Source organism: Pyxicephalus adspersus, chromosome 1 (genome assembly GCF_032062135.1).
Source record: "Pyxicephalus adspersus chromosome 1, UCB_Pads_2.0, whole genome shotgun sequence".
Classification (NCBI taxonomy): domain Eukaryota; kingdom Metazoa; phylum Chordata; class Amphibia; order Anura; family Pyxicephalidae; genus Pyxicephalus; species Pyxicephalus adspersus.
Window position 1 is genome coordinate 2,036,204 of NC_092858.1, and position 60,883 is coordinate 2,097,086.

The following is a 60,883-nucleotide window of genomic DNA, read 5'->3' on the forward strand; positions in this document are numbered from 1 at the left end:
ATTAGATTGTGAGCTCCTTTGAGGGACAGTTAGTGACACGACTATGGACTATGTACAGCGCTGCATAATATGATGGCGCTATATAAATACTGTATAATAATGATAATAATAATAAATTCATCGCCTTTCAATCAGCAAATTCCAGGGCTGTCCCCTGCAGTGCCACTTCTCTGCCACTAAGTGATCCAGGCAGAATGATGCCCAATGTCAGGGAATCTATAGCTAGGGGCCTAATGTGACTTCAGGGGGTCCGGGATTCGGCCCCTCACATTTATTAGAGCTCAGCTTGTCATTATGGTGCACTTACCTGCAGTAAGTGATGCACACAGGACCGCCATCTATTTCTTGCACAAATCTCCCGCAGGTGCACTGGGGTGCTCGTCATAGCTTCCAGTGGTGCAGCTCTGCCCGCCAGTCACAGCAGGGTCACACGTTGGTCAAGGGGGTTTGGCCCCCAGTGCCGCCTTGCTCTGGTCCTGCTGTGCCAGTCGCTGCTTGTCAATCAAACCCCGGATAGCTTTGTGATAGGGTTAAGCTGAGCAGATGCTGCAGCTGCAGTTTTGTTTGTGTTGCCGATCTTGTCTGTACCCCTACCTGACCCCCAAATGTGAACCCTTTTATTCTGCCCTGCTGACTTCCTCCCCTGTATGACCCCGGTCATTGCTACCATTTTACCCTCTGCATCATCTGCCCAGCGTAATGACCCCATGCTCTGTTCCTTCTTGGATCCAGTCCTTGTGGCCTTACATACATCCATTGAGCACACAAATCCCTGGGGGCAACTTAGTGCTGGGACCCATCTAGGACCCCGAGTGGGGGCACAACTATAGATTGGGGGAATGTCGCTTGAATGAGCACCTGGTCAGGACTCCCCAATGCCAGAGAAGATCCAGCAGGTTAGGAAGCTTTAAAGCAGGGGTGTCAAACTCAAATACACAGGGGGCCAAAATTAAAAACTTAGACAAAGTTGCGGGCCAACCTTAAAACTGAAATAGCACCACTACTACAATTCCCTGCGTCAAGAAAACAGTGCGGGGCCACGCATAGGCAGAGAGCCCGCTGGTCTATAGACGCAAGAGATGTTGGGAATTGTAGTAGCGGGCCAGCTGCAATTCATATTTGGAAAAAGAAGAACGTCATGGGCCAGATTTGGCCCGCGGGCCAGAGTTTGACACATATGCTTTAAAACATCTGACAATAATGTGACGCCGCCAGGAGATGAAGACGCCGGGGATGGGATTTGGACTTTTCATGGTTTCCTAAAATGAAATGAACCCAGATGGGGAAAGGAATGCAACGGGACATTTATCTATAGGAAAGATTTGTTTGGGAGTGGAAGCAGCATAATGGAAGAGTTCAGGAGCGATTTCCTTATGATATATCATGCTGATATCCTGGAGGGAAGTGAATTGATCGGACGCCCCTTTGTGAGGATTGGAGTCCAGTATTGGGAAGGTTTATACCCTCCCCCAACCTTCTCCTCCTGTACAGGGAGATAATATAAAGACAGATTCAGGTATTTATATATATATATATAGGAGACCTGGGATTGTCAGCTCTGCTGCCCACACTGCTGATCTGTGCAGCAATAAAGGGAAACTGAGCCGGATGAATGTTCTACACAATCCAGCATTGAGTGTTGGTTCCCTGGTCTGCAGATGAGCGGCACCTCTGCGGTGGGATTTCCATGCAGGCGCCTTTTATTTCCACCATGTTGGATTTTTCTATCATTTCCTATTGGGTTGCTGCATTGATCCCCATTGATCTGCATAAGCCCCCCAACATCCTTTTTGAAAGTAGGAAGAAGAGCCTTCATCCCTCAACACTGGGACCCCTAATATGGGGAAGGCATGAAGCCTGATATACTACAGTGAGTGTTGTGGGGGGGGGCTGATGGCACCAAGGTGCACGGGGGGCAGAACCCCGGTGCTACTAAAAGTCTTGGTGACAAATTCACCTTAAATACCATAACACAGAGTGCACCCTGGAGTGCAGCATTCACCGTGTGTGTGATTTTCATCTCCCATCACTGGGTGTCCCTCCATTCACAGATATACAGAGGGGGCCCCAAGGGACCATTCACATCTCTGCATGCATTGTGCTGCACATTTCTACAAGGAGCCCCGGGCCCCGCAATGTTTGGTGGTTCCATAGATTTTCTGTGACCCCCCAACTCGGGTTAGATTTTTATTCTGAAATAAACATGGCGCCTGGTAATAGAGAAGGAAATCCGTAGCAGCTCTTTTCCAGACAAAGCAGAGGATGAGGTTGCAGGATTTGTGAAGAGGAATGTCAGGTATGAGCGCACTCTGCTAATTAATCCGTATGGCTGCAGGTAGGTGACCCCCCCCCGGTCACATTACAGTGACACATAAATGACTACTAATCCTATTATCCTGATCCTCACTCAGCCAGCCAAGTTCAGGGACGCTTCCTGAGCCAAAAACTGGCACCAATCACCTGGCACGTGGGAACAATCGGGGAACTACAAGTCCCAGCATGGCCCAGAGCACATCCAGGTGAACCATGCATGGCATACATGGGACTAAGGGATCAGAAATGGCTGTGTAAGGTGACACTGATCACCTTCGCCCCACCAAGGACAGTGATGACAGGTACCCTTGATCACCCCTCCCCCAAATAGGGGTTCCAGAGAAGCAGCACTAAATAATAAATATACCAAATCCTCAGTTATGTGCATTGGGGGGGATCCTGAGATCCCTGTTAGTAGATAATAAAGCTCCGGTAGCCCTGTACATACCTGAGGACAGGTAGGTGGCTATTTGATTAGCAAACCTCCGACAACCAATCAGATTCTCCTTTTATTTTATGGGAAAGTTGTAATGAACTGAACCCAAACCTGCACGATCTCCGAGTCCCTCCAATCACATCCACACAAAGCTTCTATTCATTAAAAAAAGTTAATTATTCTTCTAGAATCATTATCAGGTCAGATTCACCACAAGGAGGTCACACATTCACCAATTAAATCCCTCAGGGGGAGTAAACTTTAAGTAAACTTTTAAACTAGGTGAAGACATTTCAGGTGAAGCCGGGGAGGTGAGCAAAGACTTACAATGGATTTGTTGAAAAAGCTGAAAATAAAGGGGAAAAGCCTGTGACCAGCCATTGGAGGATCCTTTTTCTCTGTACAGAAGCAGTGGTTTCTCTGCATAGGTCAGACACGCCCCTCTGATATGTCAGCTTGAGTTATCCAATCGGCAGGAGGCATGAGCTTTACTGATTGGACAGTTATATTTCTGACTCAGCAGGGGGTAAGTCTGACCTGTGCACAGAGACCACTGCTTCCACACAGGCAGCAATCCTTCATTTCCGCAGCATGCTGGCCTTGGACAGGCTTTTTACTCTGTGGCTGCTTTATTAAGAAACCCAACTCTACGTCTTTCCATACTTTGAAGTTATGATTAAACGGAAAGTTTTAATTGCAGCTTTAAAGTTTTCAGGTGACACCTCCGCCTTTTCCGAAGAAGTGCTAATCCTGCGGATCCACCTGCCAGGCAGGACAGGGATGTCCACGTCAATGCGTGTGTGGCGTTACCTGTCTGCGCCTCGTCATCCAGGCTTATCAGCGGAATGCTGAGCTGCGGTGATTACCTGTTAACCCCCCACCTGCCTCATCCTCATTATAACTGATCAGTAAAAAGATATCAAAGGGTTAATCCAGGTATAAATGAACCAATCAGCATTGGCTAAACTATGTCACCTGATGTGCCCATTATGAGGAGTTATTATTCTCCCAGGTGACACACAGAGGGCTTTATTCCACCTTTACCTGAATATCACCCAGGCTGGACCCTGCAATACAAATAATGCCGAATATTCTGAGCAGGGAGGACGCTGTGTACACAATGAGCTGCTTTCCACATCGCAGGTTTGTTTGCCAAAGGAGGGAATTTCTACTAAGCAGCTGCTGCATCCGGCTCTACACCCCACCTGACATTCCTAAACCGCACAGACCACCTGGACACAGGCCCCGCCCCTCTCATGGCAACGTTCTCTGTACAGCACTGCGGTATATGTCAGAGCTATATAAATGTATATTAATAGTGTGTGACTGTGGGGGGACATTAGAGTGTCAGCTCCTCTGTACAGATGACCATGCTGTATATTTTCCACACCTGGAGGAGGACAATGATCTGGGAACATATAAAAGGGGAGCCAGACTCTTGCTAGGAAGGATCCTAATTTCTGGGCCATGTGCTGTTGATAAGTAATGACAAAAGCATTCTTGTGTTTTGGTTTAGCTGCCAATATTCCACATATATAATTAAATACCAAACATACCAATAAGAAAAAACAAAATAACACAAATAAAAAAATGAAAGGCCAGTGTTTGTTCTTGTTTCTTCTTATTGGCTTATTTGTATGATCACATGACTTTATTTATAAACAAAGCCAGGTTCCGCAGGGGCGGGGAAATATTTTACTATCTCATCACATGGTGAGAAGCTGACATGCTCACTTTTTACTATTTTATGACTGTTTTATAATAAATCTGCACACAACCTGCCTGCAGAGCGCCTTTAACCCTATTCCCTGGTTCTAGCTTCGGCCCCCATGACTCTAAATAGGAGCTTGTGACAACAACATGGACCGTAGGAACTGTGAAAAGCCTGCTGAATCTGCTGGTAATGGCGGATAGAGGAAACTTCCTATGCATTTAAAAAAAATGTTTTATTGTTATAGTACTCATATATAAAAGTAAGACTGCACATTTCTGAGCTGACAATCATTTACTAGTCAGTGGTAGCTCATGTCTCCTGAACATTCAGGTATTCTTTATATGACAGGTTCTCTTTAAAGTAACTACAATCAATCTCTTATCTATCTATGTATTTATCTTACAGATTTCTATCATCCTTTATCACCTATTCAAAAAATATTTATGTTACATTGATATAAGAAAGCAGGAAAATAAATCCCCAATTAGTGACCCTCCAATTCTCAGTTCTTTTCACCATTTTTGTGGCTCAGGTGTGTGAAATAGGAGCAATCCTAGAGCGCCCTCTGGTGGTGATAAGAGATATCTTATTTCTGCTATGAGGTTCTCTAGGCCATACTTTAGAACATGGGGGGGGGGGTGATAACTTTTAGGTTTTAAGGGAACCCCTTCTCTAATTATTATCCACAGCTCACAGTACGTTAGTGAGGTGTTCAGTGGGAAGAATGTCACCCTTACAGATAGCCAAAAACATCATTGGTGTCACCTTTACTGACCTGAGAGGTGTAAACTACTCATTGATAAGGGAACCGCCAGCAGTCCTTGCATTAAAGCTGCTCCTTCAGCAATGGGGAGGGGTGGGCACCTAGGCGTGCTGCTCCTTCAGCCTTGATCACCTAGTCTGACTTTCTTTTGTAGGTTCATGCCCACTCCTTACTGGATCAGGCACGGCCTGAGGGGACAAGTGGTACCTCTGTACCCAACCCAATCTAAAGAGCTTCACTTTTGCAATTCTGAAACATTTGGGAGGGGGGTCCAGGAAGATAATCTAGTGTGGGGCCAGGAATTTCTGATTTTGGCCCTGGGGTCCAGTGATCACTGGATCATCAGACTTTTCAGAGATATTTTCATTGCTGAATCTGCATTACGGTACTACTTTCAATGGTGACTTTCCTATTACAATTTAACCTGCAGGAATAATGCATTCTGCTGCTCTGGTTACTGTTTCTGATAGGTTGACAATTATACAGAGACATTGCAGATATTTTTTCTGTAACAATAATATATTATTTATAACATACTAATAAAACATTAATTATGATAATGATAATAATAATAATATATTATAGAGAAACATGTGTGTGTAATCATGTGCAGTTCCCCTTTCAGAACTACATTTCCCATCATGCATTAGTGGCCTCCACGCACACGCTGCTGGTTGTCCAGTCGAACGACCTAACTTACGTAGTGACGTCAAACGTAGCGGCGTGAGAGTCACTGGCGGCGGCCATCTTGGTGTTTCACGCTTTGACAGCCTGTTTTTATTTTGCTGGTTCCTCTCATGTGGAGCTCCCGAGTGTCCGGGCTTGGTATATCCCGGCTCCTCGCCCCCCACCAGGGCTTAGCACCCAGGGTCGGTAGAGCGGGGGCTCCGGGGTGCCGGATAGCGGCTACAAACCATGGAGTGCTGGGGTTTCAGACAGACAGCAGGGGGCGCGCTGGGTTTATCGGTCTGTCAGATCTTTACAGAAGACTGCAGTTCCAGCAGACGGACACCAGAGGGCGCGCTGGTCTTTGTAATACGTCGACGTGCAGCATAACGAGCAGGGTGCACTTGCATAATTCTGACAGTAGATGGCGCGCTGGTTCTACCAGTTTGACGTATGCGTGCCTAGAGGACCAACTGCTGCTCCTCAAATACACCAATGGGGGGCGCCAGAGAGGCAATGGACAGAATAACGTGAACCCCAACTCAAAACCTTCACTTCCCTTGTTTATAGCTGCAAGCTTGTTTGCTTATTGCTACAGCAAGGGAAATCCACATAAGGGTAATGCTATAAAAGGTTTATCTTATTCTCTGATTAAATGATTTCTACTAAAGTGGGGCATGTTATAATAATAATATTTTAGACTCAGGATGTTGTATGTAATATACATTGAAGCATCCGTGGTGTGTTATTGTCCTCCTCTCTCCTGTTGTCTGTGTGTGTAACGGAGATCTCTGTCCCCAGGTGAGCAGCTGCTGGAGGCGGCACGGACCGGCAACTTCCAGGATGTGGACAGGTGAGTGGTGATCCTACCCTCTTCCCTCCGGCCTCGCCCCCTCCAAACCACTACAAGGAAACAACATGAACTCTCCGGTACTTCCTGGTATGGGGGGTCATGTGACTCTTCTCATGTCACAGCTCTGGGTGCCTAGTCATGAGGGGGTGGGGAGGAGCTTTATGACATCACCGACCTAAAGCTAACTAATGGGGGGGCAGCGGATGGTGGTTGTGTGGAGTTAAAAACTTTTTTTGTTCTTGATAAGTAGGCCAATGCGTTTCAGGGGTTCAGTGACCCCCCTTTTATCAGGGCTCCTCTTCTGCAATCCAAGTGGCCTTGTACCACCCCCTGACCCTTCTGAACCCCTGAATGCGTGGGGATTTTATTCACACTTCCTGTTTGCACGTCTAGCGTTTGTTAGCCAATCCAGAGCTGCTTCGACCTTTACCCCCAGAAGTGATTGGTGAGCGGCCCATCCAACATAAATGACCTGGATGTCATTAGTCAATATTGCCAGCAGGGGGCGGGTGCAGCTCAGGTAAATTTATGGCAATAGTCCCTTGTACAGGGGGCAGCCAGTCTCTGGAACTGTAGGTACCGCCATTGTTTTTGGGTTGGTATGTCATGAAGAGAAGACAACTTATCTCTGTGTGTATTTTCTAACCCGATGATTCACATTTCAGGTTACTGCAGGAAAAGGTGGACCCCAACATTCGGCACAAGCTGGGGTGGACCCCCCTCATGGTGGCAGCGATGGCGAGAAATCACAGGTACGCAAACTTTGGATGCTTTTAGTTGGTGCCAACTTCTGTCAGCCTATGCAGCTCCTCTGTACAGAGACTGATGGGACTGGCTCAGTGTTCTCTGTACAGCACTGCGGTATATGTCGGAGCTATATAAATGTATAATAATAGTGTGTGACTGTGGGGGGACATTGGAGTGTCAGTTCCTCTGTACAGAGACTGATGGGACTGGCTCAGTGTTCTTTGTACAGCACTGTGGTATATGTCAGAGCTATACAAATGTATAATAATAGTGTGTGACTGTGGGGAGAGATTAACAAAACGTAACAATAGGAAAAAAACACAAATAAAAAAATTAGAGGCCAGTGTTTGTTCTTTTTTTCTTCCTATTGCCTAATTTGTATGATCACATGACTTTATTTAAAAACAAAGCCATGTTCCGCAGGGGCGGGGAAATATTTTACTATCTCATCACATGGTGAGAAGCTGACATGCTCACTTCTTACTATTTATGACTGTTTTATAATCTGCACACAACCTGCCTGCAGAGCGCCTTTAACCCTATTCCCTGGTTCTAGCTCCGGCCCCCATGACTCTAAATAGAAGCTTGTGACAACAACATGGACCGTAGGAACTGTGAAAAGCCTGCTAAATCTGCTGGTAATGGCAGATAGAGGAAACTTCCTATGCAATAAAAAATGTAATGCCATAGTATATATAAAAGTAAGACTGCACATTTCTGAGCTGACAATCATTTACTAGTCAGTGGTAGCTCATGTCTCCTGAACATTCAGGTATTCTTTAGATGACAGGTTCTCTTTAAAGTAACTACAATCAATCTATCATCTATTTATGTATTTATCTTACAGATTTCTATCATTCTTTATCACTTATTCAAAAAATATTTATGTTATATTGATATATGAAAGCAGGAAAATAAATCCCCAATTAGTGACCCTCCAATTCTCAGTTTTCACCATTTTTGTGGCTCAGGTGTGTGAAATAGGAGCAATCCTAGAGCGCCCTCTGGTGGTGATGAGAGATATCTTATTTCTGCTATGAGGTTTAGGTCATACTTTAGAACATGGGGGGGGGGAAATAACTTTTAGGTTTTAAGGGAACCCCTTCTATAATTATATCCACAGCTCCCAGTATATTAGTGAGGTGATCAGTGGGAAGAATTCCCCTTACATTGCTGGCCAGTGGGATGAATGTCACCCTTACAGATAGCAGAAAACATCATTGGTTTCACTTATACTGACCTGAGAGGTGCAAACTACTCATTTATAAAGGAACCGCCAGCAGTCCTTGCATTAAAGCTGCTCCTTCAGCACTGGGGAGGGGTGGGCACCTAGGTGTGCTGCTCCATCAGCTCTGATCACCTAGTCTGACTTTCTTTTGTAGGTTTATGCCCACTCCTTACTGGATCAGGCACGGCCTGAAGTGGTACCTCTTTACCCAACCCAATCTAAAAAGGTTCACTTTTGCAATTCTGAAACATTTAGACATAGGGGAGGGGGGTCCAGGAAGATAATCCAGTGTGGGGCCAGGAATTTCTGATTTTGGCCCTGGGGTCCAGTGATCACTGGATCATCAGACTTTTCAGAGATATGTTCATTGCTGAATCTGCATTACTACTTTCAATGGTGACTTACCGGTTACAATGTAACCTGCAGGAATAATGCATTCTGCTGCTCTGGTTACTGTTTCTGATAGGTTGACATTTATACAGAAACATTGCACATATAATTTGTCTGTAACAGTAATATAATATTTATACCATAATAAAACATTATTTATGATAATAATAATAATAATAATAATATATTATAGTGAAGCATATTGTGTGTAATCATTTGCAATTCCCCTTTCAGAACTACATTTCCCATCATGCATTAGTGGCATCTACGCACACGCTGCTGGTTGTCCAGTCGAACGATCTAAATATACGTAGTGACGTCAAACGTAGCGGCGTGAGAGTCACTGGCGGCGGCCATCTTGGTGTTTCACGCTTTGACAGCCTGTTTTTATTTTGCTGGTTCCTCTCATGTGGGGCTCCCGAGTGTCCGGGCTCGGTATATCCCGGCTCCTCGCCCCCCACCAGGGCTTAGCACCCAGGGTCGGTAGAGCGGGGGCTCCGGGGTGGCGGATAGCAGCTACAAGCCATGGAGTGCTGGGGTTTCAGACAGACAGCAGGGGGCGCGCTGGGTTTATCGATCTGTCAGATCTTTACTCAGGCGGCAGACTGCGGTTTCAGCGGACGGACACCAGAGGGCGCGCTGGTCTTTGTAATACGTCGACGTGCAGCATAACGAGCAGGGTGCACTTGCATAATTCTGACAGTAGATGGCGCGCTGGTTCTACCAGTTTGACGTATGCGTGCCTAGAGGACCAACTGCTGCTCCTCAAATACACCAATGGGGGGCGCCAGAGAGGCTATGGACAGAATAACGTGAACCCCAACTCAAAACCTTCACTTCCCCTGTTTATAGCTGCCAGCTTGTTTGCTTATTGCTACAGCAAGGGAAATCCACATAAGGGTAATGCTATAAAAGGTTTATCTTATTCTCTGATTAAATGATTTCTACTAAAGTGGGGCATGTTATAATAATAATATTTTAGACTCAGGATGTTGTATGTAATATACATTGAAGCATCCGTGGTGTGTTATTGTCCTCCTCTCTCCTGTTGTCTGTGTGTGTAACGGAGATCTCTGTCCCCAGGTGAGCAGCTGCTGGAGGCGGCACGGACCGGCAACTTCCAGGATGTGGACAGGTGAGTGGTGATCCTACCCTCTTCCCTCCGGCCTCGCCCCCTCCAAACCACTACAAGGAAACAACATGAACTCTCCGGTACTTCCTGGTATGGGGGGTCATGTGACTCTTCTCATGTCACAGCTCTGGGTGCCTATAGGCCTAGTCATGAGGGGGTGGGGAGGAGCTTTATGACATCACCGACCTAAAGCTAACTAATGGGGGGGCAGCGGATGGTGGTTGTGTGGAGTTAAAAACTTTTTCTGTTCTTGATAAGTAGGCCAATGCCTTTCAGGGGTTCAGTGACCCCCCTTTTATCAGGGCTCCTCTTCTGCAATCCAAGTGGCCTTGTACCACCCCCTGACCCTTCTGAACCCCTGAATGCGTGGGGATTTTATTCACACTTCCTGTTTGCACGTCTAGCGTTTGTTAGCCAATCCAGAGCTGCTTCGACCTTTACCCCCAGAAGTGATTGGTGAGCGGCCCATCCAACATAAATGACCTGGATGTCATTAGTCAATATTGCCAGCAGGGGGCGGGTGCAGCTCAGGTAAATTTATGGCAATAGTCCCTTGTACAGGGGGCAGCCAGTCTCTGGAACTGTAGGTACCGCCATTGTTTTTGGGTTGGTATGTCATGAAGAGAAGACAACTTATCTCTGTGTGTATTTTCTAACCCGATGATTCACATTTCAGGTTACTGCAGGAAAAGGTGGACCCCAACATTCGGCACAAGCTGGGGTGGACCCCCCTCATGGTGGCAGCGATGGCGAGAAATCACAGGTACGCAAACTTTGGATGCTTTTAGTTGGTGCCAACTTCTGTCAGCCTATGCGGCCCGAAGTGCTGCCCTTCAGTTGAGGGTGGAGCTTAGAAAACAGCCTCTCATTGGTCGGGAAGCTTTCTGATTGGCGGCCCCTCTTAGCTCATTGCTGGGGAAATCTTTGAAATTAAAATCCTCTAGAAAAGTCCATAGGGATGGCAGACTAACCAATCAGGAGATGATTTCTCCTTATGTGAAAATACCCCAAAACCCGAGAAACAAACCAAGGGCTGCACCTCTGTTAAGCTGAGGGTGCTGGCTGCAGATTTAGGTTCCTGGACCCTTTTTCACATTTTTACCTTCTCCCTTCCACATGTGGTGGGCTGAGGGTCCTGTTGGCCCTATATTCAGTCCGATGGGAGGAGGTATCACTTGGTTCAACTGGACTTCCAATGGCAATCCTTGGCGCTTGTCCTCTTAGTCCTCTTAGCTCTGTTATATGTAGATGTCACCTACACCAGAATTCGGTGACACTCCCCATCCCCCCCCCCCCCCCCCCCCCCGGCCCATATTTCATATCTTACATGGCCCCGGCCCTGGGCTCTCCACCAACGGAGCCCAGTCTTTATGCAGGTGACCCTTAAAGAGAACCTGTTGCCTGTTCATAGCCAGCACATCCATTGAATGTGGGTGTGGGGGAGCATGTGACCTCCTCCCATGATGCACTGCTTTCTTCTAGCGGCCAGTTACCAGAATGAACAGCACCAAGAAGGCACCTCGCCCATCCTGTGTAAGCTGCACCAGACTCAGTACAACCCCAGGAAAGCCCAAGGAAGGCAATAAGTGGGCTGGAGGTGTCCTTTAAAGAGACTTACTTACTGTGCCTGCAACAGGTGGGAGCAGAACTAGGTATGGGGTTAAACACATATTATATAGCACCAACATATTACGCAGCACTGTACAATGTCTACAGTCATGCCACTAGCTATCCCTTAAAGGAGCTCACAATCTTTTTACCCTAACTGCATGGGGGAAGCCAATTGACCTAACTGCATGTTTTTGGGAGGAAACTGGAGTACCCGGAGGAAACCCACACAAACATTGGGAGAACCGGCAAACTCCCTGCGGACAGAGCCCAGGCCGAGATTCCAGCCTGGGACCCAGCGCTGCAAAGGTCAGAGTGATGATCACTAAAGGAGCCCCTCTATATCTTTGTCTGGATGGGGCCTGTTCATTTAAAGATCCAGGAACCTTTTTGTTTGGTACTGTAAGTTAATATTAATATTATACAGTATTTATATAGCACCATCATATTACGCAGCTTTGTACAAAGTCGATAGTCGTGCCACTAACTGTCCCTCAAAGGAGCTCACAATCTAATGTCCCACCAAGTTTTGCTGGGATTTATAATGTTGAGATAAAACAATACTTGAGGGGGTTCCCCTTTATAAAGATTTGAAATCCGTTGTTGTTCCCAGGGTGATCAGTCGTCCCTTCTGTCAAATCTAACAAGACCTCCGCCTCCCCTGGAAATGTTTGCCGTCCCCCCTGGCCGATCTCAATCCGTCTCACTGAAAGAAATCCAATTTCTGGTCAAAGCACCGGTGACTTTTGATGTTTTCGCAAGTTCATAAGTGACAAAAAGGAGGCAAATGACTTGGGACAACACAGGATTAGGTCCCAGCTGGACAATAGGTGGATATCCGCTCTTCGGGGGCCCAGAGCTCCCCCCCCATGTGGCGAGTTCGTGTGTGGCGCGAGGGGTTTGACAAGATGCTTCCGTGACAAAATCAATGCCCCTTCAAGGTCGTCCCTTTAAGAGGCTTTCTGCTGTTTGTTTAACTTTCATGTTCCAGCAGCCGCCCTCATATTGCGTCCAGCGGCTGAGAGGGGAGGACAATGGCTGCCCAATGGACTGTGAAGGTTGTTGACTTTGGCCAGTGCTCGGCCGAGCGGGACCAAGGAGAAAAGACAGCGGGGAGGAGGTCGGCGACACACAAGTGTCACCCCGACCAGGACGAGTCAATACTTCCCGTGTCATAGGAGCACCAAGGTGTGAAGATTGTGCCTGAGGAAATATAATGTTCTATAGAAATCCTGTTACTTCCTGCGCAGATTATTAAAGGCAATTATCAACCACAGCCTGTAGCACGGGTCACATGACCAGCCCGCACTTTTACCTGGAGCTGTCACCAGCAAGGTTGGGTCACGTGACCAGACAGCTCATTTGCCTGGGGCTGAGACACCTTAGCCCAGGTAATGAAGAGTTAAGGGAAGGTGAGCATTGCCTGAGGCCGGTGGTCACCACATACTGGGAGAATCGCTGCTGAGTGACCCCAGCTGCTGGCAAGGTGTTGGTGTTATCGACTGACCTTTGTGTCCAGAGGATCAATACCGTCCACCTACCTCTCATTCATTGCAAGATGGCAGCTCTGCCCTCTGCTCCAATCACAATCCAGGGTCCAGCTTTAAAAGTCAACCTCAGACTTGTGTGGTCACCGGAACAGGATGAGTGAAAGAGAGACAGCAGTGAAAGATTTAAACATCGATTCTGAGCGCTGTCTGTGTCCCCATTAAATAACAATCGCCTGGCCTTGTGTTCTGCTCATTCAGAAGCTGGGAGACAGCTTGTGTGATCCGGCAGTGAAAAAAAATCATTTTAAAGCTAAAATCGGTGCTGGAAATTTTAGTATTTCGCTCCATAGGCACCAAATGCATTTTCAAACCCAGATATTACCTTGTATAAGTAGTAGTGGTATCAGGGTGCTAAAATGTGGGAGGGGCCCAGCAAACTCCACCCACTACAGGCTGTCTGTAAAGAATTAGAGGAGGGGCGGAGACAAGACCAGACACTCCACACAAGGAGAGAGCAGCAGAGACCGGTCTGTACTACAGGAAGCTGTCACCCCAGATCACTGAAATGGGGGGAGGGCTGTAATGAAGGGGAGGCCGGAGGGCAGAATTAATGCAGGGAAGGCCAAAGGGCAGGTTTAATACTTCGTACATTATCTTGTTGTAAACGTTTTTGTGGCTCATTGGTCTTTGTTGTCCCCGCAGCATTGTCAGGTCCTTGCTACAAGCCGGTGCGGATCCGAACCTGGGAGATGAGTTTGCCAGTGTGTATGAGACAGCCAAGGAGAAGAATATGCACTCGCTGGAAGGTACGGGGGGTATTAATAATTCATATCTACATATCTAACCCAGTGGGGTCAGGCCAGCAGAGCCGCGACCACAGCGCTGACCTTCAAATTTTGGTCTCTGGGTCTGTGCCTTGGCGCCACCTAGCAGATGATATTTCTGTGTCTCTTCTCTTGGGGATTTGATTGGTAAAACCTTTGAATCCCTCCTGTGCCCATTATAAGGGGCTCTCACAAACCCTGATCTGAGTACCTGGGTCCAGTATACCCACTGTGCCCATTATAGGGAGTGCCTCCCTTCCTGATCTAAATACCCGGGTCAGTACAGCACTGTGCCCATTATAGGGAGTGCCACCATCTCTGATCTGAGTACCTGGGTCCAGTATACCCACTGTGCCCATTATAGGGAGTGCCTCCATCCCTGATTTGAGTACCCGGGTCAGTACAGCACTGTGCACATTATAGGGAGTGCCACCATCCCTGATCTAAATACCCCGGTCTGTACACCCACTGTGCCCATTATAGGAAGCGCCACCATTTCTGATCTGAATATCTGGGTCACTACAGCACTGTGCCTATGATAGAGAGTGCCACCATCCCTGATCTAAATACCCGGGTCTGTACACCCACTGTGCCCATGATAGGGAGTGCCACCATCCCTGATCTGAGTACCCGGGTCAGTACACCCACTGTGCCCATTATAGGGAGTGCCACCATACCTGACCTGGGTACCCGGGTCAGTACAGCATTGGGCACATTATAGGGAGTGCCACCATCTTTTTGGTGAATTTCTAAAAAGACCGATGCTGAGCTGTGCGGTCAGGTGATGTCATAGGTAAGGTAGCCCCGCCTACCTGCAGTAAGTCACACCTGTGTGGGAGTGGCTTGGATGGCGGATTATTGCTCCCTACAGGAAGTGAGCGGGGGTCATTTTATATAGTAAATGTCACCTCTGCCTGTCCTTTGTGCCCCCCATATCGCCGCTGACCCCACATATTTTACAACCCTGCTCGGTGAAGCGGATGCACGCAGCAGCCGTACAATTTTCCATCTCCCTGTCAGGAACGTTTTGGCTCTTTGTAAATATTGTGACAAAGAAACACAAAGCGGTTATTATTATGGAAATGTGCGTCTGCCTTCCCGACTGTTTATTTCGACGTGGAATAATTTCATGGTTGTCGTGGGAAGAGCGTCAAGTCTTTATCGCTGCCAGGCCATCTTATTTTTCAGCAGCCACGTCTGAAGCTTAATGAGCGCTCCGCTTGCCTGATGCAGGACAATACCGACGCCGGCACATGCATCACATAATCTGGGCTGTGCAGTGCCGGCCTTGCGGGTTAGAGACATGGAATGATAAAAGGTGAACATGAGGCCACAGGTCGGCACTGGCAAAGCTTACAAGGATATTCCTGTGTGCTGCTTAGCATTAAAGAGCACCTGTCATTAGACAGGCTCTGATTATAGTCTATAGGTTGGTATGTGGTAGGTTCAGCCTTGCTGCAGTCTACATTGATTTTTGTATAGGGATGTCCACTCTTCTCCCCAGGCCTTTTTAGCTGGGTGCACCACCCAGAACTTTTCAGTAACCACCTGCCTTTTTTTGGGTGGGTACTAAAAAGTTGGGTCACAATACCTCTGCCACCACCCACCTACAGCTTTTTCCCACCCAGCTTAAAAACATTTCTGGGGAGAATACAGGTAGGAGGTCTCTCCAAGTCCGCGGTTCTCCGGAATGGGGGAGTGGTAACTGTACCACAACCCCATGGCCACAGACATGTGAATTTATTTTTTTCATCCATAGATGAGATCAGAAGAGCTGATTATCATCCCTGCTCAAGGACTGCTGGGACAAATTAGTCAGCACTGCAGAGAGAGGTTTTTCGTAACTCCTAGGTTAGGGTTTATGATGCTCCAGGTTGGTGGGGCTGCCCATTGGATTAAATAACCAATGGGGATACCCCCCTAACCCAATGATTTAAAAAATCCTCCCTAATCCCCCCTGAACTGAGGTCACATGATGCAGAGATTTTGTTCTTATGCACTGCAGAATAGAAGGGTCACATCCCCGGCTGATAACATGAGTTCCCCCCATTGGTGTTATTCACATGGGGCCCTGAAGACTCCAGAGCATGCTACAAAGTTACAATGCTGCAATCTAAACACTGCTGGAGAAGTGACTGAGGAAATGCTTCTGCTGTCCGCAGCAGACTGATGACATCATCTCAGCCTAAGTCACTGAATGGAGAGGAAGAATGATAACCGGTGAAGGTTTTCTAATACTGTTGTGTATTGTGCCGCATCAGCAGACTTAGAGGGGAATGGCATTTTACAGCAATCAACGTTTGTAAACCCGGCAGCATCTATTTTGCAGGCTGGACCTCTGATCGTCAGCTCTTGGGCCCGGCCGTTGTTATTGTTGTCTGAGAAGCAGAGCAGCCTCCCTCCCCGCACACACACACATATTTCTATTTCATAAAAGCATCCAAACAGCGGCATCAGGAAAAATATATTACAGACATTTGCGGGGCCGGCAGCGAGCTGAAATTTTCCAGGCGTTCTGGTGATGGATGGGAGGAGAGGCTCCCCCTGACGCTTTATCGAGTTTACCATCATAATGTCCCGCGCCGGTATTTCTTACAGATGATGACTGAGCTGTCAGGGAGGAGGGGGGGGGAACAGACACCCAATAATAATATGACTTTAATCTTTTTACCTCCCTCCTGCCTAGTATCTCAGATTCATCTTCCCTGACACACAGCACTCATCCCCATTCTTCTATTAACCCTTTACAGAATATCACCGCTGCCGCGTCTGACGTATGGAAGATCTCTGAATGAGACCTATATACCAATACAACGATCAATATTTATGTGTACACTGATCTATTTACCAATAATTGATCAATATATATGTGTACACCGAACTATATACAGATACATTGATCAATATATATGTGTACGCTGATCTATATACCGATACATTGATCAATATATATGTGTACGCCGATCTATATACCGATACATTGATCAATATATATGTGTACACTGATCTATATACCAATACAATGATCAATATATGATCAATATATATGTGTACGCCGATCTATATACCGATACATTGATCAATATATATGTGTACACTGATCTATATACCAATACAATGATCAATATATATGTGTACGCCGATCTATATACCGATACATTGATCAATATATATGTGTACACTGATCTATATACCAATACAATGATTAATATATATGTGTACGCCGATCTATAAAACGATATATTGATCAATACTTATGTGTACACCGATCTATATACCAATACATTAATCAATATATATGTGTACACTGATTTATAAACCGATACATTGATCAATACTTATGTGTACACAGATCTATATACAGATACATCTATCAATATATTTGTGTACACAGATCTATATATTGTATATCCTGATTACTTACCATATATGCAAATTACAAAATGATCTACACAGAGCAGGATATGTTCATCTTCTACAATGGCTGTTTTTAATATATCACCCACAACACATCTATACACTGATCTCTGAACAATATATGAATATACTGATCTCTGAACGATATATGAATACACTGATCTCTGAACAATATATGAATACACTGATCACTGAACAATATATGAAATACTGATCACTGAACGATATAGGAATACACTGATCTCTGAACAATATATGAATATACTGATCACTGAACAATATATGAATACACTGATCACTGAACAATATATGAAATACTGATCACTGAACAATATATGAATACACTGATCACTGAACAATATATGAAATACTGATCACTGAACAATATATGAAATACTGATCACTGAACGATATAGGAATACACTGATCACTGAACATCGTCGTTCATTTCCATCAATAAAAATTCTCTGCACTGTACGAGTCACATATGAATGATGTCTGGATTCTGTGAATTGGCTAAATATTTGTTACTTCTCCTTGCTCCAATTACACGTGACTGTCAGAGCTGCACTTCAGTGAGCAATCACTACTATTCCTTGGTTTTTGGGGGTAAAATCCCCCTGAGAGTAGCACAGAGTGACTTTGCTTTATTGTGAATGCGGTGAGCTGCGCTGGGATTGAAGCAAAGTTGTACAAGTCACATTGCAATTCATTCATCCCCTGCAGCTGTCAGGCCAGCCACACATAGGAGCCACACTTTGTATACCTGAACTAAATGCTAGCAAAGTATTCTTGTTATTCCAGTCTAATAAAGTGGAAACATTTGAACTTTTTACTACTTTATCTTTGTGGGTATTTTAAAGAGAACCTGTCTGAAGCTCTACAAGTTTTCATGAATGCTTTTTTGGCATTTCCCAATATACAGAAAAGTTCCACCATCACTAAACTCCAGTCAGTGACAGCACCCATGCCAAGATAATCAGTCTGCTGCAGGCAGGTGAAAGCATTTTCTAAGTCTCTCAGTGATCAGACTGCTCTGGTACTCTTTTGGGTTTGATAACTGTGAGCATTTTGATTGGCCAGGCCAGAATGATAACTCCTGCACATGTACAGCTCGTTGTACATTATTATTAATAAACAGTAATTAAATAGCACCAACATGTTACACAGCGCTGTACATTAAATAGGGGTTGCAAATAACAGACAGATACAGTGACACAGGAGGAGGAGAGGACCCTGCCCCGAAGAGCTTACAATCTACATTATATAAAGATTGCATACAGACAGTCAGTAGTATGTGGAGAAGAGACCTCATCTGTCCTGCAATAACAAGCTTGTTTATAATTAGATCCCTTTTAATATAAAATCTGCTATTAGGTCTGCTTATGTTTTCAGTATGGTGGCAGCAATGCATACACATGTGCAGTCTCTATTTCCGGGCCGCTGGCCCCGGCAGGTGTACGTATGGCTGTGCACAATGGATATCAATGTTCCACACATTAGCGCTGGTTACCATTGATCCGATCCTGCGGTGTCTGCTGCCCGATGGCTTACTCTGCTTCCTGTGGCTGAATTCAGCTGTTAATGGAAATTATCTGCCCGCAGAAGCATGTAAAAAGCTGCAATGATCGTGCAGACCCAAGCATAGGGGTGGTGGGACCCCCCCATAATGGGTACAGTAGGTGTGGAGACCCTCTGAATGGGCACAGTAGGTGTGCAGACCCAGGCATAGGGATGGTGGGACCCCCTTATAATGGGCACATTAGGTGTGGAGACCCAGGCAATAGGGATGGTGTAAACCCCTTAGAATAGGCACAGTAGGGGTGCAGACCCAGGCATAGGGATGGTGGGAACCCCTCATAATGGGCACAGACCTGGGAACTCAGAGATTAAGGAAAATGTCACAATATTTCATTCTCCAGCATACACTGGAGTATCAGTTTAGATGGAATGGCCCTTTAATTCTCTGCATACATTGGCTTTGCCCTCACCAGTCTTTTCTTTGCTTCTTTCACTTGAGTTCCACTTTACCCCAATGCACGGATCCCTGGCAGCAGAGGGGGTGGGGTGGCTATGATGGGGCAGATCAGTAACACTGATTGTTAATGGCACCGCCAAACAAATCACTTCCAGATAAATAATATAAAATCTGTCAATATTCCCATTTATCCTCCCGAAGTCCGGTGGCCTCTCATTCTTCATATCCTGGGGGTTTATTAACATGTCACCATGCTGTGTACACGATGTGTATTCTGTGATCATGGAGGGTGACACCGAGGTTAAGAGGCAACAATTCTGCTCTTCTCTGGTGTCAGCGAGCGTTTGACCTCCCGGGGTGACGGAGCAAAGAGCAATCAGCCCCCAGGCAGAGATATAATGGATTCTTCCAGTGCTAATCACCGGATAATCTGTGCGATACCAGACCCAGTCATCCTGTTATTATTCATTTATATATCTCTGACATATACCGCAGTGCTGTACAGAGATCACTGAGCCAGTCCCATCAGTCTCTGTACAGAGGAGCTGACACTCTAATGTCCCCCCACCGGGGGGAATGTTTTTGATTCAGCAAGTAAAACAAATAATTATTCCAAGTCTTGTTATAGAAATCAGCCACAGTCTGAGTAGAAAAGTCTGTCTCTGCCAGCATGATACTTGTTCTCTGTGTGAAAGCAGCGGTCCCTCTGCAGAGGTCTGACACTCTCATAGGGGGATTTTGATGTTTGCAGATTGTAAAGCTTTGAATCAAAATCAGCAGGTAGCATGCAACCCATAAGATCCTCTTCAGATCTTCTCCTGGCTGTCGGTGGTCTTCAGTAATGGAGGGAGTGAAGCTGATGTAAGGAAGCCAGCGTCATTCTCTGCATCAATACACTGTGATTGCAGGGCCCCCTCATTGGACCGGTTCATCAAGCTGATCACAGTACCTCCTAGGTGCCATTCAGCCCGGAAGACTGAGGACATCATGTGGTAGAAAGGATTATTGCAGAGGACAGAGTCGGAAAGGAGGTGAGTATTGCAGCTGCTGCACTGTTGCGTTCAGTAATTCCTCTCATAGTGTAATGATTGCACAGCTGAGTGCAGCCTTCACCTTGTATAGGAGCTCCGTGTGTAGAGCTATCACAATTTGTTCTGGTAATCCAATAACACCTTTTCTGTCCTACAGTGACAACGCTCATTCGGAAAGAGCAGATTTGTCACCCCAGGACTTCAAAACACCACCCCTCTTCTCTTATAGTGGAGATAGGAGTTCTGATGTGTGAGTTTGTCAGCCTCCTTGTGGTTGCAATAAAGTTTATTGAAAAGGTGTTTAAATACAATGATACAATGTAACAATTGAATCTTCAGGTTCACATATGTGAATGTAAATACAGCTCATGGAGCACACCAGTGCATGAAGTACGATTGTGTGAATCATTGCAGCATTTGGGGTCATTATTAAAGTTTGCTGAATTTCTTTTGTTTTCTTTTATTTTGCACCCGTTCTGTGGAAGGGTGACAACGCTGCCCCTGTAGATTCATAATGTAGGGTGAGCGTTGTCACTGCAGCACAGGAAATGTGTACAAACACGGCTCCTGACATCTGCCACGTATGAAATGTTTGTTTTGGGTTCTTCATTGGGTGAGAGCAGAAGGTGAGGTGCAGCACGGCTGAGCGCCCCGTCCATTGTTCTGCTTCCTCCCCACCTGTCCTCCTCTATCTGCCCCCCCAGGCACTTCCATCTCACCCCGGGCTGCCTAGGCTCAGACCCGGTGATTTAAAGACCATGGCAGCCAGAAATCTGCCCAAAATATCAAAAAGAGATCCGGTATTTTTTATCCTTCTGGAACAAGGTGACAACACCGTCGATCCTGCATGGAAATCACTCATGCGTTGTCACCATACCACAGCAGGGGCATCATTAGAGGATCTCATTGTTAATATGTCAGGGGCGCTCCCGGCATCCCAGGGGTTAAATGCTGGCAGTATAGAGTCACATGACCGAAGCTCTGTAACAACTTTATTGCTTTAATCACTGCGCCTCACAATTTACAGCTCCCTCTGACCGATCAATAGAACCTTCATAACCGCCCAACCCCGTTCATTCACCCAGTGATGGGAACGTGGCCCCCATTGTCTCCTCTCCTGGTGAATGACCTTTTATAAACCTCTTTCTATGACATAGTAAGGACATTGTTATATTTGGGTTCCTAATATTGCAGATTAGCGGTCCTCAGACGCGGCGGCTGCTTGTGTTTCCCTTTCACTTTTTTCATTTTGATCCTGTTTGTAAAAGTTTTAGGTGACAACGTTTGCTCTCTGTACTGTGGTGTTGTCACCCTAGGACAGGAAGTGTTTTAGGATTAAAGAAAACCTCCCCCCATCTTCATTACACTTGGGGGCGTTGCCTTGTAGTTCACCGGACTACAGAGCTCAGACTCTGCACACTGTGCTATATGCTGCATTCACCAGACTGCTGAGCTATATGTTACATTCACCAGACTGCTGAGCTGTGTATGCTGTGCTGTACGTGTATGAGTATTATGAATAAAATGTTATATAGTCTGGTGAATGTAATGTATAACACAGTGTACGGAGCTCAGCAGTCTGGTGAATGTAACGGATAGCACAGTGTATGAGTAATGTGGGGCTGTCACCGCCATAAACTGTTTTCAATAGGCCAGACAGAAACATATTTCCCCAATGAGTGACCTCCCCGCAGCTGCACCACTCGCCCACATTTATCAAATATTATAAGGCGGGGGGGGCCACAGCCCGGGGTGCGGACCAGGTGCCCCCTCCCCCCCTCGCACCGTGGGTGGTGACAAATTGCCCGGTCTATTAAGGGGTCTTAAGGTTGTAGCCCCTTCGGCAGGGGGACAAAAGACAATCTGATCTTTTCAGTGTCACCGCTGCCATCAAAGGGGGCTTTTGTGTCTGTGGCCGGGTCATTGGGGGGGGGGGTCAGGGGGGTTCAGTGATTTGTGACAAACCGACTGATCCGTCCCCACACATTACAACCGGATCGGAGGAATTCCCCAGTTCTGTTTCTGCTCACATTAAAGATCCGTATCGCATTCAATGCACGTTAAGCATTATTGTGGTTTGATTTGAAAGTTTCTCAATCCAACGATTTCATTGGCTGTGACATCCAATCCCCCCCCACCACCACCGTTATCAGTACAAGGATTGGTAGTTGCCCCCATTGGGGGGATTTCTATTGGTTCCTATATGCTGTCAATCCAAATGATAGAATCTGTGACCAATCGCTGCTTTTATATATAAATGTTTTCAGGTTGTTGTCGATTAATGTTATTAAAATTAAAAGAGGATTTATATAGCGCCAACATATTACATAGCCCTGTACATTAAATAGGGAAGGAGAGGACCCTGACCCATAGAGCTTACAATCCAAGGTGGAGGAAGTATCACACAATAGGAGGGAAGATAATTTGATATGAGATTGTACAATCCGTTTGTATTGTGTATGGCTGGGTTGGATGATTCTGTGTGTGGTGCAGTTTATCATCATACTGGAAAATCTCACCGTATCCGATTCGCCTTTTGCCCCCCCCCCCCAGCAATAATAATATTGCTGCCCCTTCTTTATTGCCCCCCGATTGTGTCCGGCCCCCTAGCACCAAAGTCCCCCCTCCCCCCCACCGGTGCTGACACCTCTTTATTGATGTGATTGCTCTTCTCGGACTCGGGGAATCGATCAGCCCTCAGCAGTCGGCTTCTATCAATTATTGCTGCAATTAGTCACCTCGGCGCCGCCATTAACAGGGGGATTAAGCTAATATTGGAGCTGGCCCATCGATCGATCCTCCGCCCGGCTAGGACAGGACAGATAACGGGGCCCCTAGGCTGTCATCAGGCCGGGGAGAAGTTAACACGAGTGCGGCCCCTGATAAACGATGCGTCTTGTCAGCCGGTCCCGGGGAGGCGATCAATGGCGTTATTTCCTGTCCACTTTATGTGCCACACACGGCGGCTCCTTAACCCTCGGTGTGCCGGATCGGCTCTGACACCCCGGCCGTGTTATTCCAGAGCCCCCAATGGGGAGATTTTTCATCACTTCCTGTTTCTGTGACACCCAGTGGGAAAATGTAGTCATCAGAATGTAGGGGACAATAATTGTAATTGGTTTTGTACGATGATTCTCCAGATCTCCCCCATCCAGGTGCCGACCCGTTACAGGTGAACGATATGGGCCACAAACCTGAGGATTACGCCCGAGAGGGAGAGCTGAAGAAGATGCTGAAGGAATGGAAGACCAAGGTGAGCAGCGTTCAGCTGGGAGGAAATTGTAGGGGGGTGGCAGCCCCGGTATTGTCACCCTACCCAAAAACACCCGGGTGGTTACTGTAATGTTCCAGGCGGTGCACCCAGCTAAAAGGAATTTGCAGAATCATGTGACAGGAGGCTGCAGTCCTCTCCAGGAACACATTAAAAAGCCTGCTGATGCCTAATGTTAAATTGGCTACATTGTAACAGTAGTTGGAACACATTATGGGGGGGGGCATGGTTATTTTTTGTGTATTTTTCGTTTCTGTGCCCGTCTTTGCCCCCCAATGTCTCTCTGTACCCCCTCCCCCCGCTTTATAAATAACAACACTGCCAATCAGTGGCAGACAACCTGTTTGTGGCAGGCGCCCGGCACTCGCCGTATTTCTCTGTGCACAGGAGATGAATCTGCTTATAAGATTACGGCGGGCGGTGACGGCCGGGTGATGAACATCCAGCTGGGGGGGACAGGACGCTGGCAGCCGGCAATTCTGCATCGGCTCTCTTCTGGGACTCCCCGGCAATTTATGGCTCATTTTAATCACAGACGAGAATGAATAGACGGAAGTATTTAAAGCAGAGGCGGCTCATACATTTCACCGACACGCCGAGCTGACACGCTCAAACATTTACATTTGTTGTGTCTCCTCCGTGTGTACTGCCCGTGACCCAACAGCGGATCCTGAGAGTGCGGGCCGGGGAAACAATCATCTGGTTCTCATTCTGGGTGGGGGGGACCTACTTTCCGGGACGTCATGGTGGCCCAATGCTGGGTGCTGTTCTCTAGGGGATGGCGCTGTGCTTGTGAATCGCATGAGTGCTCTAATACCCTAAATTTCCCAATACCTCCCATTGTTGCCCTTTTCCCATTACTGACCATCCGATGCCTAGGACTGCGATGTGTCTGAGTGAAGGCGGCCATCTTGGTAGAAGCAGGGCTTTGATTCTCATGTCAGAGCTTCTCCACCAGTGATTGGTGATCTGATGGCTGGTGGGTAATGATAGGGGAGGAGGGGGCTCAGATCACAGAGCAGATGAAGCAGGAAGATTCTTACACTGTAAGACCCCAGGTATTGGCATTACTACACCGAATGAAGTTTACAATGGTGTGTCTCCTTTACTGCGAGAGGAAGGCTTAAGTTGGGCTGACTCTGTATTGGGAGGCCGCGGGGTATCACACAATCTCTGTGTCATGAGAAAATGTTCTTACAATAAACACAATTCCCGATGCACGGTAACACACTGCACTCAGCAATCACTCATCTTCCCATCGCCTGACATCTCATATGAAGCCGCCAGGTCCCAGCAGAGGACCCTCATTGTATGTGTGTGTATAGCTCACCCCCCCAGTACTGCAACATTATAATAATTTATCTTATAATCTCCTGTGACGCTGCTTCCATCACCTCCTTTACAATCCATACAGTGTATCCTCTCCATGGCTGTCACCGAAAGCAACCTTGTACCACATTCAGCACTTTAATTCTGCATTAATGCCTATAGAAATGCATTCAATGGTGTCCTTTACTCAATGATCAATCAATATAGAGGGAAATATGTAACGAGGAGTCTCAGCTTCTCCTCCAGACACAAGCCAGAGCTGGGAACCCTGGCTGGCAATTATATATATAGTAATGTGTGAATATGTAAATGAGCTGCTCAGTGCAAGACCACACCATATTATAGTACTATCAATATATTGGGCCATTGTACCCCCCCCCCTCCACCGGGGATGAGTCCTTGACACCCTAGAACCACCAAGAGCCCTCTGTATTATTTCTGGAAAAGGGCAGGTGCAGAATTGTAGAGTAGGGCAGCACAGCCCCATATTCATAACTTCTACATTAGCCATTTTCTGCCAGGGTTCCTTTTGAGGTTGTAGAGGTTTCTTAAAATTTACCTGCTCCCTGCCCCCCCGCCCCAATCCCCTCTATTTCTGTGACCTGTCCCCCTTCCATCTCCTGTATCTCTGCCACCTGTCTTCTTTCCCTCTCCTGTGTCTCTGCGGCCAGTCCCCGTTTCCTGTCCTCTGTCCCTGTGGCCTGTCCCCCTTACTTCTCCTGTCTCTCTGCGGCCTGTCCCCCTTCCAGCCCATGTGTCTCTGCGGCCTGTCCCCCTTGTATCCCCTGTATCTCTGTGGCCGGTCCCCCTTCCATCTCATGCATCTCTGTGGCCGGTCCCCCTTCCATCTCCTGCATCTCTGCGACCTGTTCCCCTTCCATCTCTTGTGTCTCTGCATATCTCTTCCATCTCTTGTGTCTCTGCGGCCTGTCCCCCTTCCATCTCCTGTCTCTCTGCGGCCTGTCACCCTTCCATCTCCTGTGTCTCTGCGGCCTATATCTCTCCCATCCCTTGTGTCTCTGTGGCCTGTCCCCCTTCCATCTCATGTGTCTCTGCGGCCTGTCCCCCTTCTATCTCCTGTGTCTCTGTGGCCTGTCCCCCTTCTATCTCCTGTATCTCTGCAGCCTGTCCCCCTTCCATCTCATGTGTCTCTGAGGCCTGTCCCCCTTCCATCTCCTGTGTCTCTGCGGCCTGTCCCCCTTCCATCTCCTGTGTCTCTGCGGCCTGTCCCCCTTCCATCTCCTGTATCTCTGCAGCCTGTCCCCCTTCCATCTCCTGTCACCATCCCCAACTCTTTCCATCTACTACAGTCTCCTCCCATGTATAAGCCCTGTAGACACTCCCACTGTAAGCCTTATTTCAGCTCTCATTGTGCAGCTCAGATGTTTGGTTGTTATAATCACTAAATAATAAAATATTAAGTTTGGGGTACGACATAGACCTTGGTCTGACCATGTGTCCTCTTCATTTAGTTTCAGGTGGAGCAGAAGAGGAGGGACCTGGAAGAACGGAGGCGATTCCCCCTGGAGCAGCGCCTGAAGGAGCATATTGTGGGTCAGGAGGGCGCCATCGCCACTGTGGCTGCAGGTAACACCACCACACCTTTTTTGGGCATTTCTTAAAGAGGCGCTCCGCTAAGCTCTCCCATAAACTACAGTTTGACATTCCATTGGTTGCAGTCCAATTCAATCAATTCTTAATTTGTTACAAGGAACCATCGAACCTTCGCCACACAGAGCAAGGCTCACTTTAATGACCAGGTCCCCCTCTGCATATAGAGCCTTTCCCTTTGCCCTCCCACCAGATTCCCCGTACTTCGGGTATGGTGGGTCATGTGAATCTTTTCCACTTTTGACGTGCGGCAGCGTTTGCGTTACGCCTGTGCTTGATCAGGATTGTGCGAATTACAAGAACCAGAGAAGTTCCTCACATATATACAGCGGTACCATATTGCAATCCGAGCAGCACGCGCTGGTCTGCAGGCATTGAGGCAAAGCTAATACAGCTGGGAGCTTTATAGAGCCCTCGTAAAATTCTCCAGATCCCCCCGGTGGCCAATTCCACGGACTTGTCGTGCTCCCCCTCCCCATTTCTAAATATAGGGCATTTCCTCATCCAGCGCGGTTCAGGCTCTCCGGGGCGCCATATTGTGGCTTCATGATTGCTCACCGAGGTGCCATGAAGGTGTCTGAATCTATAGCAGCCGCTGTGACACTACGTGGTGTCTGTAATGTGGGTACATCGGGGTGCGGAGGAGGCCGGTCACAGCAATGGTCCATGTGCAGGACCCACACACGGGACTGAGCAGTGTCCTGGGTGCAGCAAAATAACAATAATAAAGATTTAGGGGAATGGGACGGCTTCTCTGATTAATGTGCACAGTTATCCCAAGTACTCTGCATAACCACTGACTTCCTGTCCTGCAAAGAAACACACAGACCAGGGACAGACATTCTGCATTATGTAGAAGGGGGCCATCCTATATTATTAAGGAGTCAGTGATGTGACTTCAGTCAGTGAAATGACACTTCCTGAGGGCTATAAGAAGTTCTGTATCTTTCTGACCATAGGGCAATGCACAGCAACAAATCCCTTTCTCTCCATGCATATTGTCTCTGTGAGCCGCCATGGGTTATAGGCCCATGAATGGCCAGAGATCATGTGACATTATGACATCTTTCTCATCTGGCTTTATCTGTGAATTCTGATTTTCACTTAATTTTCTGATTTGGCTTTCTTTCCTGTCTTTGCTACCTGAAACCTTTCTTTTACCTGTGTTTCTTCTTCTCCTTACCGTATCTCTGCTTCCTGCCCCCCTTCCTTCACCTGTGTCTCTGCTTCCTGCCCCCTCCTTCCTTCTCCTGTGTTTCTACTTCTTGCCATTTTATCCATCTCCTGTGTCTCTGGGGCCTATCCCCCTCCCGTCTCCTGTTTCTCTGCAGCCTGTCCCCCTCCCGTCTCCCGTGTCTCTGCGGCCTGTCCCCCACCCGTCTCCCGTGTCTCTGCGGCCTGTCCCTGTCTCTGCCGCCTGTCCCCCTCCCGTCTCCCGTGTCTCTGCGGCCTGTCCCCCTTTACGTCTCCCGTGTCTCTGTGGCGTGTCCCCCTTTACGTCTCCCCTGTCTCTGCAGCCTGTCCCCCTCCCGTCTCCCGTGTCTCTGCGGCCTGTCCCCCTCCCGTCTCCCGTGTCTCTGCGGTCTGTCCCCCTTCAATGAATAGGAATGGAGAAGAAATCTTTTGCTTTTAGTAATTTTGCTTTGCAGAGATCTCATGTCACTTCCTGTTGTATTTTCAGGTTAGGAAGTGAATAGATCATTTTTTCTAAATAGACAAAGAGGGTAAAAAACAACAGAATAGCTTCCATTGAGCTCCATTCATTTACCTATGCAGAGCTGCAGGCAGGAGGAAGCATTTCTCCCCCCTCAGTGATCAGACTGCAGCATTGTGGTGGCCAGAACTGCACATAATTGTGTCCTCATTGGAGTAGATGGTGACCCTTGATGATACCATACCAAAGCTGGTGCTGTTATCTCGGTGAGAGGAGATATGTACCTGTAGGGGTCACACTGACATATTACTGAGCATTCTGCACACATTATATAGCGCATCCCCATATTACTGTAGGCCCTATCTTGGTGCTGTCTCCTGGATTTCCTATCTCGGATGTAGCGAGCGATCTATTAGTGCTCCCCCATCATGGGGGGTGGGGTATTACACTCAGCACTGATGTATAGCACCGAGTCCATTCATTGTATCTCCAGCTCGGCTCCCCAGCCGGTTCTGGGTTGTGCCTGCAGGCAGTGCTGGGTAATTGGTGTGGCGTGATGAATGTTGTGTGTCTGTGTGTGACACGGGGTGGTGTCTCTGTACATTAGATCTGTTCTCTTTATGGGCCCCCTGATTGAATTATGGGAAACGTGCCTGAGATCGCCCTCTCCCCGGCAGCCGCGGGATATCGCCGTCCACGGCCGTTGTGCTGCGCTCTCAGCTAAGTGGAAGGGACAGAATTTCATTTAGAGATCTGAAAGCTGATGGCACTGCAGCTGTTTGTGCATGGTGGGGGGGGGTTAACCCCTCGTTCTGTGCTGCCTTTTGATTGGCCAGAAATCTTGCCCATAAATAGCGGACGAGTCGGCATATATTTTCTGTTATTTTCGGGTATAGATAAGGAGGGAAGGGGAGGCAAAGAGGAGCTTGGGGCAAAAATTGAGAAACAGAATTGTTTTGTTGTACAAAAAAAGTCTTCGGATCCTCGTGGGCAGTGTCACACCGAGTCTCCGCCTATCTCAGGTCAGAGTCTGGGATTGCCATAAGTTTGGCTCCTCCCAGTGATGGGTTTGCATTTCGGCATCTCTGGCATTACATGATTGCGATTGGCCAATATCCTTCTATAGCAGATATCAGCAGACCAATATGTTCAGGTTTTGTGTACAACACTGGCGGGAGCCCGGGGCAGGATTTTCTCCAGGAAAAGAAATGGCAGCCATTCTGTTACTCTTCATTCGTCTCAATCAAGATTTCTAATTGATAAGCCACATGATCTCTGAGGGTTTCCCCAAACTTATTGGCATTGCAGATGCTGGCAGTGATATCTCTGGCTTCCTGTGTGTGAGGGAGGAGCCTGAGGGGGCGTGGCTGGGAACCTCTCCTGCATCACAAGCCCGTGTTCCCAGAATACTGAAAGAAGGGAGTGGGGTGCAGACACCAAATTATTGGATGGAGCGACACTTCTCTGGGTGATAGATAGAAACCTGGACAAAGCTGTGAAAAAGTCACTCAGTGAATGAGGCCTCATTACAGGCAGATGAGTGAATGTCCAAGGAAAAGGCTGTGGAGATTCACACGGTGGGGGGGGAGGTTTAGAATTTGGTGTCAGTGTTCCATTACCGGTCCCATGTTATGTACATACAGATCACATGAGCAGATGGGAGACCCCCTGACACCTAGCACAGACTCCTGGGTATCCCTGTGCTGCCATAACACTGATGGTCACATGACCTTCAGGGGTCCAAATGTCAATTACAGCCGGAGCGCCAGGAAAGTTCTTACTTTTTTCTCTAAAGTATAAAAACAAGTGAAAGAATTCATTCAGGATACCGAAATCTGCCCTCCAGTCTCCCCTTAATGAAATCTACCCTCTCAGCCTGCCCTCCAATAAATCTGCTTTCCAGCCTCCCTTCCTTTAAATCTGCCCTCCCCTCCATAAAATCTGCCCTCCAGCCTCCCCTCTGTTAAATTTGCCGTCCAGCCTCCTTTCCATAAAATCTTCCCTCCAGCTCCCCTTTCATTAAATTTGCCCTCCAGCCTCCCATCTTAGAAATCTGCCCCCTGTCCTTCCCTTCAGTCTTGCACCGTTGCACCACCTTCTCTCCTGGACTGAAACTTTTTCCTCTGATTTCACTGCACACTGTGAGCTTCTCACAATGTGCATTAGAAGCTGCAGCAAATCAGAGAAAGCTCCACCTCATTTCCTGACTGGGGGATGTCCAATATCATCTAGCTTCTCCCACTCCAGCCTAACTGCTCCTGCCCCCGCCGCTTTCATTTATTGGATTAGAGCAGAGGTAGGCAAACTCCGACCTTTAGACCGGATACGGCCTAGCTAGTATTTCAGTCCAGCCTAACGCCCCTCTAGTTATTTATTGTTGGATCCGGCCTAATTGAATTGTTGCGTTATTGCGAGTTCCCGCGATATCACCGAGTTCCCGCACAGTTACCCCAATTACTTTGCCTAAAGTGCAGAAGCAACGCGCAGCTACCAGTCACCCCGAACGTCGTGTCTTCAACCCCCAATGGAATGACGAATTGTTCTTCATCCAACGCAGCAACAAAGCCGTGTTTAGTGTGCAACGACACCAACAGCACTATCAGGCGGGCAAATCTCAAGGGGCATTTCCATGCCAAGCATGCGCACACATACAGAGACCACACCGCGGATGAGCAGAAGACTGAGGCTGCTCGCTTGCAGTCACGGTTGGACCTTTCCTTGGACATCTTGTTTCTTCTGGCCTAGTGCGCCTTCCTCACCTCCTGAAATGGCCTAGTAGTCCAAAAAGTTTGCCGATCCCTGGATTAGAGGATGTCCGGCATCTTTTGGCCCCTCCCTCCACAGCCTGACTTCTGGCCCCGCCCCTTTCACTCATTCGATTTGGTGCCTGTGAGGGTCATTGGGGTTTTCGGGAAGATTCTGTGTATGCTGTGTTGTAGTCAGATCACCCCACAACCCCCCTACAGGTACCGATCACCGTTATGTTGGTGCTCCACAGACAACGCCTCTAGAATGATGGCACCATCTTTGCTCAGGCATCATTCAGCTCAATGAGTCATGTAAATCCCGGGCCCTGTGCAGTTCTTTCTCTCTGGGATTTGCTGCAAGGTTACAATGTGCAGTCTGATCACTGGGGGTGGAGGGGACTGAGGAAATGCTTCTCCTGCCTGCAGCAGACTGATGACATCATCAGTGATTGGAGCTAACGAACGGCTTTATAAAATATTTTTTGATGCCAGGTCCTGTTGGGAGTGTTTCCATGCAAAGCAGTAAACATGTTGACCGGTCCTCTTCATTGTATAGCCAATCATATCTCACAATGCACATTCCCCCTCCATAAGGTGGCCGCGCCCGATGGCTCTCCGCACCTCGCACTGACTGCAGCTTTATCGATTTGTGTAAAACAATCCGCAGAATTTATCCGTTCAATATAGCGCTGAAGGGCCGCCATACAAATGTAAGAAATAAAGGCGGCTGGGGGGGGCTTGTTCATTGCTGATACAGAACAAGCAATCCAAGGCATTGATTACCCCGGGGTCACCCACAAAACACCCCACACACCCTCCATATCCTAAAGGGGACCTCTGCTGGAGCAACAGAGCCTTGCAAAATGCTGGTGACTTGTTATGCAGGTCTGCTGACTTTGCTGGCTGCATGCTTGTTGTGTGTCAGTGTGTACCAGGCAGGAAGAGCTGAATCCTGTGGGAGGAGAATTGTTTTACATGAAGGTGACCACGCATTTCCAGTTCTGCAGAATCTGTGCACCTGCTGTGTCACCTGCCCTGAGCCCACTCCTCTGCCACCTATTGGCCTAGACACGCTCACTGAAAGCCTGATTTCAGCTGGTGTGGGGCTACTCCAAGTGGAGGGAGGGGTTTGTATTCTCAATGAACAGATTCACACTCTTTTCTCTTTCTGCTGTCATGAAAAGTGAAAATGATGGCGGAACCAACGTGTAAGCGTTGTCACCATAACAGGAACTGAGTAGAATTCCTCCAGTGGGGACACCAGTGATAGAGACCACTGCACCCTCCTCCTGCTGCAAAGTATAATCAGGTCCTCTTCCATGATAGACTGTGCTGTGTGGCTGAGCTGAACTAATCTCAGCACTGCATGGACAGAAAGATGCTGATGATGATCCTGACATTCTGATTGGTTGAATGGGGCTGGTTTTTCAGTAAAGTCTCTGACATTTTGGTCACTGAGAGTCATTAACAACCCCCAATATCAGTAAATTCTGATATTCCATGATGGGCAAAAATTGTAACCAATAAAGAGCCGTGGAGATGCCAGCCAGTCATTGGGTGAATCACCAGGGGCCCCACTGCCATTTCCTGGTGATCTATTTAGATTACAATGACAGGTTCTCTTTGTTACCCCTTTATACATTGTTATCATTAGATTAATTGTTATTTGTCACCTGTTTGTGGGGCTTATACCCCCTCACCTGCACCTCCCCACCCTCTGCTCTCATGTCCCCCACCAATCACAGGACAGATTACCAGGGGGCCCGCTGCCATTCCATTCCAGTGACAGGTTCACTTTAATACCTAATACATTGTTGTCTTTTCCTCTCTATATAAAGTTGTCCCCTGTGTGTGTGGGTTATCCCCCTTTACCTGCACCCCCCTCCCCCTACTCTCCATTCTCAACCAATCACAGGACATTACCAGGGGCCCCACTTCCATTCCTGGTCCCCCAATGACCCCCTGGTCCCCCAAGGTCCACTTTATTACCCCTTTATACATTGTTACCTTTTCTCTCTCTATATAAATCTGTCCCTGCCCATAACCACCCACCCTCCATTCCTATTCCTCCCCACCAATCACAGGACAAAACACCAGGAGCCCTGCTACCGTTCCTTCTCTCCCAATGACAGGTCCTCTTTAATACCCCTTTATACATTGTTATCATTAGATACATTGATATTTATTTCCTCTATTTGTCACTCCGTTCTCACGCTCTCCCACCCATCCCGGGATTAAAAAGTTAACACAACTCCATACCCCCCCACCCCACCCGTTGGTTTATTTTTGGTTGCGGGTACCTTGCGCGGCCGGCATTCGCCCTTCAGATCTCCCTGAGACAAGGAAAGGGCGCTCCTAACAAGACAATGGCAGGCTGACCCCTCCACTCACCCCTGTCCCCTCTCCACACCCTCCACCCCGCACACCCGTCTCCCCAGCAACCCTGAGTGCACATCCAGGAACACTTGATCCTGCGCAGCCCTCCATATCCATACTAACCTGATTATGGGCGCGCAGGGCACTGGCAGCTAATGGAATTAGGCCCTGTAATGGTCCTGTGGAGTTGGAGTGAGCGCAGAGCAGCGAAGCCTCGTGTATACTTAGTGATAATTAGAGCGGCTTCTGTGGCATTGATTTATAAGGATTTCTCTCTCCTTTCTTCTCCTCCATATGCCGCCCATTTCCAGCCATACGCCGCAAGGAAAACGGCTGGTACGATGAGGAGCACCCCCTGGTCTTCCTGTTCCTGGGATCTTCAGGAATCGGTAAACACTTTTTACTCCACAAATGATTTTTTGTTACAGTAAAAGTGAATAAAAAACATTTTTGTATCCAGGCAGGAAATCTGCTGGTTAGTGGACCTGTCAGTAGTTACAATACAATAAAGTCACAATGGAGAAAGTATCCACCAATCAGAGACTTCCCAGGGCTGTGATGTCATCCAGAAAGGATAAAACTGCAACATTGTAACGATTTTTTAAATCAGCCAACAGCTGCACAGACACCAAGATTTAAATCAGAGTTTTGCTGCCTTTTTAACCCTTCTCATGCCCCCCCTCTCCGATCACAGGACAAATTACCAGGGGCCCCACTGCCATTCCTGGTCTTACAGTGACAGGTTCTCTTTATACCCATTTATACATTGATATCTCTTCTTCTCCCTATATAAATCTGTCACCTGTCTGTGGGGGTTATTCCCCTTCACCTGCAAGGTCCTTAAAATAACTTTCAGGTCTCCAGAGAACGGCTTCTATAATTTTCATATCCACACACAGTATATTAGTGTGTTGGTCAGTGGGAAGAATGTCACCCCTACAGATAGCCATTGGTGTCACTTAGGAGGCACAAACTACCCCAGCAACGTCTGCCGGAACCCTGGTTGGTAAACTCTGATTTAAATGATTCTCTCACCATTGGAGTCACAGTTCAGGAACTAAATGGTGACTGTAGATGATACCCGAACAATGATGGTACTGTTAGCCTGGGGAATAAAGTCAGGGGAGTCATGTGACCTCCCTGAGGGGATAATGAAGGTGTTACACCGACACATGTAAAATATATAGTGACATGACAGGTCCACTTTAAAGTCAAGCTGAGATAATATGGAGGCTCTGTGAATTCAGCATAAGTAGATGCATGCAGTGCCAGACATAGCCAACACAAGGCCCCCCCCGATCGGTGATACAGGGTTGTTGGGGGAGACCCCTAATGGCTGAGGAGGGTCCCGGGCCCTTGTGCAGTGTCACACTTTGTACCTCCCCCTGTCAGCCCCTAGGAGCTTTGTGCCCACCCAGCCCTTCCTTTTCCTATGCTATTGGCTAGGTATTTTAAACACACCCATTGCGCCTACAGAGGCAGTGGCGGTGTGTATTTGTAATTGACACAGTATGTACAGATCTTTGATGGTGAGCATGCCTCATAATGAGAGGAGCCGGGGTACAGACCCAGGAAATGTGTACAGGGAGCATGTGGACCTCTTATAATGGGCACAGCAGAGGCACAGACCTGGAAACTCAGTGCAGGGAGGGTGAGAGCTCCTCATATTGGGCACAGCAGGGGTACAAACCCAGGATCTCAGTGCAGGGATGGCCAGAACCCCTTATATTGGGCACAGCTGGTAAAGAGACCCAGGAACTCAATAGCAGAGCCTCCATTATTGAAAAGATTGTCAGACAATTTCATGTGCACCATACACTGCTATATCCGACCATCTCTTATCCCAGATTTCTGATGTTTGTATATTTGATTCTCTTTCCCATCAGGTAAAACTGAACTGGCCAAGCAGACGGCTCGCTACCTGCACAAGGATGTCAAGAAGGTGAACTCCCCTCACTGGCCACCATTCTCTAAGCTCTCGCTCTCATTATTTATGATATTCGCACACCTTACCACAACACGTCTGTATTGTGGGGGATTGCTTAATTGCATGTCATTCAAGCAGGTTGTTTAGGTAGAGCACAGATACTGTCTAGCTGTTGATATCAAATCAGATTTTAATGGCTGATTTTTCTATCGTGGAGACAAAGAACGATTGTTATAATACACGCTTCTGCATTTTATCTTAGTGACTGATATCTGTGATTGGTTATGTGTGGCCCATGTAACATCTTTGTCCCCCCTAACAGGGATTCATCCGGCTGGATATGTCTGAGTTCCAGGAGAAGCACGAGGTACGCACAATAGATGGGGGTGTAGTCATTTTCAGCAGATTCGGGAAATCCTGATACCCCACTCCAGGCTCTGGGTTGGGGGGACAGTCATATTTGATGAGTAGAGACCCACAGTGAGAACACCCAAAAAAGTGTCCCTAAATCGTAACTCTGGGCTGTTTGTTTTAAGGGTTCCCTATCTGAGCTGCAAAACTCACCTCCTGTCTGGTTTTGTTCTCCTCAGCAAGTCTTTTTCGCCACTAGAGGTCTTCAGTTTTCAATTTGAAATGAGTCCGGGCTTTATACAAGGACATCCTATGAATGAAGGGCGTCATGGAAGACCCGCCCCTGAGGGTGCATTTACCCATCCACCAGGGAAAAAAACAGAGGCCGACTTGGACCATTAGGCTTCAGCTTTAATTAAAATGGAGATTTACACAGCCGCTCTGTATATGCAGCTCCAAAAGAGAACCTGTCACCTTTGGACCTTAATGAGGCCCTGGGAGGATTTACTTCAGAATTCCTCTGTTACAGCTACAGGCAGATATGAAGGATGTGAATGAGTGCAGCTCTATATATAATATATATAAATATAAGATTCTCAAAGCAAGCTGTGAATCTGATGTGGTAACAGCAGAGCTCAGATTTAAGAGTAGGAGAAGCAGCATAAGGAGCCAATCAGGGGTGCTGCAGTGCAAGAAGAATTCCTTTAGGAAGAGAGATGACAGAGAATCTCCCATAACCCCTATGGCCCAGGTGTGGGTGATGTTTTCTGTACCCACAGTACAGCATGCAGTGCCAGTCTTATATAAAAGAACTGACGTGTGCCAATGGTATTGCAGGTGGCCAAGTTCATTGGTTCCCCTCCCGGGTACGTTGGACATGAAGAAGGAGGTCAGCTGACCAAGAAGCTGAAGGAATGCCCCAACGCAGTGGTCCTGTTTGATGAGGTGGATAAGGCGCACCCTGATGTGCTCACCATAATGCTGCAACTCTTCGATGAGGTACGCCGGCCGCTTTCCAGTTCCCAGCAGGGCTAAATCTGCACGGCATCCATTCGTATGTTCTATATATGACCCCTCCAGCACCGGCCTGTCCATGGGGGTGTGGGTAAGCCACTGGCCAGTAAAAGCCAATTGAGGTCAGTTACTGGTCTTCGGGGGCTCATTGGGGTGACTGTAGTACTCACAGAACAATACAAACAACCAGTCAGAGGCTCCGATCTATCCTGTGGTTCACCCCATACAATCAGAAGGCAGAATATCCTGCACATGCGCGCTCCGTGTTTTCCAACTGATTGATTAGCGATCAGTCGGATTGGTGCGGTGCAGAATAGGTGGGAGGTGAGGCTGTATTATGGTCTCATTTCTAAACATGGCTGCAATTAGTAGAAGAGTAAACGCCTTTCCTAGGCATTGTCCACATTCTGAAAACATGAAAAATAATTCACACCAATTGTGTGTCAATGAGAGGTAAGGGTAGGGTAAAATGGGGGGGGTGAGAGCCATTAAAGGGGTGATTAGGACAGTAGGAGGAGGAAATAGGATTAAGGGGAAAGGTAAGGGTATGATTTAGGGAAGTGAGAAGAGAAAGGCAAAATTAAGGTTGAAGTTAAAGCTAAGGGAAGTGAGGGTAAGGACAGGATTTAGAAGAGAGGTATGGGTAGGGTTTAAAGAAGATGAGGGTAAGGTCAGGATTAAGGGGGGCAGGTAAGGTGAGACATATAAATGAAAGGCAGGATTAAGGTGGAAAGTAAGGCTAAGTTTGAGGTGAAGTGAGGGTAAGGGCATGATTTAGAACAGATGAGGGTATGGGCGGGGTTAAGGGGGTTAATAAGAGAGAGGGCAGGATTAGGGTAGAAGGTAAGGACCTAATCAGAGGACTGGTTACTATGCCAGTATACAAGGCAGAGGGTAAGGGCAAGGTAAAGTGGAGGTGACGGAGGATGGGATCCATAAAGGATGAAGAGTGGGGGCTGAGGATCAGAGTGGGGTAAAGGGGTAGGGGTAAGTGAGAGAGTGGGTTTGAGGAAGGGAGGATAATGGGTGATAAAGGGAAGAGTAAGGGCAAGATAAACAGAAGAGACCCCAGAAAAGAACAAAGAATTAGGAGGAGATGATGATAAAGCATGTGAGGGGGCTAAGATTTGTGTGAGTGATAGGTAAGGGCAGGACAGAGGGCAGAAGGTCCGGTAGGGAAAGGTAATGATGACAGTGGAGAATGCCCCTCCCCCACTGTCATCTCGGCCTGCACCATATGAGTTTTTCTGTACGTCTCCTCCGAGGACGCTCCCCAACCATAAAGCGCTATTTCCCTCTCCCCGTCCTCGGGATTATTATAGTAATCCTCTGTGCATAGATCATCGCTACAGAAGCCAAATGTGAAATCAATTCCTGGCGCACCGCTCGGCAGGCTAATAAACGCCGTGTTAATCTTCAACGCCCGGGAAAGATTTCATCTGTCAGTGTGAGAGTGGCCGGGGAGCAGCAAAGTCGCCGTTATTATTTCCTGGTAGTGGGTGTATGCGGCGCCCAAGAGGTGAGGATGAGCCGGTCATGGCGTGAGAGCGGTAAATTGGTGTAAATCGTTCTATTACTATGTATACAAACCTAAGAACAAAACCTCCTTTTATGTTCTGTGTATGAGGGGAGGGGAAGGTGTTTGTAGCCCAAATCAGGAGACCAGTCTAGGGTGACAATGCTGCTCCTCTATAGTACAATACAAGGGTTGTCACCCTAGGCCAGGAAGTGTTTCTGTGTCCAGAGTTCTGCTTTTTAGGTGAACCACCCTCCTAGTTGATCCACGTTTCTCCTCTCCCAGGGCCGGCTGACAGATGGGAAAGGAAAGACCATTGAATGCAAAGACGCCATCTTCATCATGACCTGCAACGCTGGCAGCGATGAAATTGCCCAGCATGCTTTGCAGCTCAGGCAGGAAGCTCAGGAAATGAACAGACACCGGCTGGCAGAGAACCTGGGTGAGTTCGGGGTCACCTGTAGATAAACCAGGTTGATATGTTGAGTGTGTTGCCTGATGTGCGGGTCCTTTCCAGAGGTCTCCTAGGAGCTCTAGTAGTGATATTTGGGCAGCAGGGTGGCTTAGTGGTTAGCACTCTGGCCTTTGCAGCACTGGGTCCCAGGTTGGAATCTCAGCAAGGAATCTATCTGCATGGAGTTTCCAGGTTCTCCCTGTGTTTGTGTGGGTTTTCTCCGGGTACTCTGGTTTCCTCCCACATTCCAAAAACAAGCAGTTATGTTATTTGGTTCCCCCCATACATTGACCCTAGCCTGTATTATTGACATAAAGGCAAAGGCCAGAGTGCTAACCACTGAGCCACTGTGCTGCCACCCTACTGCAATAAAAAAAAACTTACCTGCCTGATCACAATCTTCTGATGAATGCACAGCTCAGGCTACAATCTCGGTATGCCAAGGTACCAGAAATTATTGGGTGACATCATTCTGTCCCAGCCAATCAAAATGCCTTAAGATCCAACACCTGCAGCATTTCAAACAACACGCGGCTATGGGGCTCTGGTATATTAACAGCCGTTGTGTTGGATGCCATTCTGTACAATTTACAGCATTATATGTAGTATAAAAGTATAAAAACATATCCATGTACATTGTGTAACTGACCTGGAACAAGCCTGCAGGAAATGAGGTCACACAGCAGACAATGATGCAATGTCTGTTATTTTATATTACAAGCTTGGACTTCACCTCAATGCACTCCCCACCCCCCCCAGCATACCCCTGAATTTTCCCATTATATTTTGCCCCACCTATAGCAGGGGTTTCCAACTGCAGCCCTGAAGATCTGGGACCAGCACCCATTTTTAGGATTTTACTAGCAGACAATACATAAGGTGTAAGACCGCTCAGTCCTATGGTCTATGCCCTGCAGACTATGGGGGAATATTATTTATTCGCTGACATTTTTATCTTCTCATTATTTGCAGATGACATTCAGATCAAAGAGAAAATCACCATCTCCAAGCAGTTCAAAGAGAATGTTATCCGGCCCATCCTGAAGGTTGGTCTCCCTTCACCTAAATGTTAACCCCCATCCCCAGCTTCTGTGAATCAGCAGCTACAGGCCATAGAGAACGGTTAGAAAGGATTCACCATTCCTGGTGAAATTGAAAAAAAGATAATCATGGGAAGTTGTCACTTTGCATTCCCACCGCATAACAATGTGAAGGTTTAAAGGGATTTTATGACTTTCTCTTTTTATTTATTTGTATAATTTATTTAAATACTTTGTTACATTGGATTAATAAATGGGGGTACATTCTAACAAGGGGTCCTGTCTGGTAATAGGGTGGGGAAAGGACAAGACCTTCAAGTGTTATTTATCAGCGGCAGAGGAAAATCCAGTCTTCTGCCCTCCCAGGCAGGCAGGGCTGTGTAACTCTCATCTAGAAGTAGGTATTGTAATATGCAGTAATTCATATTTGCAGAAAACTATCACATTTTCTGTTTTTGATCCTAAATTTTCTACATTTGTGGAAGGACAAAATGTAGATTTAGGAGCTGTTTGTGCCAGTGAAACCTGCAGGAGTTTACCAGGGTTATTGGCTGCACATTGCAATGGTTGGTTGTTCCCCTCCCAGGACCAGCGCCTTTCTACCGTTATACTCCTCATGTGGTGGGATTGGATGCTGCCCAAGGCGGCCACTGCTTATAACCAAAATCTGATTTCCCCGAGCGGTGGATGTCTAAGGAATTAATTCTGGGTTAATGTTGGAGAGTCTAATGCACAGGGCACCAAATGAATGAGCATTTCATAGACAGCAAATTGATTCAGAGGTTTCAGTTACATGCGGGTATATCGTGATGCCAAGACTGCATGGCACAACTGTGACTATTAACCCGTTCTGGATGGATGCTTTGCCACTGCTCTGACGGAGGACACAAGACTATATCAGAACTGGGCGTGTGAAAGAATAAAAAATAAACCTATCTAATGGCTCATTGGGATAAACTGCTGTGTACAGCACTGCGGTATATGTCAGAGCTATATAAATATTTAATAATAATAGTGTGACTGTGGGGGTACATTAGAGTGTCAGCTACTCAGCCCAGAGGTTGATGGGACTGGCATACTGTCTCTGTACAGCACTGTGGCATATGCTAGAGCTATATGAATGTATAATAAAGGTGTGTGACTGTGGGGAGGACATTAGAGTGTCAGCTCCTCTGTACAGAGACTGATAGGACTGGCTCAGTGATCTCTGTACAGCACTATGGTATATGTCACAGCTATATAAATGTATAATAATAGTGTGTGACTGTGGGGGGATATTGGAGTGTCAGCTCCTCTGTACAGAGACTGATAGGACTGGCTCAGTGTTCTCTGTACAGCACTCTGATATGGTTGTCTCAGTGTTCTCTGTACAGCACGTTGGCTATGTTGGTGGTATATAAATCAGACAGTGGTTTATTGAATTGGATTTATTTCCCTGTGACTGATCAGAGTCTCCCGTCCTCCCGTGTCATGCTCAGTGATTGGATAGTAGCAGACGATTCCTTTGCGGTGATGTGACAATATCCAGAGCCGCTCAGCCTGCAGTCAGTTAATTCAGTTTTCTTGCATCTGTTGCTGATGTCATGGCCCCGGGGGACAGAAATCCTGGACGGGCGCAGCCTGTTCCTGATGGAATTACCGCATCTCCATGAGGCCGGGAACTGTCCAACAACAATCACATATTGCCGACGCTGCTCAGGTAGCTTTCAGCCAGCCATGTCCAAAATAATATAAAGAAGAAAAGAGTTATATATGGGAGTGCAGTGACGGGTGACATGCAAACCTTTTATCCATAGCACGGTGATCAGGACAGGTGATGACTATGTGAAAGGTGATTGGGTTTAACCCAAATAGGTTTCTATAATATTAATTTGTGCTGACTTAGAGATTTACATGAGAGGTTTGATGAAGTATCAACATTTGGGCAACTGCAAGTCCAATTTTTAGGGATCCTAGATTGTAAGCTCCATGGGTCAGGGTCCTCCCCTCCTCCTGTGTTACTGTCTGTATCTGTATCTGTGTGTCATTTGAAACCCCTATTTAATGTACAGCGCTTCATAATATGTTGGCACTATATAAATCCGGTTTAATAATAATAGAGATGTGTATACATCAAAGGAAAAGAGAGACCAATGTGGAAGAAAGAGGGTCACTCCCTCTAAATGTGGAATCTACAGAAATGTTATATAATAAAAAATAAGTTTCAATTAAAAAAAACTTTGATTTTACTTCTTTATAAATGTCTTCCTTGTGTCTCGCAGGCTCACTTCCGCAGAGATGAGTTCCTGGGCCGGATTAATGAGATTGTCTATTTCCTGCCTTTCTGCCGCTCTGAGCTCTCCCAGCTGGTCTCCAAGGAGCTGAACATGTGGGCCAAAAAGGTATAATATCCAAAATGGAGGGCCAACACGTCACCCCTCCCTATGATGATCTGATATTGTGTGCAGAATAATAGATATTACATTCTGAGATCTGATTACTAAGAGTTGGACATCCCATTCATAAACCATGGCCATAAAATAAGCCACCCTCCAATATGAAGTCCTGATGGTGGGGATTTGCCCCCTATTGGTGAGGTCAGGTACTGATGGTGGGGATTTGCCCCTTATTGGTGGGGTCAGGTACTGATGTTGGATGAGAAGACCTGGCTCACCATTCCTTTTCATCCCAAAACTGTTCAGTGGGGATGAGGTCAGGGCTCTGTGCAGGGCACTTGAGTTCCTCCACACCAAACTGGTAACACCATGTATTTATGGCGGGGGCTTTGTACCCCGGGGTGCAGTCATAGGGGAACAGAAAGGGGTCTTCACCAAACTGTGACCACAAGCTGGAAGAGCACAATGATGTCTTTGTATGATGGAGGATTACCAGGACCGAGGACACCTGAACCCCATAATTTGGGGGGGACCAATGGATGGATATTGTGGTCTGTGCACTTGTTGGTGTTTTGGCCCATATACAGTGTGATCACTGGAATGGGGGGGGGGGGGTAATTTTTACCATGATGGGATGAGGGTGACACAATCTATACATACAATGCCGGCCTTATATTTAAGCTCAGTGGGCACTGGGTCCGGAACGTTGTCCCTGGCTGGCTGTCTCTGGTAATATCAGTGAAATCGGTGTGGGGGGTTCTTAGGGAAATAAAACAAATGGGGCAACTATCCTACCCCATTTGCCCCTCCAGACCGCAGCCATCTGCCCGGAGGGCAGACCTCCGATGGACTTGTTGTGCGGTGCTGCTCCCTTTTCAGTTCTTTTGTTTTCTTCCATCTTTAGGAATTTTAGAACCCCCCCCCCTTATGTTTTAGAAATGGGAGGAAGGTGTTCTGTTGTGCAGCTTGTTGGAGTGTTGTCAGCTTAAGACAGGAAGTGTGATACTGGCAGGATCTCAGGTTTAGAACTTCAGACGTGTCGCTGCCATTAGCAGCCAGGCAACCTGCATTGTAGAAGCCTGGAAATGGCCATCTTCCTTCTTCTCTCAGTTTTCCTTTAAAGGGCCGATGTCCGATCCTGGAGACTGCAGTTGACATAACTGACCCTGATGTTGGGTTTCCATGACCACCAGAGCGCTGAAGCGCCCCCCTCGGGACGTGTAATAAGCGGCCGGTGTCAGAGGACAGCTACAAGCGACAACTCCATGGTTGTAACTGTGCTCCAGACGCCCCGCCGCAACCTTTCATTGCAATAATAACACAAGAATGGGGCTTTGTGATTTGGCCGGCCAACTTCAGATTTCCTCTAAATGATCCCTGAAGAGGAGTAAGAGGACCCCTGTGAGTGGCCGTATCCGGCTCGTAATATCGATGGGATCTCCCCTCACTACCTGCCCACCCCACTCATTGCCCCCACAGGAAATAGATGAGGAGCCTAACGAGCAGTGCCAGGCAAAGAGGCAACCAGTCAGTGACATACTGATGGTAACCAGCAAATACTGCAACTGTGCGACCCCCCCGGCTAGTGTGTGACTGTGGGGGGACATTAGAGTGTCAGCTCCTCAGCCCATAGACATATATAAGTCCTATAAATAGATAGAAGTGAATGTAGGATTAGTCATGTGATGTCTGTGTGGGTCAGACAGGTCCTCTCATTGTTAGCTCTGGGCAGGTTATACAATGCAGGATAATTGCTGGTGATCTGGCGGTGAGGGTTCTCAGTTGGGTTCCTGGTCTTGGGGTGACCCCCAGGCGTCCCCTGAGAGAGGCTCATTATCACAGAATAGTCTGTTGTGTTGGCTGGGTGCTCAGAACAGACCTGGCATTGATTCCTGGCTCCCCCCTGACATAGAGCAGCACACAGCTCGGAGTGAGAAGGTAATTATGTCAGAAGAGGCAGAAATGTATTATTGTGTATTGTATCATCCCGTCTCTGACTCCAGGAGAGCGCAGAGGTTTGGGGGTCACTGCACATTTTGTATTATTAGTGTAAAGTTACACAAAATAAAATGTGATCAGAAATTTTACATGTGGTGATTATATTTATATTTGTTACATAAATTTGTACATTTTGCAGTAGCCATGTCAGGCAGTTACAATCCAGAGGCAGTGAAATGGTATAAATCACACAGAGCAGACCCTGTATATGACACGTGTGAATGTGCACAATCACGATTTACAAAATCAATTTGATTATATACAGGGGAGCCAAAGTTTCCCTCTGCTTTCCTTTCCCATTCCCTGCTCTCCTTTTGTTTTTTCTCTCCTCTTCTCTTTTTTCCACTCCTCTGCTTGCCTTCTTTGTTCACTTTTCCTCTTCCCTCATCTGTTTTCATTATCTCTCCTCTTCTCATCTCTCTTTTTCACCCTCCCATTCACCTTCTTTTTCCATTTCTTATTCTTCCAATCTTCCCTTCCTTCCTCTCTTCACTTTTTCCTCTTCTCCTCACCCGTCCCCAAGGGATCCAATCTATGAATTGTATTCATTTCAGTATAGATGTACTGAGTGTAATTTTATGGTTTGGTGCTCTATGGTTAATATTATTATTACACAGTATTTATATAGCGCCTTCATATTACGCAGCACTGTACAAAGTCTATAGTCATGTGACTAGCATTCTCTCAAAGTAGCTCACAATCTAATGACCCTATCTTAGTTATATGTCTTTAATACAGTCTAAGGGGGAAAGCCAATTATCCTATCCACATGTTTTTGGGATGTGGGAGGAAACCCACACAAACACAGGGAGAACCTGCAAACTCCATGCAGATAGTGTCCTGGCCAAGATTCGAACCTGGGACCCAGCACTGCAAAGGCTAGAGTACTAACCACTGAGCCACTGTACTGCCCCTGTAATGGAACCAATCAGCTGCTGTTTGTTAATTCTGCTACCTTCTCTCCTTTCTGTCCTTCCCAGGCCAAGCAACGACATGACATCACCCTGCTGTGGGACTGCGAGGTGATGGACGTCCTGACGGAAGGGTAAAACGTCCATTACGGGGCCCGCTCCATCAAGCATGAGGTATCAGAGCCGTATAATGGGGGTCTGGGCTTTCTATTCTGTGAATCTGGGGAGTAAACAAAGACAAACTTTTCTATGAATAGAACACTAACAATGGCAGGATTCTATAAAGTGAACCTGTCACAGGATAGTGCTGTATATAGAAAGTGAATAAACCTGCCATGAGATTTCAGATGTTACTGAACCCGGAGCACATACAAAATGCAAATATTGATCCCAATATCACCAGGCTGTCCGGTTGGAGTCCATACATGTTTTTAAACCTTGACACTGCTTTGCATTGTGGGATAGCAGGAGGGCCACATTAGCACTGCTGATTGAGATCCCAGGGCCCAGAAATCTTGGCAAGCAGAGAACGCGCCCCTCACTAAAGCAACATTGTCACATTAAGGCTCAGGCAAAGTGTGGTAAACCATAATAACCAATCAAAAGTCATGTTTCACCAGTCTGACTTCAGCACAGAAAGCTGATTGGTTGCTGTGACGTACCCCCAAGGCTATGATTGCAGCCGTATAACACTTCTCTGTCCCCTCAGGTGGAAAGGCGAGTTGTCAATCAGCTGGCGGCTGCATATGAACAGGACCTCCTCCCACGCGGCTGCACGCTGAGGATTGCCGTGGAGGACTCGGACAAACACTTACTGAAGGGGCTGGAGAAGGACGAGGACGGAGTGGAGAAGAAGCAGCCTCGCCTACGCCTGGAGATCGTGGAGCAGGGACGCAGCGCTCGGAAACTGGACATCATGGAGCCGCTGTCCTTAGACGATATGTCATTTTCCTGATCCCGCCATGGTAGAAGTCACTGATATTATTGGGTATTATGGCACCAAAATCCTGCCATTGGGTGGCTCAGCCCACCAGATTCCGCCTGTGACCAAAACTTTAGACGGCAATGACCGTTATCATTATCCCATCACACCAGAATCAGACTTTCCATCGATGGCCGCCATTTTCCTGTGCAATTTGGAAGATGATTGGAGGTTATCGGGTCACATGACACCCCCTCCACTGCTTTATGTGTAGACTCTATTATCAGAGTTTGTGAAAGAGAATTCAGTTCTAATAATAAATATTATAATGATAAAATATGTCAGATTGTCCAATACAAAACAAGGGATGACAAGTTTGGGCTTTAATCATTTATAGGAAGCTTTGTTTTAACCGAATGTTCTTCAAAATGATATTATTTCAGTTTGCTTCCAGATCAAAAGTAATTCTTGGATTTCTGATGATTCGGAGATTTCATTTGTTCTCAGATTTCTCTGCTGGGCTCCCCCATGGATGATTTTCGGTCAGCCTTGTGTCACCATAACCTGCCTAGGTATAGTTGGTAGCGCGATGATGCTCCAGCTGTCATTTCCTTGGCCTGGTTGGCATGGATCTTCTGGTTGACGCAGTTATTATTTCATTGCCTGAAAATATGTCTCCCACAGAGCGCTGTGACCTTGTTTAGTAAACATTCATTATATGGAATGGGGACCCTGACATGGGACTGCCCGGGGTTGTCACATCACTATATCCTGTTTGTAATGGATTTTATGGGGTCAGCAGGGGTAAAACCATCACTGAGGAATGTCAGGACTGCACAATGTCCCTGTCTGCATGTGAAGGGCGCTAAATAGAAGAGGCAGGACAGAGATGTCCACAGGAATGTCCAGTTTGTCAGACATGATGTCCACAATTCCTTCTCATTCCTCAGCCTTGTATCCCACCGGCTGCCATTGTTCTCTGACATTGTCCCTGCAATGGGTGGCCGGAGCTTTCCCTGTCCTCTCGCCCTCCCACATTGAAGACCAGCAGATAAACCGCGAAACTAACCACCGACCTAGAGCTGGCTCAAAATGCCTGCGCCATTGCTCGCTTAGGAAGCAGCACCAACGACCAAAAGCTGCAGAATATATGAAGATTTATTTATCGGTAATTTATTCACAAAGATCTCGTCTCTTTCCTGCTCAGATGATGCCGAACCAATAAGCTGATTGGCTCTGGGACGGGCCGGTTCCTGCGGAGTTCCTGGTCTGCTGGTCATGTGATTAGAGAGGATTCCCTCCAGTATAGCGGAACTAAACAGCGCTATGTAATATGTCGGCGCTATATAAATCCTGTATATGATAATAATAAACCAATAAATAAATCACACCTTTAATCCGGCAGATCCATCTGCTTTCCTCAATCTGGTCCAGTTCTGGAATTCTGCTTAGTTTGCGCCGGGCATCTTCTTGCTTTTTCTGGCAACCTCACCCCACCTCGCACTGCACAGGTGTGACATTGGGGGAAGTAGTCCCTGAAAAGGTGGGGGAAAAAGAGGCGATCTCACTGCGCATGGAAAGAATGCCCCTGAGATCAGACCTGCGCAGAAGCCAAGAGCCTCCCGGGATGTGTGATGTATGATTATTATTAAACAGGATTTATATAGCACCAACATATTCCACAGCGCTGTACATTACATAGGGGTTGTTGAGTAGTGAGGGTGAGTGAGAGACAGAAGAAGACGGGTAGGTGAGGGTGAAGCGTTGGATTTTAAATGAGCAGAAAGTAGGAGCAAGCTGAATAGGATGAGGAGACCATTCCAGAGAGTCGGGGCAGCTCTAGAGAAGTCTTGGAACCGTGCGTGTGATGAGGTTATGAGTGAGGAAGTCATTAGTAGGTCATTGGAGGAGCGGAGAGAGCGGCTAGGGGGGATTCATCTATCTGGGCAGAAAGGTAAGTGGGACAAGCCGTGGGGGGATTTGTGTATCAGGTAGGTAGATGGGGGAGGAGCTGTGGAGGGATTTGTGTATCAGGTAGGTGGGGGGAGGGGGGATTTGTGTATCAGGTAGGTAGGTGGGGGAGGAGCTGTGGAGGGATTTGAGTATAGGGTAGGTAGGTGGGGAGGGGAGGGATTTGTGTATCAGGTAGGTAGGTGGGGGAGGGATTTGTGTATCGGGTGAAATGAAAGCCAATGAAGATTGGGACCCTGTGGGTCTCTGTGCTCCCATTGATCGGTGCAGCATTAAAAAATATAAATGTTTCCTTGTAAACTTTTTTAATGTAAAGTAAAAATTGTGAGTTTAGCTTCAAAGTGAACAAATTGGAGCAGGTTGGTTCCTTTATTGCAAGAGAGACATGGCCTGTTCCTGCTGCAATAAACAAACTCCCAGCCTGACAATCTTGTATCCTGCGTACACTGAGCTGCACACGCCAGGTATCCCAGGGACTGAATCACCTCCATACACCCCCGTCTGGCCTATCAAGGTGCAGGAACACAACGGAGCGAGGACAGGTGAGTGAAAATATCAGCCAGGTGAGGTTATTTTATTGCAGCGACATTGTCAGTGTGAATGGTAAAATATGGAAGAGGAGTCGCAGGAAATATTGTGATGACAATCATGTGATCTCCATGCAGCGTGTATTCCATAGGAGGAGGTCATGTGACCCCCATGCCATATAATCATGGTGCTGTATAATGATCATGCGGTACAATACACACAAAGGAAGAAGTTGGGACTTTATTTTCTATCCATTGATGTGACAGATTTCCTGCTCAGCCTTTGTACCCCCCCCCCCAGATCATTGCCTCCCCCCATTCTGAGTTCAGGTGTCCCGCTGCCTCGCAAATTGCATTACAATGTAAATGTCGGCGGATTGCAGGCCGCAGTTTAGGCAAATGAGATAAATGCTGCTGCAGCAGAGGGGGGATCTGGGCTGAGAGGCTGACGGTCTGCTGGGGGCGCCATTCAACCCCCCCGATTATATTGCCGCTTTTCTGGATTCCGCTGCGTCGGCTTTTGTTACAACCACAGAAAACAATAGAAATCAGACGATTTAATATTTGGAGAGGTGACAACTAACCGTAATATAAATCTGCATCCAGAAAAAATATAAATGGTAAACATCGGTCCGCACAGAACGTGGGGGCAGATTACAGCAATCCCCTGCAATGGCCTGTGAGCTCTGTCCATACATTTCCTTGTTTTCTTCTCACTCTTTTGACTCCGTTATTCTAAGCTTTGGCTATGGACTATAGAACCCCCCCCCCCCATGTCATGTAGTCATGGCATGTCATTGACATGTCCGGCACCTGTATGTAGTTTGGGATCTAGATTGATGGCAGAGCGATGTAGTATGTGGGGTCTTGGTGAAAGGCTGGGTGAATATAGTGGGAATGCAGCAAGGTAGCATGGATGGCCCATTCTGAGTGCCCATCCTCTAGGTGGCGCTCCTCCCACACCCGCCATTCCTGGCAGTGTTACAATGTAGCGATATCAGGTTATCACAAGGTTTCCTCCACCTGTCTGGAATGTTGCGGTTGGCGCACACGCCATTTCCTGCGTAGGAATGCGCTCTGCCTGCCGCCTGGACCTACAAGGAAATAATGGAGGGGCCCCAGATTGCTTTATTTGTTTTTAATTGTGTGGCAGAAAAAAGGCAGCGTGAGGGCCGCCGGTGACACCTCAAATGAATGGGAGAGCTGAGCTCTCCGCAGAAACAATAACATGGGGGGGGGGGGGGAGGGTGGTGGGGGGGGCAATTAAATTACCCCCCCCCCCCCCCCCAATAATTCGATTAGGGGAGTCGGCCTGCAGAGACACAATGGCAGTCACTCAGATACTCGGGATATTAGAGGAGCACGGGGTCCCGGGGATTATGGGAAGGGGGGGTCCCGGGGATTATGGGGGGGTCTCATATACAGCGCAACTATATCCAGGGATGACATATATTGCGATCCTGAGAGGAGGAGACTGCATGAGTTTCATTTCTGTGCCAGGGTGACAACACTCAGTGTATTGTATGAATGGAGGAGCAACGTTGTCACCATAGGACAGGACTAGAAAGCACCTCCCTGTCTCTTTCCCTTATAATACAGAGGGGAAGGTGTTCTGTAGTCACTGATGATGTGCTCACCCGTGTGATCCATTCAAAAAACAAATCCACCGCAACAAATAAAGAGATTATTATGCAGAACCGCACATTGTCATCTCCTGGGTGAATGATTCACCCATGGCTGAGGGCAGGGCCTGGGGAGTTTATGACTCCGGAAGAAATGTTGGAGAATAATTCCAGGAAGAGCCATTTCCAGGATAATCGCCAATCAGCGCTAATACGATGGAAGAGTTCACGTCAGGCCGAGATCTCAGCATACACAGACGCAGTCAGGGGAAGAAGATAAAACTGCACATGAGGGATACACACAACATTCACATAGGATTCACTGCATTCACAAATGATATTGATGAGACTTATGAGTCCTTGGCTATACAACACCTTGATTGACTGCAAGTTCTTTGGTCATGTGCAGGAAGGGGGCGGGGCAGTGGTGCACAATACAGTGATGTCATATGTGATGGGGCGGGGCAATGAGAAGAGTGGTGATGTCATATGTGATGGGCGGGGCAATTTTAGGAGTGTGGTGATGTCATGTGTGATGGGGCGGGGCAATGATAAGTGTGGTGATGTCATTTGTAAGGAGGGAGGGGCAGTGATACACAGTATGATGATGTCATGTTCAGAGGGGCCGGGGCAGTGATTCACAATGTGGTGATGTCATATGTGATGGGGCGGGGCATCGATAAGAGTGTGGTGATGTCATATGTGATGGGGCGGGGCATCGATAAGAGTGTGGTGATGTGGGGCGGGGCATCGATAAGAGTGTGGTGATGTCATATGTGATGGGGCGGGGCATCGATAAGAGTGTGGTGATGTCATATGTGATGGGGCGGGGCAATGATAAGAGTGTGGTGATGTCATATGTGATGGGGCGGGGCAATGATAAGAGTGTGGTGATATCATGTGTAGGGAGGGAGGGGCAGTGACACACAGTATGATGATGTCATGTTCAGAGGGGGCGGGGCAGTGATTCACAATGTGGTGATGTCATCTGCTAGGAGTGGGCGGGCCGGTGACACAGAATTGCCCGTTTTTAAATTTTTTGTCCCCCAGCCTCCCCTCATTCAGCACAGCAGGGTGCAGGGGTTTGGGGGTCTTTATATTTTGTACATTTGTTGGGTAAAACATTCACTCCCCAATGCTGGTGTTTGAAGTTCCGCTTTAATTCCTCAGCCCGGTTTGGGGTCACCCCCCCGCCATTTGTGTCATTGCGTTCCTCCATCTTCCAGGGCCTCCGGCCAGCTCAGATAATGACGACGCCATGAATAATGAGGTTTCATTTCTGTGAGCAGCCTGCGGCCTCCCTCCGCCTCTAATTGGCCGCTATTGATGAGTCTGATCTTTAAGTAAAGTGTTAATGTCGCCGGTGATGAATATCCCGAATTTATTAGAATCTTATTGGAGGCTCCGGGGGAGGGGGGGCAGGAAGTGACTTTCAGGAAATTCACCGTCACTCCAAGGACGGGAATCATTCAGGTCAATCAGATGTCAGAGAATTCACCGACATGGCGTACAATTCCATCAATGTCTGCAAGAACAAAAATGGCGTCAGATGTGGCGGCTGCATTAGTTTTCTTTTTCAGGCTTTTTTCTCTTTATTTTCACCCGGTGATCCTGCCAATAGCTTCCTGTTTTACACCTGAATATTAAGAATTTCAGGTGACCCTGGGTGATGCCTGAACAAAGATGGCTCTGTCCTTCTGGAGATGTGGCATTGCCAGGCTGATCATGTGATGTCTGTGAGGGTGACACACACCTGGCGGGGTCACATTACTTAGGTGTCGGATTGTCGCTCTGCGCTGCATTCCGTCTTCGTTCTCCGGCTGGTCTATGGAACGCCGATGTTGATTGACGTCTCTGTCGCTGCGCAGGCCGGCGGCGTTGGCTTGATGTACGTTTATGGTGACACATTTGTGTATTGCAAATATGGAAGCGTTCCCCGCGTGCAATCCATGAAATTTATGCCGCTGCTTACACGCCAATGTGAGGGCTGACATGACGCGGCGGATTTATCCCCAGCATTGGGCGATAGATGTGTCTGGGCGGCGGCAAACACGCGTGTACCCCAACAACCCCTGGAATATCCCCCCGTTACCCCAATGATCCCAGGGAAATTGCCCCTGTTACCCCAACAATCCCTGGCATATCCCCCCGTTACCCCAACAATCCCTGGAATATCCCCTGTTACCCCAACAATCCCTGGAATATCCCCCCGTTACCCCAACAATCCCAGGGAATATCCCCCTGTAACCCCCAACAATCCCTGGAATACCCCCCGTTACCCCAACAATCCCTGCAATATCCCCCTGTTACCCCAACAATCCCTGGAATATCCCCACGTCACCCCAACAATCGCTGGAATATCCCCACGTTACCCCAACAATCCCTGGAATATCCCCCCTGTAACCCCCCACAATCCCCAGAATATCTCTTCCTGTAACCCCAACAATCCCCCAAATATTCCTCGCTGTAACCCCCAAAAATCCCCAGGAATATCCCTCTTCTTAATCCCAATAAAAACCTTCCCTGTAACCCTCACTGTAACCCCAGTAATACCAAACCCTGTAAACACAAGAACAACCCACCTCATAACCCCAACACTTACCCTCCCCGTAACCCCAGAAATAACTCTCTAACCCTCACTGTAGCCCTAATATTTCCCCCATAACACCAACCCTTCCCAAGCCACGGTAATCCTCCCCATAACCTGAAGAGTAACAATCCCTGTAACCCCAATGCTTTCCCTAACACCCACCCAGCAACCCCAAGAATAATCCTCCCCATTATCCCTCTCTGTAACCCTAACACTCCCGGCAATATCTCCCCCCTTAAGCCTAAAATATCCCTGGGAATATCCCTCCCTGTAACCCACAACAACCCTGGGATTACCCCTTCCTGTAACCCCAACACTAACCCTCCATATGAACCCAACAAATCCAGGGAATATCCTCTCCCATAACCCCAGGGCTAACTCTCTCTGTATTCCCAATAATAACTTTCCCTGTAGCCCTAACAATACCCCCATAACCCCCACCACTAACCCTAACATTTACCATTAGCCCCAAGAATAATCCTCCTTGTCACCCCAATGCTAAACTTTCCTGCAACTCCAAGAACAAAACAACCCCAAAACCCCAACCATAACCCCAACAATAATCGACCCCATAACCCCAATGCTAACCTTCCTCATAACCCCAAGAATAATCCTCCAAAACAGTAACCCAGCTGGTATCCCCAAGCCTTCCTATAACCCCAACACTAAACCTCACTTCTATGACTACCCTCCCCCACCTTGGCCTTTCATTACCCCTCCTGTAACCCCCTTGAAAATCTAAAATAAACCAGCCGTGTTCTGGCTGCTCTGGGTACCCCATAACATGCAGACCCCAAATCTCCCCAGTGAGAGACAATAATATGGGGAAAGTGGGCGGAGTTGGGAACACCGGGCCTATCCATGTGTCTGGAGTTTATTCAGTAGGCCATCCTATAGATCCAAAAAATGAAGCACAACCTCACCCAACCCCCTTCCTATGTTCATCTGAACCCCCACAGCTGAGTCTCCTTTTGCCCCCTGCATGACTCTCTGAGCCTCCAGTGTCCCTCATTGCACCCGTGTCGCTCATTGCACCCCAGTGTCCCTCATTGCACCCCAGTGTCCCTCATTGCACCCCTGTGTCCCCCATTGCACCCCAGTGTCCCTCATTGCACCCCTCCCTCATTGCACCCCAGTGTCCCTCATTGCACCCCTGTGTCCCCCATTGCACCCCAGTGTCCCTCATTGCACCCCAGTGTCCCTCATTGCACCCGTGTCGCTCATTGCACCCCTGTGTCCCCCATTGCACCCCTGTGTCGCTCATTGCACCCCTGTGTCCCCCATTGCACCCCCAACCTTTACATTTTATACAGTCATGGCTGACAAATCTCTTTCTTCAGGCCTCGTATTTTGCTCCTTGCAAGCAGTGACCCCAGGAGCTTGCAATCTATGAGTCGGTTCTGCATCCTATCCCATATCGATCGCTCCGGAACAGCTGCCTCTCTTCCTGTCCCCCCGCAGCCATCATCCACCTTATACGGACTTTTCCCGATCCAATTAGCATCTGATTTCCTCCGGCTAATCGGATTTGTATTGGATTTGCAATATTTGGGTTTTTTTTTTTGCTGCAGCTAATATGACAGAGAAATGTTCTGTCACTAAAGACAATTAACGTCACAGATGTAAAGATATAATCTCCTAATCAGGGCGATAATGAAATCCTCACTCACAATGGCTGACCTCCTGAGCCGGGAGAGACCTATAGACGATGTATAGAAAAGGGCTGCAAAGAGAACCTGTCATAGCTGGGTCTATAGGCCCCTAAATAATCAGGTGGCCTATGAGGAGGGCGAGGGCCGGCTTATAGAAGATCGGGGTGTCGATTATTTTTGGTTACTTATGATTGGTGCAGTATACAGGGCGGAGGTTGTTGGGCGGAGGAAAGTATTGGGTTAGGTAGAAGGGCAATGAAGGCCAATCATGGGTCAGTAAATTAATATGAAAGGCCATTGGTATTTTATTGGCCAGGAGAAACAAAATGGAGATACATTTCCTCTTTAAAAAACTTTTCAAGACATCAGTGAAAACTGAAAATCATATTCACCCAAATTCATATTCATGGCTGCCATTATAATGGGTCTCTCCAGCAGACTCGCAGACCAAACCAGGGCCGCTCTGCCCTTTACCACGACCATGGGGTAATTTACCCTCCTTGTGCCATCTCCTGCCCCATGAGGGCGCTGCATGACCCCAGCACAGCCCCCCCTGACCCCCAAATTCTGCACATTGATGATGGAGGAAACATTCAGTTCTTTCTGTTGCCGGAACCTTCGGCTTATTTCCCAATATTCTCAATAAAAGGGCCGCAGAAATCTTTCATCTCCTTTAATAAAGATTTGTTCTCTTCTTCCAATAGTTCTGTTCCAGGAATCTTCCTCCCGTGCTGTGCATGTCATGACTTCCATCCAACAAAATCCTCTGCACAACATTTTTACCAAATCCATGCATGGGGCCATCAGTCCGATCCTCAATCAGGCACTGTGAGTGTCAGGGAAACTTCCCCCAGGGTCTGCCGAGGGCCCAGGCATGGTGCCCCGGCCTAAATGGCGATCATGGAGGTTGGGGGGAGGGAAATGGGTGCACATCACAGATACAGGGAGCTGTTCAGTGTTCTTTATACAACACTACAGTATATGTTAGCACTATATAAACGTGGTGTCTGTGGGGGGACATTAGAGTGTCAGCTCTTCTGTACAGAGACTGATGGGACTGGCTCAGTGATCTCTGTACAGCACTGTGGTATATGTCAGAGCTATATAAATGTATAATAATAGTGTGTGACTGTGGGGGGACATTAGAGTGTCAGCTCCTACTGTGGGGGGACATTAGAGTGTCAGCTCCTCTGTACAGAGACTGATGGGACTGGCTCAGTGTTCTCTGTACAGCACTTTGGTATATGTCAGAGATATATAAATGTATATTATTAGTGTATGACGGGAGAAACATTAGTGTCAGTGTCAGGAATTAATTGTACAACACTGGAGAATATGTTGGCAGTATAATAATATAGGGAATAAAAGAAAGAATGTTTCAGCATATTGGGGGAATCTGGTGAGGTAAGGAGCACCTGTGATGTCACCTATAATTGAATTTTCCATTCTGGGAGTGTTTGTTGAATCACAGCAGGGAGGGATGATGGTGGGGGTAGTAGTGGAATGATTGCCCCTCTATTGTCCCCAGGATGATGGGTGACCTGCTCTCAGGGTTCAGCATGTCAGGCACATTTGGGGGGGTCTGTGTCCCTCCAGCTGCTGGTGTCACCCTGGTGTCTCTGTGCTGAGCAGGTTGCTAAACAAGTTAATTAGATCAAGAAGATGTTCCGCGTCTGCTGGATGAGAGCCCCAACTGCCAGCCGGGCGGACCTGTGAAGGATGGAGATACCTAATTCAATTAGGATTTCTTTCCCTCTGTAAACTAATTACAGCACAATCTGCCATGAGGACCCTTTCCAGCATCTGAGCTGGAGGACAGGGAGGGGCCCCGGGGGCCCCAGGACTCTTCTGAGCATCTGGAAGTTCTCTAATGCGATGCTGAGATAATGTACTATGTAGTATGATTCCCTATTAGAGTGTCAGCTCTGATGGGCAGCCCCTCCCCACCTTTATCTTCTGTAATGATATACAAATCATGGGGAATACATGGGGAGCTCAGGAGGAGAAATGTATTTCTTCACAAATCCCTTCCATTTATCTTTTCTATTTTTCTTCCGATCATCTTATTCTTTCTTTATTTTATCTTTCCCCATTTCCTTACATTCACTTTCCTTCCTCCCTCATTTCTCTCTTTCTATCCCCATCCTTCCTGATGATGCAGACATTTTGCTGTCTGTTTTATATTTTCCTGTCTTTCCTATAATAACCTCTCCCTATTATTAGTAATTATTTGATGTAAATCCAAACTTTATACTGCGCCCTCATCTCCTCCCCAATCCAGATAGGAAGTGATCCTCCAGCCATACACAGGTGATCTGTTCATGGCCAGGTAACTGAAATGATTTGATTGGTAAGTTGGATTCTCTCTGCACTGACACCTGATCAGATTTATTACAGAGGTATAGTTGTAGGAATACATTGGGAATTGTCTCCTTTATTTTTCTATGGAATTCCCAGCTCCCTCTGCTAACTGCTTTATGGTTGTCAGTTGCCCAAACTTTTCCCCACACCCAACAACCCATCCGCCAGTTTTTGCAAAATAACGTGCAAACTCAACCAGTGTTCTGTCTGTATGTCAGTCAATCAGGGATTCAACGTGTTCAAGTTATTCATAGATTTTTATTACATTTTTACACAACAAAGTTAAAAAAAGAAAAAGCCTCAATTATCACGTTTGCATTGATCACCCATCCAACTTCCCGAACATTGTATATGGCAGCCAATCTGAACCCCAAGACAAACACAGACCCAACTCTCACCATACTATACCTATAATACAAGTCATTTGTATTCATCTATACTGACACCCATGGCACCCAACATGTGGCCCTTTGGCACTTATAGAGCAGCTCCCGGGGCCCCTACAGAAAACATTCAGTGTTTTAGTCTTTACCTAAATCAGAATTTGTGACTAGTCGGGTCCTTTACTGCAGAAGGCATAGGCAATGTTCTTTTTGCAATAAAAAACCTCACCTGCTTGATCATGATTTTTTTAAATGCTCTCACCTGTCCCCATTCAGTTGCAGGCACTCATCTTCTTCCTTATCTCCCTTGTTTTACCCTTTGGCCATCTTGATTGGCCAGGCTGAGATTACTTAACTCCAATGCATGGGAGTTCATTCAGTCTCTGCAGTTGCAGGGGAACCTGCGATGCACCTGGGATCCCAACTTCCTACGCCAAGCTTCATATGCATAGCATGCGCTCAACTTTTTTGACAGGAGAACAAGGCAATCATGCAGATATCTCACCTGTCCTTTTCTGCAATAAAACTCTCACAAAGTTTCAAAGCTTCACTTTAGGCCAGTGAGTTACATCTCTTCTGTAGACAGGTTTGTAGTATATGCATAGTTTGGTTTATTACTTTTATATCATCATTATCTTTTGTTTCCCTCCATTCCTTGTAATATGGAACAAGTGATTTGTATGGAGGCTGTGGAAGCTCTCTAGACATATCCTGCTGTCTGTGCCGCTTCCTGGAGCTTTACATTTACCAATTATTATGTGCAGCCCCCTGGTGATATCAGGAGCCCCCCGATAAATGAACTATCTGCACCAATCATGATATTACCCCCAATAATAAAGAACTCCAGTCTAATGATCTATGGCAATCTGAACCCCCAAATATCCTAACTACTCTATGGGCTCTATTTATAAATCAGGGAATCTGACATTCCCTCAAACATTCCTTGGTAAGAATCATAGGAAGATTCATATGAGGGAATGTCTGATTCCCTGTTTTATAAATAGAGCCCTATGTGTTTGAGCTGAACCCAACGACAATGGTGTCAAACTGAAAGTGTAAGAATTTGGTGTTACAAAGCAAAGTAGTGTGATATTGCCACAACAATTGCCCCGGTTTATAGAAGGAATCGGGGTGACACAGACCCCATCGTGTGACCGGACACAAGAGAAGAGTTCCTCATGATTCATACAGGAGAGGATCCGGCAGGGAAAGGCTGAGGGTGAGCCGGGCCATTTCTACAACAATTAGACTTGTAAATGCAGCTTAGTGAAAGTGTTTCTCTTCTGAAGAGGGTTAATGCCATCAAATCCCCCTGTGATGTCCCTGAATGGCACAAAGACCCTCGGGAGGGGGTCTCTGCATTCACAGCAGCTCTGCGGGGGGGCTAATGAGCCTTCTATCCATTCATGGCAGTCTGGGTCAATGAGACCCCCGAGAATCCGATGTGACAGATACCAGAGGGATTCTGTGTAGAAGGATGCAAGAAACATGCCAATGATACAATGAAAGTCCATGTAAAAGCCATATTTAGGGGTGCAGGCTGGTGGAGTCAGGCCTGGCCATCAATGTGATCCTCCTGACATAATTCCCAGCACAGCTAGGAGGGTTCTTGCCCACCTTTGTGTGTTCCAGCTACTTCTGGGTCCTTATTTATAATAAAAAATATTTAATAATGGACACATCAGGCCCAAACTGGGCTAACACCAGAAATTTCTGGGTGCCATACTTCTTGACCCCCCCCCCATGTCCAAAATTTCCAGCATAGCAAAATTCAAACTCATTGATTTGGTCCCAGAACAGAAGTACCCCTGGTCCCCCCATTGATGCCCCCTCTGCCCCCCCCTGACACAGCAGGTATACACACCTGGGAAGGGATAGGGAGCCAGGTGGTGATCCAATGTATAGGCAGCCTGGCTGCAATTCAGTAATAAATAAATTGGGCTTTAACATAATCCACATTAACACATGAGCTGCAATTATTATTATTATTATTATTATTATTATTAATAATAATATTAAACAGGATTTATATAGCGCCAACATATTAAGCAGCGCTGTACAATAAATAATGGACCGGAGAGGTCAGCTGAGATTTCTATATTGGTCATTTATATGAGATGATCACAGAGATTCTCTGATCCCACCTATAGAATGGAAAGGGTTTGCGGGTCACTGAGTATTGCCAGTATTCCGGAGAATCTATAGAATCCAGCTGACACCTTGACATTCTCAGAGTTCTGATGATTCTATCACATCTACATTTACCTCTCCCAGAATACTAATATCCCAATTATAACCAATTTCATTTCTGTAGAAGGCGGCTCAGCATCAGGTATAAAATCTAATGCACCTATGCCCATCCCCAGCATGGCACCAACCGGGCTGACCATAGGGCACAGAAAGGTACAAATGGTTCATTACACTTTTCATTTGTTTCCCCACCAATACCAAACACAAGAAGAATGCTGGCCACACACAGATCCCAATATTTCCAATTCACTCACAAGAGATTGTAAGAAGCACAAAGACCCCTAAAGAATGAAATGATTTTATGTTTAATTCTCTTTTACATTGAAGTTCTGTCATGTGACCAATTCTCACGCCCCGTGCACGCCGCTTGCAATCTATCAGCCTCACGTCTGTAAATGGAAATATATTACTTCCCCTCCCCCCCCCCCATGGTCTCTGTCCCAACAAGTCATTCTAAGGTCTAAGCTGCAGCTGGCCAGGTCACACTGAAATTAAATTAACTAAACAGAGTCCCCTAGTGGCCACATGTGTAATGGCAGGTTGGACTGGGACAATGAGTGAAACACAATTCTTTTACCATCTTTCTATCTACAACATCATCTTCTTCATATTACCTAATTTGTAAGGTTTGCCACATTTAAAAGACTGGGAATCAGAATTACTTCCATACAAGCTGGAAACAACATAATGCTCCTTGCAAGTCATGGTTGCAGATCTTTAATAGATAAGGAAAAACTAATAAAGTAACTGGTAAATATGTGATATTTCATCCATATAATTACCCCATACCGGTCTATATACCTGATATACTGCCCATCCTGTGGCCCTTTGTGGCCCTGCAGCCTTGTATGCACCCTCTGACCATATTGTGCACCATGCCCATAGTCCTAAACCATTTACTATCTGCAATATGTGATAGTTTTCTGTATTAGCTTCAGGGAGATGTCAAGGGCCACACTTGTGCCCCCCTATATCTAAACAGGTGACCCCCACTGGCCTACCCTCTGCACTACTTTGCTTTGCATTTCTAGGTTATTAAGTTAAGCAAACTGGCCATATAATATTGTAGACAACAGTAGGGACATTGGATATCCATTAGGATTGGACAGGGGCAGTGATCTTCATTGGGATTGAATGGGGGCATTGGATCTCCATTGGGATTGGATGGGGGCAGTGATCTTCATTGGGATTAAATGGGGGCATTGGATCTCCATTGGGATTGGGTGGGGGCATTGGATCTCCATTGGGATTGGATGGGGACATTGGATCTCCATGGTGATTGGATAGGGACATTGGATCTCCATTGGGATTGGATGGGGGCATTGGACCTCCATTGGGATTGGATGGGGACATTGGATCTCCATTGGGATTGGATGAGGGCATTGGACCTCCATTGGGATTGAATAGGGGCATTGGATCTCCATTCGGATTGGATGGGGAC

At 47.1% G+C, this 60,883-nt stretch overlaps 1 protein-coding gene across 1 annotated transcript; it reads left to right on the plus strand.

Moving 5' to 3' along the window:
* Positions 1 to 9,449: 9,449 nt before the first annotated feature.
* CLPB (ClpB family mitochondrial disaggregase) lies at positions 9,450 to 46,423 on the plus strand. Its single transcript, XM_072398580.1, is given in 16 exon segments — positions 9,450 to 10,010; positions 10,194 to 10,245; positions 10,919 to 11,005; positions 14,043 to 14,155; positions 20,748 to 20,840; positions 23,731 to 23,843; positions 26,663 to 26,777; positions 33,890 to 33,967; positions 35,465 to 35,520; positions 35,828 to 35,872; positions 36,694 to 36,855; positions 38,672 to 38,828; positions 39,813 to 39,886; positions 42,142 to 42,261; positions 45,234 to 45,338; positions 45,874 to 46,423. Coding segments are annotated over 16 exon segments (2,109 nt in total). The 5' UTR covers positions 9,450 to 9,517; the 3' UTR covers positions 46,120 to 46,423.
* The last annotated feature ends 14,460 nt before the right edge of the window (positions 46,424 to 60,883 follow it).